The 60948-nt window shown below is 44.7% G+C and overlaps 1 protein-coding gene across 1 annotated transcript; it reads right to left on the bottom strand.

Moving 5' to 3' along the window:
- Nucleotides 1-1217: 1217 nt before the first annotated feature.
- On the bottom strand, nucleotides 1218-26231 carry CSF1 (colony stimulating factor 1). Its single transcript, XM_083445762.1, has 9 exons — nucleotides 25848-26231; nucleotides 20184-20315; nucleotides 14665-14730; nucleotides 12851-13024; nucleotides 11664-11829; nucleotides 8944-10064; nucleotides 7277-7335; nucleotides 6907-6965; nucleotides 1218-4780 (listed from the first exon to the last, which is right to left on the bottom strand). The coding sequence occupies exons 2-8, from the start codon at nucleotides 20307-20309 to the stop codon at nucleotides 6908-6910; spliced, it is 1770 nt and encodes a 589-aa protein (XP_083301888.1). The 5' UTR covers nucleotides 20310-20315; nucleotides 25848-26231; the 3' UTR covers nucleotides 1218-4780; nucleotide 6907.
- Nucleotides 26232-60948: the final 34717 nt, after the last annotated feature.

Below are 60948 nucleotides of genomic sequence, written 5' to 3'. Positions count from 1 at the left end.
CTACTGTGAAGATGAAAGGGAGTGGAAAACCATATACACCACCTTGAGCTCCCCAGAAGAAAGGTGGACTATACATTTCACAAGTTCATTTGAAGTATTTGTTTCAAGAGGTTAAAGGAGGATGGAAACTACTTTGAAAGCGTGTCATACAGCTTCTCATTTGACATTCTGCACTGCAGCATAGCAGCGGCTAAACATTGGGCGAGATTCACCCCCCCCCACTCCTCACTCAGCCGTGAGGTTTTTAGAGAATGAGCTTGGGCCAGACAACTTCTCAGGCTAACCTGCCTCACAGGGTTGTTTTGAGGACAACATGGAAGTGGGAGGGAGTGCAAGAAGAGCCCATACACCCCCACAGGGAATTGTAATAAATTTCTCAACTGATGAGGTATGCTTTAGGCGTGTTCACTTTTAAAATCAGAATGTTTTCTGGCAAATATGACAAAATTGCAGCCCAGTTTTGTGTATTTTGCCCCCCCCCCCCAAAAAAGCACAAATGTTTAAAATGCCTCACACCTGATACAAGGCAGATGGCTTTTTTCTTACTCTGTTTCAAAAGGCCAAATAAAAACTGTTATGGGGGGGAACCACCCCCCAAGCTCCTTATCTGTGCTTCCCATTCCTGAGCAAGAACTTAATTTGTTCATAAAGTGAGAACATATGTTCAAGGAGCGAGGAAGATATGTTTCGCAAGTCTTCAAGTCACTAACATGCCTTTTCTTTTAACAGTGATGTTTGCTACTAACTACAAAGCTGAATGTTGTTAACATAGGCCATATTAAAATGCCCAGGTGCTGACTTACTCATCCCAGAGGCATCTGGCTGCTGTGGGGATAGGATGCTGCACAATCCATCAGGGCTCTTCCTTATCTCCACTTCTTGTTCCCGGAAAGTTGCCTTTTCCCCTACTAACCGTGATTTTCTATTAGTGCATATCTGAACTCACCCTCTGCATGCCTCGTCCATCTCTATGTGGTGCTATATCCCTAGAACTTCTTGTTCCATCTTGGAATTCATGTAGTTTCTGCTAGGTAGAGCAGAAAATGTGACAGTACAAGATGCTTGGATGCTTAAGCTATGCAGCTCTGGCCCTTTACAATGTCTGGATGACTGACCGCCTCCAAGCTGCTTAGGAAGCATGACTTAATAATTTACCCCAATAAATGCCTTGTAGACCCCTCCTCTCCAATTGTAAAAATGACAACGTCACACAGAACTTTAAAAAGTGTTACACACATTCGTGTTTTTATTATTAAATACAAACTTTCCTATTTTTAAATAAACATTTAAACAGCTTTTTAAAAAAAGTCTTTAATATAAAATATTTCATGGTTTGTAAAAATATATATATAAAAAGAACACAGTCTGAACCAGAATTGCAACTCCATTTTTAAAAAAAGGAACTCCTCTTCATTGGTTTTTCCCTATATTAATAAAAAGAGGCAAGGGAAGGGTGGCTGTTAAGGCATTAAGGCCAGATCCTAAGTTTTGCTATGCTGGTGAGTAAGTGTGCAAGATGGAACGTACTGACTGCTGCATCCAAACGCCACTGCAAACCTGGCCACAGGGTGCTAAAACAAACAGGGACTGTTCTTCATCTGATGCATGTCAAAAGGTAGTCCTGTGCCATGGCTCATTGACCTATACAAGTAGCTAAGGCTGGTCTCTGCCAAAAACAGAGAGGGAGCTTGTCTGCCTCTGAGGTGTGAGCAAGCTGCCCATGAGCACTGCAGCTAAACTAGGAGCAAAGAAAGGGAGGCAAATGGTGTTTCTCTGAAGGCCCCTCTGCTGCAATGCAAGTGCAAGCAGAAACAAAATAAGGCAACTTTTACCAATTTTGCAGTGATCATTGAATTAGCGAGATCAAAATTAGTGTGTGCAAGCCCTGAACACCAACCAGGCCATATGCCCTCAGGGTCTCAGAGTGCTGCACACAAACACACACACAGTATAAGGCATAGGATGGTGCACTGGCACATTGAATAAGAGAGTCACCAGCATTTGGTGCAAACATGGAGGCCTGCTCACATCAGTGGAGCAACATACATGGCACAATCAACCCCTTACAGAGCCTGGCTAGTTGCACCCACACCTTCCTCCAATACAAACAGTTTATCAACATTTCATCCATTACATTAAAGCACAAATGGGGAAAGGCTGCGTCGTTACCCTGAGGCCAGCTCAGCATCGCAGCTACAAGCAGAGATGGAGAAAGCAGGGAGGGCAAGAGGTGAGGCAGATAAGGGCTGCTGGTTGTGGCGTGGACGGATGGAGAAGAGGCATGGAATGGCAAGAGGCTGGACCAGATGCACTCACTCATTGACACTCACACATTCAATCCAGGGTGGGAATGTTCTCAGCGCATGGGAGGCAAAACATGTGAAGTATACAAAGTGCAAGAGCTTCGCTTCACTTCAGAGCTGGGCTGCGGCAACTCCCGTTGGCCCTCTACACATCAGCTCTCCACTACAACATGGAAAGAGATGCACAGGGGAGCAAGGAAAGTGTGGGTCCTTCTGGAGAAAGCCTCCAGTAGCAGCTCCCGGGTCGGCAATTATTAAGCTTCAGAGCAGAAATACACAATAAACACAGGGTGGTCCTCAAACCCATGATACGTTTGGCACTCTAAATTGAGGGTGTAGCACTGCAGGGGATAGGCAGTGGGTACGGTGGCAGGTAGCCCCCATTAGATTCTCCCCTGAAAATGCCTTCACACCGTTAAAACAACAACAACTTAACCCTTGCCCACCACCCATCTTCTCAAATTTTAAGTAAACCTAGCTGGGAGGAATAGAGCTCCCAGGGGCATCTGGAGGAGAAACAGCAAGTTTATGTTGTTGTTATGTACACCCCAACTTTCCAATGTTTCCCTGCAAGTTGCCCCCACCATTCTGCTTTAACTTGGAAAATGTAGGCATGGGAACACAGATTACCAAAGCCCCCAAGTTTCCTAAATTAATTTGTGGAAGATGAGAGGGGTGGGTCTTAACACTTTCCTTCCATTGGTACAAGAGATCAAGGGTGCGGGGGGGGGGGATCAATCTCTGTAAAATGGCACAGCTTTGGCAGTTCCAAGGGCCAAGCTCACCTTAGTGGGGAGGCGGGTAACTGAACAGGGCCAATATATTTAACTTACTGCTGAACTTCCCTGCAGTGCCCTGCATTGTTCAGCAGGCTCTGGGAAGTAGATAATCTAAACACAGCTGGAAGAGGCTGCATCTCTCCTATGGATATAGTTACAGCTGCAACCACTTCAGTGCCAGATCTGCTCATGTCCTGACTTACAAGGCATCACTTCCTCTCTGGGTCAAGACACAATGCAGGTGGGGTATGGGGAACTGGGAGTGGTGCTATATTCTACATTTTCTGACAATATTACCAGAGTGTGTAACACACTGGATTTCAGTTGATGGGTTGCATCAGTGATATAAACACATACTTTTTCCAGGCAGATAAAGGTTGTGGTTATATATCACTCCCAGTATCAGAGGCACTATGCCAGTTGCTGGGGAGCAGCAGGAAAGGACTACTCTGCTCACAGCCCACTTGCCAGATCCAGCAGGGCTCTGCTTATCTGATAAAGACAGAGAGATCCATTCATAAAGCCCTGCTAGAACAGAGATGGGGCAGAATCCCAACAGAACAAGGATTTCTATTTGTGCAACTAACTCCCCACCCTTCTCTCCCTTATTCTGCACTGGAGAGTTGGGAGATCCCCAAAACAGATTTTTTTTGGGGGGGGGTGCCATTGCACAAGCAGAAATCTTTCCACCGATGGGACAGTTGCTTAGTGCTACATTTATCTAACCCCATTTTTTTAAAAGCCATCTTAAGCTAGGAGTCGTAATCATAAGACTGTGCTGTATTCCTTATCTAGTCTGCCCTAAAGTGCAACTAAAATCAAATTTTATTAAGTAACCCCTGATAGTCCTGGTAAAAAGTTAAAAAGTTAAAATTGGGTCCCATTTTGTAGGTTGGGATTAATAAAAGGGGGTCCCTGGAGTGAAGACATAGAAGGCCACTGGGATAGCAAACTCTCAGATTAATGCATTAGGCTATTTGGGGAGTTAAAAATGGAGGATGTTTTGCAGGGGAGGAGGGAAAATGGGTGTCCTTCCTTGGGCTACATTATACACATGGCTTAAAGGCAGGTGGGGAGAGAGTGCCCATTTTCTCTACAGAACCACAACTTGCCATATCTATGGGGAGTTATGTCTAGGAAAATATATAGATATAAGGCCCAAGATCCTATGTCTTCTCCAAAGGAGCTAGAAGCCCTGGAAGAGAGTCTTCTTTCCCAGATACATAGCTGTTCAAACGGCAGACTCAACATCCATCTCTGGAGAGGATGTCACCCTTTCCACTCTGGAAGGCAGCAGGGCACAGTGGTTCTTAGAAACTCCCTCTCTCACCATCAGAAGAGGCCTTTTGAAGTCCAAAGTCAGCTTCCAATCAGTTTCCATTCTTCCCACCAAGCTCCAGCTTGTTGTCTGACTGGCAGAAAGAGGGCAGCTTGCAGTTAAGTGTGAAAGCCAACCTTGAATGCTAGGAATAAATATAGCATCCATCTCCCGATGAATCCCTTTCCGTCGCAAAAAAATTAAGACATGTCTGGGAAGAGAAAACACTCTTCGTGAGAAGGGACTGCAATTGCTTCAGTTCCCAGAGTCCAGTTTGTGTTAATTTCTCCCAGTAGTAACGAGAGGGCTGTCCTTTTAAAAAGAGGGGCTTACTGCCCAGTCCCCACGTGGCTTGTCATCCCAGAGGGAAAGGGGTCCAGCTGAAAAGAAGAATACAAACATTACAATGACACATTGTCTAACCACAAAGGGAGTGTGTGTGGCTCAAGCATAGGCCAAGCCACTTTGCAGTACTCGGCCAAGGCAGATTTCCATTTTAATAATTTTCTCTTCGGGGAAATTTAAGCAATTTATGAACAGAACACAGTTCATATTTACAATATAACAACAACAAAAATGCAACAATAATATTAAAAATCCATTCTCAGCCGACAATCACAACAACAGTAGCACCATAGGAAGGATCAAAGCACTAAGACAGACTACCAAAAGTTTTGTTTTTGTTTTTAAATAGAGCCGGATTTTTGAAAGCAATATTGCCAAATACACATTTCAAAACTAAGCTAGTTTACTAGCCAAATTTTGCTTGCTTAGGGAGCTGACTCAGTGTTTCTATGAAATGGAGGACTAACTCATAGGATTTTTCTTCTTTTGCATCTTGACAGGTATGAAATTTTCTTACCTTCCCCCCAGTGGGAAGGCAGCTTTTGGAATGCACTTTTAAACAGGAGAGAAGAAAGTTGAGCAGTTATACCTTTCCTCCTCCCCCCACCCACCCCAAGCCCTGAGCTGAGCCTAGTGTCATGTGTGGCTGATCTAAATGAAGCCATGGGAAGCAAATCACAGCACTTCAGGGAAATGTATTCCAAAATTCATACATTGGTACCTCTGGTTACATACTTAATTCATTCCGGAGGTCCGTTCTTAACCTGAAACTGTTCTTAACCTGAAGCACCACTTTAGCTAATGGGGCCTCCTGCTGCTGCTGTGCCGCCACTGCACGGTTTCTGTTCTCATCCTGAAGCAAAGTTCTTAACCCAAGGTACTATTTCTGGGTTAGCGGAGTCTGTAACCTGAAGCGTCTGTAACCCAAGGTACCACTGTATTAGAGCCATACCTTTATTAGGTCAACCAAAGTATGTTGACCTAATAAAGGTATAGTTTCCCCCCAGAACTTTCTTCAGGAAAGGGGAGAGGATTTGGCTATCTATCTATCTATCTATCTATCTATCTATCTATCTATCTAATTTGTACACCGCCCTTCATCCATAGATCTCGGATGCAACAACAAAAGTCTGCATCTGGCCAAGAGCCTTAAACTGGAATGTGGGGAGGAGGAGGCAGCAGACCTTCAAATGAGACTCATTTAGTCTTTGAAGCAGGGCAGGTTTTAAGGACTAGCAGCTTTGACTCCAGCACATCCTACGAGGGCCACTTTCTGCTCCCACATTTTACACAAGGGTGACTCCAAACATTACAACAACAACAACAAAAGTCCTGCAAGCAAGTGGTAGTTTTCTAAGCCATTCCTCAGTCTCCACCCCCAAACCAAGAATGCACCACAAATTGCATAGATCCTTATCTGTGGCTGCCCCCAAGGACAAAGTCACATTCCACTGCACTTAAGACACATTTGCGGGAAACATGTCCCTACGCAGAAAGGAGGTGGTAGGTTGCATGTGCCCAGCGGCACTTGGCTGGTCAATAAACCAATTTCTGAGCCCACACACAAAAAGCACAGGAGCCATGGGAAACCAGATCAGAGGCCTGTCTACTCCAACATCCCGTTTCCAGCAGTTGCCAGCCAGACACATCTGCCAGGGCACCACATGCCAGGCAAGAAGGTAATAACCTTGCTCTCAGTCTGCCCCCAGTAGCTGGGAATCAGAGGGACACTGCCGCTGAGTCTAAAGGTCCCATTCTCCCCACGCCCATCCAGATTTGTTTGTGGCACAAGGATCTTCCTCAGCTCCATCCACGAATACACAACCCCTGCAAATAGACCTTCTCTGGGAAAAGAGGGCCAGAGTGGACAGGGAGCTTCTCTCACAGTACTAGAATCTGAGATCATTCAGTGAAGCTGCATGGTGGGAGATTCAAGGTAGGCAGAATGAAAGGAATTCTTCATGCGGTGCAGTTACAGCTACGGAATTCGCTTCCAGAAGATGTAGCAATGGCCACTAACTTAGAAGGAGATTAAGACATTCACAGAGGATAAAGCTATCAGTGGCTACTAGTCAAGATGGCTAGAAGTCTGGCTGGCCACTGCAGATACAGAATGCGGGAGCGGGTAGCCCTACTGAATCAGATCAAAACCTGTTCTTACCTCATAGTTCCTCCTCCTGTATCTGCAATTCCAGATCTCCCTCCCTTCTATTCAGTGGCCTGGGGGGAAAGGAGAAAAAAAAGGATTAGAAGTCCAACAATGAAGACTAAAAGCAAGAACTGATACATCACGAGACTACATCTCCCTCTGTATGGTAGAAATCCATCTGGTATCTTTTCCTCTCAACAATAGTTGGTGTACCCAATAACTGCATTCTATGGGGAACAGGCTAAGTTTTCAGACATGGGCTCTACAACTCCCTGCAACCTCCCAAGGCTGATGGAATCTCAAGGAATTAGCTATCTGAGAGCAAGGGGCCTATTTCACCCTAGTTATACATCTGAGTTATGCAAACCTTCTGCCTTCTTACCTTCCTTCTTGTCTTTCCAGGTTTCTCTCATTTCTCTGCAGTCGCCTCCTGGCTAGCATCTGCGTGGAAGAAAGGAAATATTTACTACTATAAGGAATGTTGATATGAAGCAAGAGTGAAGTTGCATGGCTAGTATTGTCAAACTGGCTGTGCAGTTTGAGATGCTATGGTTGTCCTAAGACAGGCATAGGCAAACTCCGACTCTCCAGATGTTTGGTACTACAATTCCCATCATCCCTAACCACTGGTCCTGTTAGCTAGGGGTGATGGGAATTGTAGTCCCAAATACCTGAAGGGCCGGATTTTGCCTATGCCTATCCTAGGAGGACAAGCAGGCATGTTGCCCCAGCAAGCTCTCATTGTAGTTTTGAGGGCTAGGAGGCCATCAGTTCACCCACTAACCAACAACTTTACCAGTTGCTGGTAAAGGCCCATCCCAAGCCCCAAACCCCAAACCCAAGCATAACTAGAATTTCCTTGGGGCAACCTAGTCAGATGGGCAGAGTACAAATAATAAAATTATTTTTATTATTTATGCCAATGCCATTAGCATCCATAGAACTGGTGTCACAGGCACAAGTGAAGATATGCCGCCAGGTTCCTGCCCTGTCTTCCCATACCATTTTTAACACTTTGCCTTTTAAATCTACTTTTCCCCATAAGAGTTCCATGAACACCATCTCAACCACACTCTCCCTACACCTAAAAGAAAAATCTCTCATGTTCCCCCTGTTGTTACATGAGACAGGGATCTCACTGCAGATGGTGAACAATAAAGCAGCATTAAAATAAATCTGCTATTAGGACTGCCTGCCTGAAAGCATAACTAATATTTTAGCATGCAAGAAACAACTACACCCCCTCTCCTAACAGTAGCGATAAGAGTCGACCTTCTGAACATATACACTGACTGCAAGGCAGCTCCACAAATCAAGAGATGCTCTCAGTGTTCTATAGGACTTCTTAAGCAGTGGGCATGAATCAAGCGTGTAAGTGGGAATGGTTAAGCCCTGTCCAGAACCGGAAGAGGTGGTCAGTCACCACTGGCAAGATGAAGTGCAATGGACCTTGATGGTCCACTGCTACATATCCATTTGGTTCCTACTGGGAAAGGAATCACTTTCAACTCCCAGAAGACTTTCAGTCCATTTAGGCTGGAAAATGTGACCATTGTTACTTAAGACAGATGAGAGAACTATGTCACAGGAAGGAGAACTCATCTGCTCAACATCACCCATCAAGGACAGCAGCATTCACCCCCAGCACTAGGCTCTTACTGCCAAGAACTCTTCCAGACTTTGTGGTGCAGAGCCACAGAAGTTTTCCCTATAAAAAACATATCTAACTTGTGGCTGTAGAATTGCTTGACTGCTTGGATTGTCTGAGATTACATTCAGATGCAGGACACAGCGACAGTGGGAAGTATGCACCGGGAGATGCATACCCCTTAAGACCTAGCTGGCTAATCCTTTTCCTCATCCCAATAAAAGAAATGCAGGTGGATGTTTGCTCACATCCAATAACGTTCTACCCTGAGAGGAGGGAGTGTACTTTGAGTTCAGCCACTTCTGCCTTCTCCATTGATGTATTACAAGGTATCGCTATGCCCCACATTTGCAACCCAAAGAGAATAAAGGAGAACAGTTTAAGTCAGGTCTGGACCTTACCCTGGATTTATGGAAGTAGAAGAGAAGGCCACCCACAGCCAACAGGATTCCCAGGACACTGGGTACCACCACATAAGTCACAGCCATCCCTTGGGTATTTCTGGCTTCTGGCTTCTCGCTGTGCTTGTCTGTGTTCGGAGGAATGAAGCTCAGATCAGGGCTGGGACCTGGCATGCTATCCTCCGGCTCCCTGCCCTTGGCTGGGCCCTCTTCTTGTTCCGCTCGTCTCTCTCGGAGCTGGGTGCTGTGCGGTACTCCTGGGGCTCTACCCTCCGCCCCCCAGGAGTAGCTTTCTGGGGGTACCTGCCTGTGAGATGATGGACTGTTTGTGGTCACCACCAATCTAGAAAGCTGTTGTGCAGCAGAGACAGGATCCTCAGAGACAGGGAAGAGTGTGGGGTCACTGGGCGAGAGGGTTGCCCCACTGCCACTGGAGGGCACCCCTGCGCTCTCTGCAGAGTCCAAACTGGCAAGAGACGCCAAAGTTAGGCCAGATGTGCTGCTTGTGTCAGTCATAGCCCAACCAGATACATCCATTTCAGTTGATTGAAGCCACTGCTTTCTGAGGTAGGGTTTGGTTGAGCCAGAGAAAGGGGAAGAATGGGAAGGGAATCCATGGGGCCATGTCTGGCTGCTGCCAGCCCCAGAAGCAGGGAGAGGAGACCCTGTCCCCATAGGTTCAATGCTTTTTTGGCTAGGAGGGGGAGAAATGTTTTTGAGCCTGGGGGACCAGGAATCAAGGGTTACGGCTGAGTCCAGGAAGGATGCAATGTTTGTGGACAGAGGGTCAAGTCCTTGGGACACAGCTGCCAATGCTAGTTCTTCTGGCAGTGAGGACATGACAGCCTCAGTGCTAGCTACGAAATCCGTGGGCGCTGGAGCTCCTTGGCCCCTTTGGGTGCTCCTAGGCAGCCTGGGCCTAAAGCTACCCTGTGACCCGCCTTGAGTCTGCATGGTGCCAGGCTGCATAAAGAGCTGGAGAGTGCTGGCAGCTGCCTCTTTGCTGTCCAGCTGGTCTGCAATGGAAGAGGAGGGCTCAAAGGTTGGAAGGAGAGAAGCTGAGCCTCTGCCACTCATGGGGCTTGTGGCTGGACACGGGCAGTCCTGGTCAGTCACCACACCTGAAAGATCCAGATAAAGAGAAGAGAATGGCCATAGAGTAACCAGCAAGAAGAACAGAATGGATGCGTCAAGCCGAGATCAGCCCCTTCCCTCAAAAACCACCATGCTAAGGCGGGGCAGACCAGTGCCAAAAAAGCAACAAAAAAAGTAAATGAAGCAAAGGCAGCAAGGCAGCCACAAGGCTTCCAGGGGACCAATGAATGGAACAAGACACTGCAAGGTCAGCTAGGAACAGCAACTCCCAAGAGCATCACATGCAGCCCAAGATTCCTGAGAGCACACAGGATATCAAAGAGGCCAGAGAACCAACTCTGGAGGAACGGCATCGGATCAAGATTCAGCTAGTTTAGCAAGCCAAAGCAAGGGCAACCACAGCTTCTGCACATGCCTCCATGAGCAGAACAGCAGAGGGAGCAAGCTGGTCAAGCAAGAAGCAGCTGATCAAGCAAGAATCAAGGGAGGAAGCATGGTGCTCCTACTTTGCTGTCCTTCCCAGCATTGCAGGTGATGTGAACACAGGGACAGAACATAGAATATGGACTCAAGAGGAAGACAGCGACTGCATTCTCCACACCGGCAAAACCAAGCACCACTCAGAGAATGGGCAGCGTCATTGTGCCTATTGGACCAGATGAGCAGGCAAACCAAGCTAGGAAGTGGTTCACTTGAGGCCAAAGCAATAAGCCTGACCACATGAGCATCTTCTAAAAGGCGGACAATAGGATGGCTTTTTCTTAAGGCTGTTTCTGAGAGTTGCATGTATGTGTATAAGAACATCAACAGCAATGCAGTGTCTTCTCCACTTTGTCTGCGTAGCCCAGTGCCTCCCTGCCTGGCCAATCTGTTTTGAGGGCCACCACAAGCATGTCATCTCCAAACCTCTGCCCTGGCAGAAGATCCCATTTCTGCAGGTCACATATAGACATGGTATGCCAAGCCACTTCTGGGATTTCCTCATGGTCTGACCACAAGCAGACAAGACTGTTATTTGTAAAGGTCAGGGTACATCAAGAGGGTACTTTGCATGAGCAAAGAACTTCCAAGGTTAGAAGAAACCCTTCATAAGGGATCTTTGAACAGCCTTTGTCAACACATTTTGAATCTTCTCTTAAGCCATGTGGGGGAAATACATATTTTACTGGGAGAGGGGGAGGTGAAAGCTAAAAGTCCCACTGTGTCCTGATGAGCATGCAGAGGGCCTTGAATTGATTGCTGGACTCTTAACATAGTCGGTTTTGCCCTTGCCACAGATCAAAGAGATAATGCTCATTTCAAAAACATGAAACTTCTGTTGACTTAAGGCTTTAGCAGTTAGTAACCGCACAAACAAGTGTAAATACACAGAAGCACACAAACAAATGCGCACAAATAGCAGCTCTGGAATACCCTCCCGACCCGGAATGTTCCATTTACCTCGGCCTTCACCAGTGCACTGACACCCCCCCAGATGGCTAGGGCTAACTAATGGCAGCTGTAGCCCCAAACATCTGGACAGCGCTAGTTTGGGAAAAGCCAAGTTAACTTGGAAGCTTCCTGCTCCTCAAATGCTGCCCCAGCAGCTGCCAGGAGATGCAAAAAACCCCAGAATTTTCTGTTACCTGGAGATGTTGTACTCTTCCCTTTTGAGTTGGAACATTTCTCAAAGACACTGCTGCAATCATGGCTGAAATTTCCTTTGGACAAGATTTCCTTAGCTTTGCTGAAGTACTCATGCACCAGCTTCAGCATCTGCCTTGCAGTCCGGGAGAATGGCCTGGTGCAGTGCTATAAGAGACAAAAAGAGAAAGTAGGGGGGTGGGAATCAATGAACCACTATCTGAATCTGCTAGAACCAAGCAGCCACCATAAAAAATATCTGAGGAGGCCTATGCAGCAAGAGGCAGTCTCTGTGACCCAGCAAAGGCTATCTGGCTACACAAAGCAGGCTTCTAGCACCTCTGAATTCTCAGCGATGGATTCTGAACCTCATTTGGAGAGCACTCAGCAGTGTAAGAGTTTTAAGAGGTCCCAGTAGCCCAGAGAAGAACTTGCATCACTTGTGATGCTGCTAGAACTGTCAACAGTTTTCCTCCAGCTGCAGATAACCAGCACAGGTACTGCCTAATTTTTGTTACTGCTGTTATACGTCCCCCCTTTTCTCCAAGGATCTCAAGATTGTGCACATGGTTCTCTCCCCTCCTTTAATCCCCACAATAGCGCTGTAAGGTAGGTTAGGCTGTGAGGCCGTGACTGGCCCAAAGTCACCCAGTGAGCTTCATGCCCAAATGGGGATTTGAACTCTGGTCTCCCAGATCCTACTTCAACACTTCACCCACCACACCATACTGGCTCAGTAATTTGGATGGAGGCATCATGGATTAAAACTCCCTCCCCTACATCATGGTCATGATCTGACTCATGGAGTCCTGCACCCCAGAGCTAAAGAAGTGAGTAGCATCATGTGTAGAGCAGCCCTAACAGACTGCGGTTTTCAAAGAGAGCGCTCTAGCTCAGGGATGAGGAAGCTGTGGCCCTCCAGATGTTGTGGAACTCCCAACTACCATCAGCTCCTGCCAGCATAGGCAACTGCCAGGAATGATGGGAGCTGTAGTCCAGCAACATCAGAAGGGCCAGAGGGTTCTCCACCCTAGCCAGTAGAGCAAGTGCATACGTCACACAAGTATTGTCAGTCCCCAGCTTCTTTCCCACTTCCATAGAGCGCCCGTTTCAGCTGTCATTTAGTCTCCTAAGTCTCACCACAGATCTGTTAGCATCCGTGAGAACTGCAAATCTGATAAGAGGTTACCTTGCTCTCTTCTTCATCGCTGCTATTAATTTCCATGCAGTCTCCAACTTCTATGTGCCAGTCCTTTACCTCCTTCATTGTGTCAGAGTTCGGAGTATTTTGCTTGAATTCAATACTTTCAAGGATGTTTCTTAGAGGAGAGTATGCTGCTCTGAGAAAGCATTTGGGGTCGTCCTAGAAGGCAACAGGGACAGGTGTCCATCAGAGAAAGACTCATGGCTGGTGTCAAAGATCAGCAATGCACGGCATCTACCATCATCAGCCCCCAGTTGCTACTTCTCCTTGTTGGTGCTGCAGATTCCACCTTCCCTCTCCAAACAAGTGAATGGTGGTTAGAGTGAAAAAGAGGAGCAGCTTCTCTTGATCTGGCTTCTCCCTCTGAGTAATTGGATTGGGTCCAGAAGAACAGGCCAAAAGAATGGGCAATAACAGCTTTGGTGAACTCCCAAGCAAGGGCTGCTTTAAAATAATTCCCCCCAAATTTCTCCAAATGTCCTTCAGGATGAAATACCCCATGAAGCAAACTGAGAGACCACAGGACTTGTACAACATCTTTTAAGGGGCTGGGATGGGCAGAAAGACCAAGTCTCCCAAATCCATGACTGGTGACTTAACCACAAGGTCATCTGTGCAGGATTTTAGCTCACACATTCTCTAAATAAGTGAACTCAGGGTTCCTCAGAAGCTTCATCAAAGGTGCTTCAGTAAGAAGATCAGGAGTGAGAGACAAGTTGCTGGAAAGGCAGCACATCTTCTGCCATTACCAAACTTCCTCTCAAACAAGCTGTGCCAATACAGCACAGGCATGTGTTTAAATCTCAACAGGCCCAGCCAGAACCCCACAGGAAAAGTGTGTCTGTTCCAGGATATGCCCCAGAACAGGCACAGGCAAACTCAGGCCTCCAGATGTTTTTGGTACTACAACTCCCATGATCCCTAGCTAACAGTACCAGTGGTCAAGGATGATGGGAATTGTATTCCCAAAACATCTGGAGGGCTGAGTTTGCCTATTCCTGCCCTAGAATAATCTATAACAAAATGGAATTATTTGGCAGATACACAGAGGTTCCTCAGCTAAGCTAGTGGCTCAGTTCAACAGTTGAAGTATGGTTTAGAGCATGGGTAGGCAAACTAAGGCCCGGGGGCCAGATCTGGCCCAGTTGCCTTCTAAATCCGGCCCATGGATGGTCCGGGAATCAGCGTGTTTTAACATGAGTAGAATGTGCCCTTTTATGTAAAATGCATCTCTGGGTTATTTGTGGGGCATAGGAATTAGTTCATTTCCCCTCCCAAAAAATATAGTCTGGCCCCCCACAAGGTCTGAGGGACAGTGGACCAGCCCTCTGCTGAAAAAGTTTGCAGACTCCTGGTTTAGAGTTTTATGTGTGATGTGCTTGTGCTTGTGTTTGCACAGTTCCTTCTCACCCAGAACGGCCACAAGGAAGAGATTGGAAGCACCTGATTCCAAACCAAAGTTCCTCATTTATATCCAAACTCAGGGGAAGTCTGCTTAGTTTAAGCAACGAACAGACAACCAACTAGGATCATAAGCCATCATTTGATTCTTAAGATCACGATCATAAGTCAGGATCTTCACCACACCATAATTCCCCTGGGTTTCAACATAAAAGTGGTTGGTTTGCAACCAGAGATGAAAACTTCCAAGGTACTTGTGACTGTGCAAGAAGGAGGGAGGTGTGTGTGTAGGTGGGGGGGGGGAGCACATAAACACAAGGCATTCCTTGGTAACACACACCAAGTCCCACAGATGTGTCAGCAGCACAGCAGATGTGTGTCTCACAATTCCAACTCACCAGCTCTCTCTCATCCACATACTCAAAGGACAGCTCACATGAGGGCTTCATCATCTGACTATCAACCTGTAACAAAAAGGCACAGTCAAGTCAAAGCAACTGTAGTGGACTTTTAGTTTAGTTTCCTTCATCAAAGAATCCAGAATACAGGAAAGAATATCCCCACCAGCCTACACTGCTAGGAATATTTTATTGACAAAACAAACCCCTGTGTTGCAAAGAGAACGTCAGCAATGTCTAGGCAACACAATGATCATGTACATACGCAATAGACAATCTTTATAGAATTCCTTCAAACCATAACAAGTACAAAATGAAATCTTTAGTCTCAAAGTCTCTTTAAATGAAATGAGGTATCAGATTTTGTACGATGAAAGACAAGCTGTGAAGCTTTGTGTATTCAGCAAATATGATGTCCAACACTGAACAGTGATTTCCGGATATTGACTACCGTTTCTTAGAATTCTTCATCAGCGTGGTGGGAGGATATAGAATTGCTTCATAAACCCATCTTATTTCAAATGAATGTATGTAAATGAAAATAGCAAATGCAGTCACAGAGATTAGGGTTAGGGGCAGCCAAGTAGTGATAGTATGACAAGATTTAGAAATGAGTGCTTGAGTATCTAAGAACTCTCTTCTTTTTATGGTTTTGCAGGACTGATAATCCAAGTGCCAACTCTGTCAGCCAGCTGCGTCACTTTGCTGGGAATCTACTGCCTTGGCTACTTGGCCGGCTAAGATTCTGCAAATACATCCAAGCTTCTTTAAAAACAAACAAACCCTCCCCAAAGGTTTCTGGGTAAATTTGCTGCATCTCAGCTGACTACGCAGCTGAGGCAGTGGGGGCTCCCCATCACATCCACTCAGAAGAGCACATATAGTTTAGATAACAGAGGGCACTTGCAATGTGCACCCTGCTATTTTCCGAACTGCAATTTGTTAGAAAACACACACTGCACATTAGAGCAGTAGTGGAAGCATGCGCACAAGCATATTCTGCCCTGACCGGTGTCAGTGCACCAGGGGCACCAAGCTCCATGCTACGAACCAGCAAGAACCATGTTGTGGCCATTGAACCAGCTCTGAGCTTTGCAAATCCTTACCAAAGCAAACAGCTGGCTCTCTTTGCCCAGAGGCAGAAGTCAAGCGTCTACCACCCTGTGCCTTCCAAGTCAAGTGCTGACTCAGCACTTTAGAACACCTTCTCCAGCGATCTCAGCCTAGTGCCGGCAGGGGAAAACGCCAGGGAATGATTTGGAGCTTCTGCGGCAGGCCAACACGAGATGGGACTGCCAGGAGGGCATGTCGAACTGGAAACAATTGCTTCATTATCTGGAGAGAGCAGCCGCCAGCAACATTTATTCATCACAGAGAAGCCCAGGCAGAAGCAAGCAGAATGAGGGCGGGGGAAGGGGCAAAGTTTAGGTTCACTGCCCTAAAAGACGAGGGAAGCATATGCAGCAGTAGGAGCGTCTCACTTTCAGTTTTGGTTTTACAAACGTGATCCCGTTTCCATTTGGCCAAGAGATCACAGGATTTTGGATTCTATAGAACCAAGAAGAACAGCTCTGGGGTCAGCACAGCAACAGCTAGCTAAACAACCTAATCCTTGGCAGGCAGTACAACATTTTGATTTGCATCCTGGCTTCTTGCACAGAAACTTAAAGGGGCAGCAGCAGAACCTTAAAAAAAAAACAAAAAACCCAGCACTCTGCAAGCCAGACCACACATTTTACAGCAGAGCTCTCTCCTGAGCATTTTCTTAAATCTGAACAGACTATTTTCATTTCACCTGATGTGCTACAAGATATCTAGGTCTTCATTCATTAGTCTCCTAATTAAGGTTTATTGCTCCTTTAAGATAAGCAAAGTCCACCAGAAGTAAAAACAGCTTTGCAAAAACCCGAGTTACTTTTTTCAGCTTTTTTAAAAGAGGAAATCATTTAATGGTTGGTGGTTGCAAGCCCAAATTACAGCTAAGTAAGAATCTCAATCGTGGAGCAGTGATCAAATGTTAGCTTTGACCAACTATATCAAATTACTTTTAGCCCAGAAGAGACTTTGTGAAGAGAAGTTTATTTGTACAAGTCAGACACTGTGTTATCACTCTCAAACAAGCGATAATTAGTACCAGTTGTGTCCTTGATTCTACATAGTAATTTAGGTAATGTTAAGGCTTTAGAGCTTTCTCCTCCGGCATCTTCGGAGTGGAAATTAGTGGTATGATTCTAAGACCCCTAATCTCACACCAAAACTCAGTTTCAACCTCACACCCTGACTATTACACATTGTAGATGGCAGTAAAAACCCCTTAATTACTCTGCAATGGCGCTGACCACCTCCACTGCTTGGAAATGTCAAGAGAGTGATTTGCTATAGCCTAAAGAATGTACTTGAAATGCATAGTTACTCTTTGATATACCTCAGCAGCTGAAGTGTGCTAAGTGGCAAGCTGTGCGCTGCACGACGCTTTAGCATTCCTCAACTTGTGTACTAGAGACAGAATGTGCCCATCTAAACAGCCAGAAATTAGCTTTCCAGTGGAGAGAGCTGAATCCTGGAAAGTGACAATACGTACAGGTCTTGCTATTCAAGCATAATGCATTCTCAGGAATTTGTTTGTGAAGCGAGCATTTACATAACAAGCAGAAGATTTCCACTGACTCCAGTGGAGGAATTTCTAAGGTGTTCCCAACCACAGAATTTCAACACCCAAATGAAAAAAACCCAGGGAAACCTTGCAACAGGCAAACAAGGAAGGAAACCAAATGCCTTCTTAATTGTCTGATCTCTCCCCCTCCCTCCCATCATGGTTTCTGGCAAAACAGCTGTCAATGACCGGCAAAACACAAAAAGTTAAAGGCTTGTTTAAATGGCTCCAGCCTTGTATACCAGAAGGAGTGTCTCCAGCCCCATCACCCAGCCCAGATACTGAGGTCCACCTCTGAGAACCTTCTGACTGTTCCCTCATCGCAAGAAGTGAGGTTACAGGGAACCAGGCAGAGGGACTTCTTGGTAGTCATGCTTGTCCTGTGGAACGCTCTCCTGTCAGATGTCAGGAAAATAAACAACTATCTGAATATCTGAAGGCAGCCTTGTACAAGAAAGTTTTTAATGTTTGATGTCTTACTGTGTTTAGTGTTTTAATTTGTTAGAAGCAGCCCAGAGTGGCTGGGGCAATGAAGTCAAATGGGATTATTAATTTTTTTATTTTATTTTTATTATTATTATTATTATTACTGCTTCTGCTGCTTATTTGTTTACAGTACTTCACACAGGTCCAGCTGTTGGGGTATCTGAATCTGCGTTATGTATAGCAAGGTTTAGATACTAATTCCTCATGTTTGAATAAGTGAATTTTCTGTAACAAGTGTTTGTGTAGTAGTGGAACCTGCATGTACTAGCAACTCATAGCAACAAGCTTTGCAGAAGGCATCTCCAGTGACGGAGCTTCATGCTATGGCACCAGAGGGCGGAGAGCAGGCGGTGGCGGGGCTGGTGCGCATCCCGAGGGCATGGCGCGCCATCCGCAGGGGCGGGTCACGAGTCCTGGGGACAGGTCACGCCACCTGCAGGGGCGTGGCACCCAGCCCGGGGGGGGGGGGCAGCCGCAATGGCACCCTGCTAGGATCGTGCTGCCGAGGGCGGTGTGTTCCCCCTGCACTCCTCTTCCTCCGCCAGTGGGCATCTCCCAAAGGCAAAAGGATGGGGACAGCATATAAGCATTTAATTTTATCTCACCATTTAATTTCTGAATTTCTCCATAAACACAAGAAAAGGCTTTTAAGGTAGCTGACTAATGTCTTACTAAACATGAAGCATTTCAAGGGTTGCACTTCGTTAGCCACATGGATGTCAAGGTGGCAAACCTATTTTCGAGCACAAATGAAGAATTTGTGGCAGGTGAAAGACTTCAAAGAGAGGATCTTTTTGGAGGCTTTTGTGCCAACCTATGCAGTCTTGTGGAAAGAGGGAGATGCTCTTGATCAGCATATTTGGAACCAAGACTATTATCTTAGTGCCTGGTGCATGTCTGGGCTACAGAATGAGCAAGCTGTTATGCAAACCTAGAAAATGGAAGAGGGTCCAACTAAGGGTTCTGCATAATGCTGCAGGTACAAGAACTGTAAGCTTTGATCCCAAGCCACTCCAGCCTTCTCTCAATATAGTTACACCAATTATCAGATACCACACAGCACCTTGGTGGGCAGCAAGGCTTATGAGGTTATTTTGATAAGGGGGTGGAGGATCTGAGGTCTTCCTAAACTTCTGCAGGAAGTAAACTGCCAGCAGGTCCCATTCCCATAATTGCCAGAACCTCCACACACTTTCCTCAAGTTATCAATCCCTAACCAGGATGCGACAGAAAGCCACATTCTCCCAATGAATAAGCCCTTGAGTTGGTCCTGTGAAACTTTCTTTTCCTGGTTGCTTCTAGTTCTCCTAACTAACTATCATGCTTTGCTGCCACAATCACTTGTGACTGACAGTGGAAAAGAATCTTGATTGAAGCCCACAGAATTCCTTGTAGGCAAGATCAAAGCCAGGACCTTTGACAGTTAACCACTGGCAGAGATCTCCCAGCAGTTCCCCAGTGATCCAGGCAGGATCAAGAGTCAGGAAAATTCCAGGCACTTGTTCCCAGAATGTTGTGGTTCTGAATCACCCAAACCTGCTCTCCCCATGACTAGAATGGTGCATTCCAACTCTAGCATTCTATAATTGCATTAGCACTTCCTGCTGGAGCTCTGCTTTATTACCCTCCTAAGCATCTGTGGAGTGGTCCCCATGCCGCACCTCCCTTTTTAGCTACTAAAAGTCTTCATCGGGGAAGCGCTGAAATGGGTGCGAGAGAGTGCACACGCACGCACACAGCTGCACTAAAAGCTCTTTAGCCTGCAGAATCAAGCACAGTCCAGGCTGCATCCAGCTGAACCTCCTCCTTAGTAGCATGCTCAGTGTTAACACTCCCTCCTCACAATATTGGCTCCGTTTATCCCCAATTAAAATGGCATTATTTATCTCAATTAAAAGCAGTCATTCAACTTCCTTCCGCTATGTCTTCTCTACTTTCATTTTCCACCTTCCCCCTTCTCAACTTCTGCCCTCAGGGCAAGAACAGCTTGTGAACAGAGAAACAAACAGTTCCAGGCACGGGTGGATTAATATATTTCCTGTTGGTTTTTAGTAGTTTTCATGCATTTGCTTAAAAAGGCAAACTGAACAAGATCATCCAGCATCCCGACTCAAACTGTACTAACAAACAGCAGGGGCACTGCCTTCTGTTGACCAAAGGAACTGGTAACTTTATGCCATCACCATGTTTTGGGCCTGAACCCAGGCTCGTAGTTTGTCCCCCCCCAGACAAACCACAAGTGGTAGGCCAAGAACAAACCTTGGCTATGGTTTGTGGCTTGTCTGGAGAGGTGCCTCTGCCCAGCGTAAGATCCAGGTGATTCATCTTCTGATCCATTCCTTCCTGCCACCTTTGCTGTACTAATTGCAAAGAAACTCACCAGGTCCAGCAGGCGATTCAGGTGAACATCATGGATTAAGCGGCTGCAACCTCTGTTCTTCTGCTCTGTTCCATGGATAGCGAAGGCCACAAGGAGAAGAAAGGCCGCTGCAATGTGGGAGATCATCTTTTTCTGTGCAACAAATGAGACAGAGTCAGGATTAAACATGGGGGAAGTCTGCACCTTCATGCACCCTCTAGCCTTGTGGACATAAACATAAACCTAAGAAAATATGAAGAGCCCTGCTGGATGAGACCCAAGGCTCATCTAGTCCAACATCCTCCCACCACACACATTGACCAACCAGATGTCTATAGGAAGCCCAGAACTAGGATCCGAGTGCAACCCCTTTCTCCCCATGGTTGCTCCCCAGCAAACTGTATTCAGAGGCATACCGATTCCAATACTGGAGGCAGAACAGAGCAACCATGCTTAGGAGCCAACCTCATATCCCATGAATTTGTCCAAACCCTTTTTAAACCATCCAGATTGACAGCCACCACTGCATCTTGCAGGAGCAAATCCCATGATTTAACATATGCACTAAGGGACGAAGCAGTTTTCTCTGTCATGAATCTACTTGCTTGATCCCATCTGATCTTGGAAGCTAAGCAGGGTCAGGCCTGGTTAGTACCTGGATGGGAGACCACCTGGGAACACTAAGTGCCATAGGGTTCTTGTCAACCTAGACAGCTCAGCATGGTGCTGATAATGCCAAGGTTGGAAATTTGATCCCCATATGGGGCAGCTGCATATTCCTGCATTGTTGGGGGTTGGACTAGATGATCCTCAGGATTCCACCCAACTCTACAATTCTACCGACATTCAGATTTGTCGGGTGGCCTTTGTTCTAGCATTATGAGAAGGGAAAGAAAAAACTATCTGCTTTCTCCTCTCTCATTCAAATTCTGTTTCTGCTCAACATAAATCCACACTACACTGCAAAAACGCATCCCAAAGCATGTATGTCTGGCTAGCCCAGGGAACTGCCTATTTTGCTATTTTTAGATATAATACAGTGTTGTAGAATTTACTTAACTCTTTTTACAAGAGCATCCAGTGCTTTCTCCCCTGCAGTGTGGTCTGCCGCACATTATCCTTCCAAGCCACAAGTGCTGGAAAATCAGTTGCTTCCCCCAACTCTGTCCTCTCACTCTTGCCCCCCCCCCCACTGCCAATACCTAGCCAGGATATCTTACTATAGGGGATTTGAGTTAATTGCTATGTATAGGAATTATTAACATCTTCTGGATGGAGACTTTATAGCTATGACTGCACTTCACATTTTTTAAATGAAGAGAGATGAGGTTTTAACTATCATCTCGTTACTTCCTTCTGAGACCCGTATGCTTCATGCTTTCCCACTAGGTTTTTTGGTGCTGGGACTCTTCCATTATATAAAATAAATAAATACATTACAATTCCACACTTTGGGCATGCCTCCAAAGATAACCGTTTCCTTCTGCCACCCATGGTGACCTGCAGAAAGCGTTACACTTGGGCATCTATTTATGTACGGAGTCTGCACCACAGAGGTGTCCTATTTCTCCACGGATGCTCCCGTTATGTGTAAGAATTAAAACAGAAAGAGGACCCTTCCCAGCAGCTTTGGAAGAGTTAAATCTGGCCTGCAAGCATTCCTTTCCCATTCCTCCCCACACCCCACCGCCTTTTCCTCTTTCTTATTAGGAGAAGGAGAGGTCAGCTGTAGCCAAGCTGGGAATTTCCCAGTTCTTAGGCCTCAGCTGGATTCTGCACATTCAGATAAATATGCCTTTGCCAGTCTGTGACAGCACTGGCTTTTTCCCCCAGGAAGGAAACAAAAACAGCTCTTGCTTCTCCGCAATATTTTATTGCTCAAATTCTCTCATGATTAATCAGCCTTCCTTTCCTCTTCCAAATTATTTTATCCTCCCTTCATTGCTGTCTCTGTCCCAATCCTCTTTTCTTCCACAGCACCAATTTCCATTTTCCTAAGCAAGGGTCCTACGGCCAGAAATTGCCCAGGCACCACTGGAAGCGACCAAGTCTCATTTGTCACCCTTAAGCCTTCCCACCTGGAATTTCCCCTGCGCATCTTTGGCCATTCCATCAGATCATGAAGGCATTTTCCTTTTCTTTTTAAAGAAGCATTTATCTCTACTTCCTTCCATAATGCATTTCAGTTCTGGAGCTCAGTGCCAGGAGACACTTCTGCTCACGTTAACAGGCTGTGCAACTGTTTCAGACAGAGGGCAAAACTAAATAGCAAAACTAGGGTGGAGGGCTGTAGTCTAACTTGGGTTCAAGCATCCACCAACCTCCTTGAGGTCATTTTATGTAAGCGTCACATGTTTTCTCCCCCCCCCCAAAGCAGCCAGCACTGGCCACTGCCATAGATGGAACTTTGCCTCTGTTTCACTACTTCTCTCCCCGCCAAAGCGTTCTGGCAGCTCATCTCCAGGAGCTCCCTTGGACAGCTGGGCACTTGGATGCTACTCAGCAGTCTGCTAACCAGAGTGCTAACTGCCTTCGCCCACGTGATGTTGATACTGGCCTCCGAGGTCCTGCTCATTGTCTGTGGCAAGGCAGAGACAACCAGTCTCTGGAATTCCCTCCTCGGGAAGGCTTTGCCTAGGACAATGTGGTGGGTATCCTATGGCAGGCAGGAGGGGCTAGTTTGTAACCCTCTCCAGCTTCCTTGTGGTTCTGTTGCAAGGAGAGTTACTCGCAAATAACTTCCAGCGGAAAAACAAGATCTCCATAACCAAAAAGGGTTGCAACCATTGTTTGTTCTACGCAGAACTACAAACCCACAAAAATTAATGGACATGACTAACAAAGGTCCATTAAACAGGTGTACTCCAAGTAGAACTTTTAATACTGTGGATTGTATCCAGCACAGAACAAAACCAGTTGTCCAGCCCAATTTGGGTGCAACACACACACACAGTCAGGGTGTGTGTGTGTGATATAAGAGACTAGCAGATGGGGTTTTCCCCCCCTACATCTGCCTCCCTGTCTCTTCTCAAGCAACTGTATTTTGTGTTCCAGCAACAGCTGTGAAGCCACTGGTGCCACCCTAGCGAGACACTAAACCCACCTTCTGCCTAGTCTGCTCTCATGCTCTTCTTCCACCTAGTCCAGGCCAGCTGTCCCCAACTCAATGTCCTCCAGATGTATTGGACTACAACTCCAGATGTTTTGGAATGCAGCTCCCATCAGCCCCAGCCAACTGGAAGGCACAGGGGTAGGAAATGCTGGCCCAGGCATTTCATTCCTCCTTCCTTCCTACTCAAGCGCAGAGTCTCCCCCTGACATGTCCTTGCATGTCCACCCACCGTTTTCCTTGGCATCTTCCATTCCACAGTTGAAAAAAGACACTTTGCTCCCAAGCTCACATGAGCCTCATTTTATGCCATGACATCCATTAGCAAGAAAGCATTACACTGAGTCCTGGGAAAGTCCCTCAAATGCACCTAGCTGCTGGTCTAGTCACTGGGCACAGAAAACAGGAAACATAAAAGGAGGGGAGGAGGGAATAATAAAAACATCACACATAAGGTTTGGAAGAGGCTTCGGAGTCATGCTTTGTTTATTTAACCTTGCCCAGTCACAGAAAGCTCTGGAGATTAAAGTTTCTATCCCTTCAGCAGGTGAGTGCATGCAGAGCACATTTCCCCAGTATTTCAGTGTAAAACGAAAGACTATAATCCTCATCTAGCTCAGAATCAAGACATGTTGCTATCAGGGAAGGAGGACAATATTCTGCTCCCCAAACTCACACATGAACTCTGCATACAGATGCTGACCAGAATGACAGCTGAATCTTCTTCATCACTAGGAACAAGATCTTAACCTCAATTGCATCCAAGGGCACAGAGGAGGCTGCGTGTATGACACACACAGCTCTGCTCTCAAACACTTCAGTGCGACTCAGCATCTGCTGCCAGTTGCCTCACTCTGCCCAGCGCTAGGGCTGACCCTGCTTGTGTGGCCTAAAAACCAAGAGGGAGCATTTAATTGCATTGGGAGATACTGGAAGCCATGTCTTCCTAGGAGTCCCACCCTCTAAACCGGATACCCCATCCTCCCACTCCAAAGAAGTGGAGATGCACAGCTATTAATCTGCAGGAAGGGAAAACAATCTGCATATGCTTAGAGGGCACCCCTGGTGTTTCTGTGTTGCAGGAGGCTGAGCCCAGCTTCAGACCGAGACCTCAGTGAGCATCCTCTGAGTGAGCAGCCTCATATGAGCATCATAAAGCTTCTTCTGCAGTTAGAGCATAGAAAGACAGAGCTGCAAAGCCAGCACACTTGTTACCGGAGTCAGTAATCCACAAGGATCATGTGGGCAGCTCCACTCCAGCCAATATTTGCACTGTTAATGCCTCGTGGCAGATGGCACTGATACAACAACCTGAGGTATTGACAGTGCGGCAAGTTGAAATATCATGCCAGAGGCAACTAAGGCTGCAATCCCAACCGCACTTACCGGATAGGAAGCTCCATTGAATCCACTGGGGCTTACTTCCGAGTAGGTATGGGTAGCAGTGGCATAGCGTGGGGGGTGCAGGGGGGGCCGGCCGCACCGGGCGCAACATCTGGGGTTAGGGTTAGGGGGCGCAAATCCACGGGTTAGGGGGCGCAGATTATTTGCCTTGCCCCGGGTGCTGACAACCCATGCTATGCCACTGATAGGTAGGATTGCACTGTAACTACTCAAGGCTATTTAGCCCTGTGCTTGCTCGGGGAGTAGAACCATAGCATCATGGAGCTGGAAGGAACCCCGGGGTCATCTAGGCCAACCCCCCACAACGCAGGAATCTCAACTAAAGCATCCAAAACGCCGCGGGCCTTACTTCCGAGAGAACACGCGTCGGAGTTGCGCGGCAGGGTCAGACCTCCACTCCGCCCGCCTCCGAAGCCTGAGATTTATAACCAGCTTGCAGCGTCGGCCGCGCAGAATGACAGGAGGGCGTGAAAGGGAGGTGGGGAGGCGGAGAGCAAGCGGTGCATAACGCAGGGAAAGGGAAGCCTCAATACTTGGATCCAGGCAGCGGGTGGGCGCAAAGCAATGCCAAGGGTGCCAACTTGTATTGGGGGGGGGGGGGGGCAGGTAAGCTCCACCCTGCATGATCGATCACATGACGGGGCTCACCCATACAATTTGAATGGCAATGCCCATCAACTTGTGGTGGGGGCGGGGGGACCCCTCGACCCCGAGAAATTGGCTCCCTATGCACAAACCGGGACACTTGGATGGGGAAAGTTTCTCTCACACACGGATCAGCAGCAGCGCTTTGCGCGTTAGCAGCCAAAGCGGAATACCTGGCTGCAAAGTTTGCGCCAAGCCCTGCGGCCCTCCTCGTGTTTGCTACGGAGTAAAGCGCCGCGTAAACACGCCACACGCCTCGGAGGAGCAGGCTGCGCGGCTGAAAGGGCAGCCACGGACTTACTCGCGAGGAAGCACGCCCGCCACCCCCGCCTCCCAAACGCAATTGGGGGGGGGGGGAAATCTGCGCCCTTGGCAACTCCAGACCCTCTTACTTCGGCTGCTGCTTATCTTGTTAGTCTTATCAACTCGAATATATTTTTGTGGGAGGGGAGAGAGAAGAGACCCGGGCAGTCCCCTCCCGACGGGCTCCGCTTTTCCGCGAACGGGGTGCCTGGCTCCCTCCTTACCTTGGCCCTGCACGCAGCCCGCTCCGAAAACGCCCCAATCCGTCGCCTTAAGATCCGGGTTGGCGAGAAAGCAGCGTCGGCGGGCGCGCCTTCTTTCCCTCTTGCAGGCTAATCCCGTTTGCAGCAGCAGCGGCCGGCGAAGGGGGCTGGGACTGTGTGCTTTCAGTTCGCGCGAAGCCCAGGAAATGCTGCCTCCGTCCGCTCAGTGCCGCCTGCCTGACTCGTCGGCCTTATAAAGGGCTCCCTCCGGAACATGTGGTTTACGGGAAATCACCTTGGATCGGCGCCACGCTCCCTCCTCTCGACGGGCCCTCCCCCACTTTGTAAAAAAAAAAAAGAAGCCTCTTTTCCCCCCTCTGCGCTGTAGTCCCCTCCCCAGATTTGTCACTGAGAAACCACCCGAAGCTGCAGAACTAGGAAGCGCTTAAAGAAGCCTCTGCTCGACCCCTTCTTGCCTCTCCAGACGACGGGCCTCCTCCGCATCGCGATGCCCGGGTGGGTGTGTTTCCACCTGGGAATTTCCTTCCTATCCCTAACCCAGATGTCCCGAGTCTGGCAAAGACGACATCTCTCTCGTGGGAGCAGCAAGTTGCCAAGCCCCATGCGCATATCCCGAATTGCTGCAGCAGAGACTTCCCCCACGCAATCCAAGGCATGTCCGCTCCGAAGTAAATCCCATTGAGTTCAATGGGGCTTGCTCCCAGGTTGAGCCGGAGGCTGCAGTCCGATCACCGTATAGTTAAAGCCTCGTTACCACAACCTCACCTGTAAAATGAGGATAATAGTGGCCTAGCGCACATAGAAGGGTTAATAGCAAGTCTTGGCAAAGTAACACCTTGGGCCATGCTGGATTAAATGCACATGTCTTTGAGTAATGGTTTTGTCTTTTCTGATATTTTTGGTTTTTTTGCATGCCAGTGTTAGTTGTTATTTTATCTCTGGCATAACACAATCATCTCTTTCTAGCACACATCACTTTTGTCATTTTTAAAAAGCACAGGTGTTCATTTGGGGAGTGTCATTTGGGACCCACCCCACGTTCCTGAGCCCCTGGGCCACCAACTACCAGCTGCTGTGCCATCCAAGCTGCCCTTGCCCATCTTTTAAACCAGAAACACTACAGGCACTTCTATAGCCCTTGAAGGCAGAATGGAGACAAAGAGGGCAGCTTGTGCTGTTAAACATAAAAACGGGGTTCTATTTCCAGCTGAGAAACTGCAGGGCAAGAATATGTCACATGCTATGAAATGCAAGCACTTCAAAACCAAAAGTCAGGAAATGGGTCAAGATGGGCACCTGCCATTTAATCAAATGGAAACAATGACATGTGGTGGCTGGTCCCCATATTAAAATTCCAGCTGCTGGAAGGAAACAATACTGGGAATTTCCAGCAGATATGTTGCATCCATTTATAAGTGAAACTCTCTATGTGTTCAAGAGATTCACTGTGCAGAAGATTCCCACAGGGTGTAGGGTGGTTATTTAGGGCCTGTATTTATTATGCATAAATAAGAGATTTCATATCTGTTTAAAACAAAATGGAACAAAAGTTGTCTTGAACAATTGTACAGATTTAGAAAACAGCAGTCATATTAATACGTTTACAAAGAGTAACTAAACATCAGCTAATTTGATGTGCAGGTCAATATATCACTAACCTCCTCCACCTGTTGCACCTGTCTATTCTACACCCAATCATTTCCTATAGAGTAAATATTGAAAGAATGAGATGGAGGTGTATTATGAATCTTTTGTAGCAATGTCAATTTCAACTACATTTGCCAAAATCAAAAAGATAAGTAAGCTTCTAGTGGTCCACTTCTCACCAGCTGAGATCATCTTATGCCTCTATATTTATCTTGTACTTCTACGTACTTTCAGGATGTGGGTGGCGCTGTGGTATAAACCACTGAGCCTCTTGGGTTTGCTGATCAGAAGGTCAGTGGTTCGAATCCATGCAATGGGGTGAGCTCCCGTTCCTCTGTCCCAGTTCCTGCCAACCTAGCAGCTCAAAAGCACGCCAGTGCATGTAGATAAATAGGTACCACTGTGGCAGGAAGGTAAACGGTGTTTCCATGCTCTCTGGTTTCCATCACAGTGTTCTGTTGCACCAGAAGCAGTTTAGTCATGCTGGCCACATGACCCGGAAAGCTGTCTGTGGACAAACGCCGGCTCCCTTGGCCTGAAAGCGAGATGAGTGCGGCAACCCTATAGTCGCCTTTGACTGGACTTAACCATCCAGGGGTCCTTTACCTTTACCCTGCACATACTTTCTTTGTAGCCTAATAGGCAATTGTCAGTTCCTTACAGCATCCTTTTCTATACAGCAGAAGCAAATAAGGCCCGCTAATGAAGAGCAGTGATGGCAAGATGAGATGAAATCTGGCTTCTCCGTTTCAATGCTGACGACACCACAACACTTATGCACTATAATAGGGCTGTCACAATTTTTCTTTTCATTTTTGACATTGGCAAAACTCCTACACAAAATTCGGTTTGAGTCTTGGAGATTCTGGTGTGGTGCATGAGTGTGCTTTTGCAATGAATGTGCTGCTTACAAGAGTGAATGGAATGCATGCACGATGGTGGGTGGGTGGGGGTTGTTCTGCATTTCGTGTTTCCATACATGTGAAAATTTTACAGAATGTAGGGAGGCAATGAGGAATCTCATGGAAGAACCACTGTTTCAAGGCCCAACAAAATCTGAGCTTAGGCTGCTAGAGAAAATAAAATGCATGCAGAATGAAGGGGAAACTACATTGGTAATTATTACTGCTGTTATGACACTAACATGTTTGCATGTTAAATGAATGTGATGTTTAAAACTTCACCATAATACGCTTTTGGATTTTCCCAGAATGTGGAAGCGTGGATATAAGGGTTTATGGTAGAGTTGTAATCTTTTTTCTTGATTTTACTGTTTTATCTTTTGCAACCCACTTTGAGGCTAAATACAATCAAGCAGTGTAATATTTAAATGATAATAAATAAACATGAAATTCCAATTTGGCTCAAAATCTATTTGCTGTGATAACAAAAAGAAACTTAGTGCAATCCAATGTGTTTACTCAGAAGTAAGTCCCACTATATTTTGGAAAGACAAAATAATAATACATATTTACAAAGGGAAAGAAGGAAAAAAGTAGCCCAACTGAATTCAATGGGGCTTATTCCGAGGTATAGGATTGCAGTCCTGTAGGTAATGTTATTTGACTGATTGAATTCTGCTTTAATAAAATGGAGTTGAACTCAGGGGGAAAGATCCCTTTGAACCAATTTGCTGCAAAAGCTAGTTGTCTGACTGGTTTGTGGCTGTGATGAACCCACCTCCCAGTAATCTTTGAAGTGCTTTCACAATAATTTTTAACAAACGACCATGCTTTTAAAAACAAAGTTTTGCAAAAATAGATAAATGAATATAGCACTTAAAAAAAAGTTGCCAGTCCACCTGAACATGGGTAGAGAGGCAAAATGACCACTGAAACAGCATTTAAGTTGCTGGTTTCTAGTACACCATTGTCACCTACAGTATAAAGTCAGGGAAGAGAAAAATGGTGTGACTTAAATGGTACGCCCTTAGACTGCAGTCCTCCTCTACTTACCTGGGAGTAAGATCCATCCAGGGGCAGAGGAAGGGGTGTGTGGTGGATGTAGGCCACCCCGTGTGTCACCACTGAGGGAGGTGACAAAATGCCGGATTGCACTCACCACAGGCCCTGCAGCACACCTGAGCCACGCATCTCTCCTGGCCCCATCAATTTCAATGGAACTTACTTTTGAGGAAAATTGGTTAAAATTGCATTGTTAATGTCTTCTGTATCAACCCCTATGAAATTGTAGCTCTGCAGCCTGAACATAGAGCAAGGAAAGATGGTGTGTGTGTGTGTGTGTGTGTGTGTGAAGTCACAGCAGGGATATCTGCAGCTTTTAAAATCAAAGCAGAGTTTTCATATCATGTCGTAAAAATGGTGATCTAAATAACTCTCATTTCAATCAAAAAAATCTTTACAGGTCTTTTATTTTTTATTGTTATTTTATTGAAAAGTTTTCTTTTATGAAGGAATAATGTGATAAAAGAAAAATTTAAAGAAAAAGGAAATGTGAAAAAGAGAAGAAAAGAAAAAAAAGTAAAACCACGTGAAAAGTACAGTGTAATACAGTAAATAAAATCAATTTCCTTTCTATGGATTATTGTATAGATATGTGATACTATTATCCTCATATAGATATGGTTGCTAATAACCTGCTACATTTTGTATAAACTCGTTCCAGAGATGAGTACGTTTGTCCGAAGTCTGCATCTATAGGCAATCCGTTTGTATGTTGCAAGTGTTATCATGTTGTCAATCTAAATAACTCTCTTTTGAAAGCTTTGCATGCTTTTTATTTACTTTCATTTTTAAACAGTAATTTACGTTTAATATTTTTTTAACCATCCAGCACATTTAAAGATTTGGACCCCCCCCGCCCCGCCCGCAAATCATAACCACAACAATTGAAGAGGCACTGAAAGGTGTGGGCCCTGAAAGATAGCATATGGGGCAGGTGTTGGAATTTACATAGAATTCTTATGCTTCTTCCCACCCTCCCACTTTGAGCGCCTGGATTCAATCATTCAAATTACTCAGCTGCCTGAACATTCCAAATTGATCTACAAAAGCTCAATGCAGCCCTCTCCTTTCTGCACTCTTAAAGGGCCAGTACTGCTGAACTCAGAAGCTTTAAGTAATATTCCAATATTCTCAGAAAGGGCCACATCTTAGTGCTAGAGCACCTGCTTTTCATGCAGAAGATCTCAGATGCAGAAGATCCCTGGCATCTCTAGGTAGTGCCAGGAGAGAACCCTGTGTGAAATCTGCTGCCAGTCTGTGCCAACAGTACTGAGCTCTATTGAACAATGGTCTGCCCTCGGTATAAGGCAGCTTCCTATGTTCCTAGATCCATAAACTGGTTGCTGTTCATAGGGGTTTTCATCTTCTTGGTTACAGTGGTACCTCGGGTTACAAACGCCTCAGGTTACAAACGCTTCAGGTTACAAACTCCGCTAACCTGAAAGAGTTACCTCGAGTTGAGAACTTTGCCCCAGGATGAGAACGGAAATCGTGTGCCGGGGGCGCAGCAGTAGCAAGAGGCCCCATTAACTAGAGGTACCACTGTATTCTCATAATTGCCTTTCCTTTTAATTTATAAGGCTTTGGAAAATTACCAGGCTTTCCACCATGCATTTTAAAGGACAATTGCCTGCCCCTAGGCTCACAGCTGAAAAAGGAAAGTGAAGTGAAACATGAAAGGGGGTAAAAAGGCAGGACGGTGGGGTTTGAAATGCTTTATCAATGCTGTGTATGCCACCCCTGGTCTTCTTTGGGAGGAAGGGTGAGGAGATGAAGATGATGATGATGATGATGCTGATGATAAGAAAATAATTTGGCACACAATCTGAAAGAGCAGAAACTTCCCCCCATCAGCATTCAAACTTTGACAATGTCTTGTACAGTGGTACCTCGGGTTACAGACGCTTCAGGTTACAGACGCTTCAGGTTACAGACTTCGCTAACCCAGAAATTGTACCTCAGGTTAAGAACTTTGCTTCAGGATGAGAACAGAAATCGCATGGCGGCAGCAGGAGGCCCCATTAGCTAAAGTGGTACCTCAGGTTAAGAACCGTTTCAGGTTAAGAACGGACCTCCAGAACGAATTAAGTTCTTAACCCGAGGTACCACTGTACTATATTAATTTTACGATAATTTTATAGATCTTACGATTAGTTAGTGTTTTTTAAAAAACAGAAACATTAAGCTGCCCTGATTATCTCAGCCAGTAGAACATTACATTCTTAATCTCAGGGTCATGGGTTTGAACCCCACACTGGGCAAAAAAAATCCTGTATTGCAGGGGGTTGGACAAGATGACCCTGGTGGTCCCTTCCAGCTCCACAATTCTATGATGCTGTGTTCTTGAAGGGTGGGGTATAAATCTTAATAAAGAAATAGTGGCACACAGAGCTCAGCACCATGATCAACACAATCATAGTATTGAGGTCAAGAGGGCATGTACTGTAAAGGTCAAAAAGAGTCTCAGCTCTGCCTTGGCAACGGTTGTGCGATTTCTGAGTCTCCCACGCCCTGCAGCCCACTCCTTCCAGTCACACACACACACTGCACAACATTCATCCGGTTGTCAAAACCACTGCCAGTGACCAGGCACCCACTGCCTACACCCCTGTGCTTGGTTGTTAGGTGTGTTCTCATTTAAAGTGGCAACGTGTCTGTTACAACCATGCTAAGAGGGAAAAGGGTTGTTTGCTGTGGTCTTCTTTTCCAGTGTGAGAGGACTTTGTGGGTATTCTGGTGATGGTTACCAGGGAGGATGCAGGTTCAGTTGCTATCATCCTTTCCCACTCATTATCAGCTGAGTTGATGATGTGATGGCAGGAAAAGGGAAGGGGGGGGGAGAGAGATGTGTTCAGATTCACAAATGGAGAAAAATACTGAAATGACGAACTTGTCTGTCTTGGGAAGTCTGACTAAGCAGCTCTCACTGCAAGTGACTTCTGATGGGACCTGTAGAACACACGTGGCTGGAGGACACTTAAATCTGGACCATATCCTAATATGACATGGACCAATGAATACACATTAATGGAATGTAAGAACTGTCTGTCTTAAGCTGTGAAGTGACAAAAGCTCATTAGTCTATCTAGTCTACAAATCTAGACAATGTTTGCATGTATTATAAGCCCTGACTCTGAGGTGCCAAAATTGTTATCAGAACTGTGCCTTATTGCAGGCGACTTGTGGTTGCTTCCTTTGCCACTTGTTCCCTCTAAATGGATGCCTGTGGCTCCATGTCAATCATTTGTGAACAAAATAGATGTGGCTATAGCTAGGGAGAGAATGTTGCACCATAAAGTTCTGGGGTGGAAAAGGGACAGTGGGTGGAATTCAGTGTCACACTATTATGAACATTGCATTTGCACAAGGATTGTAAATAATAATAATAATAATAATAATAATAATAATAATAATAATAATAATAATAATAATTTATTATTTATACCCCACTCATCTGGCTGGGTTTCCTCAGCCACTCTGGGTGGCTTCCAACAAAATATTAAAATACAATACTCTGTTAAAAATTAAAAGCTTCCCTAAACAGGGCCGCCTTCAGATGTCTTCTAAAAGTCTGGTAGTTGTTTTTCTCTTTGACATCTGGTGGGAGGGCATTCCACAGAGCAGGTGCCACTACCGAGAAGGCCCTCTGCCTGGTTCCCTGTAACTTGGCTTCTCGCAGCGAGGGAACCACCAGAAGGCCCTCGGCGCTGGACCTCAGTGTCCGGGCTGAACAGTGGGGGTGGAGACACTCCTTCAGATATACTGGAACAAGGCCGTTTAGGGCTTTAAAGGCCAGCACCAACACTTTGAATTGTGCTCGGAAACATACTGGGAGCCAATGTAGGTCTTTTAAGACCGGTGTTATGTGGTCTCGGCAGCCGCTCCCAGTCACCAGTCTAGCTGCCGCATTCTGGATTAGTTGTAGTTTCCAGATCACCTTCAAAGGTAGCCCCACATAGAGCACATTGCAGTAATCCAAGCGAGAGATAACCAGAGCATTCACCACTCTGGCGAGACAGTCCACGGGCAGGTAGGGTCTCAGCCTACGTACCAGATGGAGCTCAGTCTTAGTGATTCCCAAGCAGTATGTCTGGGCTTTGAGAGCAGGTGACGTATGTTTAGAAACAGAAAGTCACCTTGTTGAGTGGATCTAATTATCCCAGAACATGGAGTACCTGTGTAACAATAATCCATCAATTTAATGCCAGTGTCATTATTTCACAGAAGGAAGAAGGAACCTGTCTCCTGGCAAATGCATTAATGTAATTCTGCAACTGAGGAAGTGCAATACAAAGAGACCCCTTTTCTCTGGAAATAGTCCATTGCTCAATTTTCAATGTGTGTCCTTTGAGACATCCTTTTCTAATCAATCAATCTCAGAAGAGCTCCAAGGTAGTTGATTTATGGCTGTGGTTTCCAATGACGTACCTGGACATCTCCTACTCTTCCTGCATGGGCTCCTCTGTATATTTAAATTTTATAAAATTACCTTTGGTGCCCTGGAAAGCAAAGTACAGGCCTCAAGCTGCTATTGCTTCACACTCTTCTGATTCCTTTCTCTAGAATGCCTTTTGCATTTCCTAATTCTGCTGGATCTCTCAGCGGCCTTTGATACCATCGACTACTTCTGGACCGTCTAGAGGAGCTGGGAGCACTGTTATCCAGTGGTTCCACTCCTTCCTCCTGGGCCGTGTCCAGAAAGTGAGAGGGGGGGGGGATGAGTGTTCAGACCCCTGAAATTTGTAAATTTCAGGAAGTATGGAGGAAAAAACCTTCCATATATTGGATTAATCTTCTTGTTTGGGACAGGGTGAGTGTTGAGAATGCTTGTTGTTATGTACTGAAGTTCTCACCCTGGGCCAGCAGAGGGATACTGTAGATAGTTATGCAAATAAGGGATCAAAAGTGACGTTCAGTGATTGGATAGTTTTAGAAAGTTGTTACAGTTACGCTATACTGGAGCTCTATATAAGCAGGCTGACTGAGCCCTTCAGTTCAGTTCTGTCCTGGCCTGTGAATAAACAAGAGCTGTTTGAAGAATCGCTGGGTCGTCTGATATGTTCACCCACAACTTAACACTTGCCTTATCTTTAAATATGGTGCCCGAGGGATTCTCTCTGGGTGTTTTATTTTTAACAACAAAAACAAGCCACCTGTGCCATTATTTCAGTCCATGGTTTGCAGCCCAGACCTGTGTCTGGAAAGAAAATTCCATGGAAACAATGTCCCATTACAGCCAGTGCAGGCAGCCATCTCCCCACCCTCCCTCAGAATGGCTTGTAGAAAGGGTGCCATTGGAGTGTTCTGCTATAGCAGAGGTTGGGCACCAAATGTGGCCCTCTAAGCCTCTCTGCCTGGTACCCTTCCTGAATGCTTTCCCCAGGCTGGACCCCTTAACAGTACCCTAGATAGAGGGTAGAGAGAGGTGTGTGTAGAAAGCAGCCTACCGTACAAAGGTAAAATTTTACCTTTGTTGTTCTGTCCACCACTGGCATGTGGCCGTTAGATGGCTGTCCAGAACAGAATGTGGCCGTCGGGTTGTAAAAGTTCCCCCACCCATGTCACAGGTAGAGATTTAACTCATTATATCCTCCCAGTTCGCTTTCTGTTCATTTGAAGCTCAGCCCAGCCCAGCCCAGTAGTGGCTGTTCCTGGTAGGTTTCTAGGTGTGTTTTTTTGCAGCTCTTTCATTCTAGCTTGCTTTGGCTACGAGAAAATTCCCGACTGCTTTTGAAGTTACAAGCAGAGGGAGGAGTGCCTTTGCATTGCCTGCAAAGGGACTTTCTGGAGATGCTTCTAATCCATTGGGAGGAGGGAATTTGAGTTGGAGAAGCTGTGGGTGGAGAGTTAATCGCTTCTCCCAATCTCAAGAGAGCCCCCACTTCAGGATTGCAAATGGTGCTCTCCCACCCTGGAGACAGATCCGGCAGACACTTGCTCACTCAAATCGTGATCCAAAACCCCTCGCTTAACCTGGGATATACAGGGGTAAGGCAGCACATGGTGTACTTGATTTTTTAAAGCTAAAAGGAGGCGGGAAGGAAACCGGACTCATGCTGGTTGCTGGATAACTACTAATGATGTAGGCCAGGGGGATCACATGGCAAAAGTAGACATCAAAACACATACATCCTCCAAAACAGAAGGGAGAGGGCATATATTACTTGGTAGAGTGGGGGAGGAAAAGAAATCAGTCTGTGTGCTCTGGAAAGCCCCAGTTTTATTCTCCCAGATGCCTGGAGATGCACGATGTCAAAAAGAAAAGACTTCTTGGATGGATTTTTAAGGTGTGTGCAGGGTTCATTCTGACTTGTCTGAGGAGAGCAGGAACTGAGATGCCCACTTTCTATTAAAAAAAAAAGTGGGATGATGAGATACCAGGGGAGAGGGGTGCTGAAAATGTGTCTGGGGTGATGAGAACAGCCAAGATGCCACTTAAAACAGTGGCAAGGCTTTTGAAGAAGGAGGGAGGGAAAAGAAGAGAAACCCAACATATCCACATTGTAGTACAACCCTGGGCTCCTTTGGAGGAGGCTGCAGGGTGTAAATTTAATCAAACAGAACTTTTAAATAAAATTGAAAGATAACACAAAATTTGCCAACCCACCATGCCAAAGTCACCAAATATCCCCATACCTTTGCAGGGGATAAACAGCCCTGTGAAACGTGAATATTCAGGTGGTACAGGGAGCAGATGTTAATGACAATACTTCAAGTACTGAAGTTTGTTCTTTCTGGAAGTCAGATTTGATCCTCTGAAGCATAACCTTACCAATGTTAGCGAAGGGAAGCTCCGAATTGACTAAGCAATGAGATTCTTGGTGGGATCTGGCAAAGGTGAAGGAAATGCCAACCTGAGTTTGCTAACAGCGAGGAAGAATAGGGAAGATGGCTATCTGTATGTCAACTGTGTGCCTGAAAGAACTGAGAACAGCTCTGCAAAAATGGTAAATATTGTCTGTTTGTTTTGTTGATGGCCAATACTACCTGAATGGAAATCATTTAAAAAGCAGGGGACCCCCAACCTTTTTTTGGGGGTGGGGCAGGGGCACATCTTGAAGTCTTAGAAGCTATAACGGCTGCCATTTCACAGAAGGAAAACAGACAATGCTCAGAAGTCTCTTCTGCCCCCCACCAAACAACAGGCAAAAAACTGACACCCCCTCCAAGACAAATAAAACACAAACAAAAATAAAACAGGCATACAGCTGCAATTAAACAGCCACCCCCTTCAAATTCGTTGTAAAAAAAAAATGGACATGGGGCCTTGGCAGGTACCATGGGGGGTTGTCTGAATGTGCCATGGTGTCTGCAGGTGCCACGTTACAAACCCCAAGTTTAAACGATAGTTTTGCCTAAAAATGTTTTTAAAAGCAGCTGTTCATAGGGAAACCTTTGTACACAGCCAAGCATGTATCAACTTGTATGTTTTGTATTCTATTTTCTTTGTAAGAAACAGTTTTAAGTAACATGGGTAACTTGTCAATTTTGGTTTTGTTGGTCTGGAATTCAGTTGTTTACATTTCTACATTAGTTTGTGGGGTGTGTGTTTTTTGTGGTTTTTTTGTTTGTTTGTTTGTTTAAAGTGCTCATGAAATTTCATTAGCATCTTAGTGCAAATTTCTCCACACATGCACATTATTGTATGCCATTCCACCTGATAAACACATTTTTGTAACACACATGTTTTATAATATGATTTTTGTGCCTGCTTTCCCTTTGTTTATGCAATTTTTACACATGATTTGGCTGAAGAACTGCATTCAAAATTCAGAGATGCGTGAATTTTGAAGGATGTCTGTATTTCTGTTCATGTACTGTTTCAGAAAGTGAGGTAGATTTGAGTTTAAATGTGGGTTGGATAGAATTTCTCCCCCATTCCTATATGCACATATGCAGCTGATGTTTGATAATCCTGATATGGGGCTGAAGGGCTGTTGGAGTACCCCAGTGAACTCTGGGGTCAGTGCAGTTTATAGTTCTAACAGGAAAAGGGGATTTTTAAGGAATGTGAGGCAAGTGAAACAAAGCTTTGGGCCCTTTCTCCTTTGCATTGAACAGGATGCCATTTCAACCCCACGTTGCACCACAGCTGTTGAAGTGACTCCACAGACTGGGCTGTCAATCAATTTAAAGTTGACATCAAATACATTCCTGTATTTTCTCATTGGAAAGAAAGAAAAGACCTACAATCAATGTTTGCGGTACATTTGGGTTTGTTTGTTTTTAATTCACCTCCTGGAGGCACATCTGTAAACAAGCATCTTTGGGAATAGGTTCTATTAGCTAAGTAAGTGGGTTTAGGTCACGATTCCTGGGCAAGACCAGGCAAGATTTATAAGCAAAATCTCTCTGTAAGCAAGAGAAAGCACACAATTACTGTGCTAGAGGCTTGTAATGTTACCAAGAAAGCCTTCAGGGTACATTCATGCCCATTGTGCCTATCCCTAGAGAGCATTTGATACCCACAGAGCAGCAATGGTAGTTTTCATTCTTTGCAGGAGCAGGCTGAAGGGCGTGTCGCGGCTCTTGATGAGCAAGCAGAGAAATCCCCTGGGTCAGGATAGCAGCCCTCCAAAGAGCTGGCAAAGTTAAGTCAAAGAGAGGAAATGAGACTAATAGCCATAAATCACGTGGTTTTGTTTTCATAGAAATTACATTCTTAGTAAGCCCCCAGAGAAACCAATTCCATCCCATGGTACGGTCAGGATGCTGCCTTTTACAGACATCTGCGGTACATAAAACAGTACTGTGACCCACAGCTGTTGGAAAACGGTAATCAGTAGTTAGAACACAAGACTTGCATTACCACTGGCTAATGAGTCATGTGGCTAGTCAGAGCGTTGGAAAAGGACTCAGGGCAGCAACTGCTCTGACCCACGAGCCCATTGCCTCTGTCCAGCAGGTCAAAGACATTCCTGCAATCTGCAATTGCCCCGGGCCGGATTTAGGTTTGACAAGGCCCTAAGCTACTGAAGGTAATGGGGCCCTTTAAATGTCCAGGTGTCCTTTGTCAACAACAAATTGTCACTGTTTTTGTGTTGAATATATGCTATATGGTAATTTATGGACCTAATAGGTATCTAAAGCCATTTGCACATAACAAAATATGTATTTTATCAAAGTAATTGTTGAACTGAAATACAATTAAGAAGAAGTATATTAATAGTGAAATACAATTAAGAAATGAGCAAACCAATGATATTTTAGGGAGTAGGCTAGCAGGCGGGGCCCATTACTTACATCATAGGAGCCTACACAACACAAAACACTGTTGCTGTATGTAGGTTTTATTTTATTTGTTTTTTTATCTTATATTTTGGAAATGTACATCCAGTTTTTTTCCTTCAATTTTTTTGGGGGCCCCCAAGAGAGTGGGACCCTAAGCTATAGCTTGTTTGGCTTATACGTAAATCCGGCACTGAATTGCCCCATATATGGGACTCTAAACCACAGAGCCTAGGGCTTGCCGATCAGAAGGTCGGCTGTTCGAATCCCCGCGACGGGGTGAGCTCCCATTGTTGAGTCCCAGCTCCTGCCGACCTAGTAGTTCGAAAGCACATCAAAATGCAAGTAGATAAACAGGTATTGCTTCAGCGGGAAGGTAAATGGCGTTTCCGTGCACTGTTCTGGTTTGCCAGAAGCGGCTTAGTCATGCTGGCCACATGACCTGGAAGCTGTCTGCAGACAAACGCCGGCTCCCTCAGCCTATAGAGTGAGATGAGTGCGCAACCACAGAGTCATCCGTGACTGGTCCTAACAGTCAGGGGGTACCTTTACCTTTACCTATGGACTTTTATTCTGTTGTCATTTCCTACTACTTTCCTTACGGCATTCTGCTCGTCATACTAACCCTTTATCTGAATTTAGGAGTGTCCCATTTTTTTTTGTTATAGCAGTCCTGAGTTATGGTGGTGGCACAGGCAGAGGCTTAGACAACAGGCAGCTAGAGAGGCCATTCACATCTGTCCCACTTACCATGCACACCATGTGCTCTGGGGGGGGGGGCAGGTGCAAGACTGCAACATCAGTTCCTGGACCACTAGGCAGCCCATCGGCACCTCTCAGCAGATGATACTGCCTTAAATGTGGATGCCGCTTGAGTCTCAACACCTTTAAGAAAAACGAGAAAGAAATTAGCCCCTGGCTCTGTCATCTTGTCCTTACGAGTTGTTGCTCCGAAAAGAGCGAGATAGCCTTCCAACCACAGGGCACTTACTGTGCAAAGGGGCCCTGTTCTACCAGCGGTTTCTTGGCAGTTCTCCTAGACGGGAATAAGAAGCGTAGAGCCGTAATGATGGGGTTTGCGAGTGTACCTTTCGCCCAGATCTCCAAACCCACAATGTGCGTCTCAAGAATGGATTGAAGTTACACCATGTAAATGCCCTGTCTCTCAGGGATTTGCCTCAGTGAGCTGTGTGCTATCCCTGATATATATTTGTTTGAAGCGAGAATGCAAATCCAAAGAAGCCACTTTCTCACTAGGGTATTGCCTCACCATCCCAAGCCTTCTGTTCTCTTGGACTGGCCATGTTTATTTTGACATTCCTGGTTTCCACCAGTTCCCTTTCCGCTTATTGTTTAGAGAAAGGCATTTGCTAAGCCAGGGGCACAAGAGGCACCTTCCTGCGACAGCCAGTACTTCAGCTCCTTGTCCTAGCATATGACCTGGTGGAGCCATCAAGGAGGAGAATGCGGCCAGCATCGCCCTCCTAGAGTCCTTAGTCCATATTTCCCCAGTCTTATTGCACTCATGCTGTTAAGGTCTCCCCAGTGGCGTAGCATGGGTTGTCAGCACCCGGGGCAAGGCAAGTAATTTGTGCCCCCTAACCCATGGATTTGCGCCCCCTAACCCGTGGATTTGCACCCCCTAACCCCCAGATGTTGCACCCGGTGCGGCCGGCCCCCCTGCACCCCCCACGCTACGCCACTGGGTCTCCCTACATGTCATTTTTTTCTTTTTAAATGTGTAAAACCAGAGCATAATCTGAGGCAAGGCTCACTGGGCCTTACTCGGAACCTATATTAATTCCAGGTCACGTTGGGTCGTAATGGGGGAGGGCACGGTGAGGGGAAATAGCCCCAGACACATTATATTTAGAGGGCACCAGAGATCAGGATGATAAACTTTTTGTAACAGAATGGGGAAAATTTATTGAATATATGAAAACAAATTGTAAACTGTTAAAAACATTAGCAGGATTGACCTAAACACGAACAGGAAGACATTTAAAGGAATTATAAAGGATAAATTTGTAAAAATATGACAAAAATAAGAAACCGCAGAAGGGGAGGGAGGAAAGTCACAGAAAATATTATTTGATTTGTGTAGATTTATATTCGTTGTTGAATGTTCTAAAATGGAAAAATGGGGAAAATGTTTTTTAAAAAAATATTATTAGGGGGCACGAACCAGTCGCCCCCCCACAGGGATCCCTGTCATGCCCTGCCTCACCACCACGTCCCCAACCCCCTCACTGAATGCCCTCCTGGCCGGTGTTGAGGGAATTTACCTATCAAAGGCTGCAATGGCTGGCCATGCTTCTCCCTGTGAGGGCAGACAGGTGGCGCAGTGCAGCCCCACTTGGTTCCAGCAGTGAGGTCTGGGCTGGAGCAGGGGCTGCATGAACCCTCTGCGTCCTGCGCACATGTGCCCAGTGGCATCAGTGGCAAGGGCTGGGCTGGTGCAGTGGGTTCTGTTTACCCTCCCAGCAAACGCTGCAAAGTTGCTTAGGTCACATGCCGTGTAAATGTCAAGCAGAACAATGATTTCGCTTTTATGTTTACATGATCGCAAGAACCTGCTGGGGTAGTTCTCTCATTTTATTACTCTGCTTTATCCCTTGTATCTTGAAAGATGCGTTGGACAACAAGGTCCTATAGTTTGCCAATGCAAATGCCTGCAGACCTTTCTGTGTACCACCTATGCATGTCTGAGAAGTTCTGACTCTTTAGTGATGCAAGATAGCAAGAAGACCATGAAGTGGAGAAGATCTTTCTGTGGAAGACTGTACAAACATGTGTAACTGAGCTAGGAATCTTTGCCATTGAAAGTGAGGTGCTGTATACTCCTAGCAGTGCTTGATTTATAACATAGAACACAACTACTTTATAATATGATCATGGGATATCAAAAAATAATAAAACAATGCACCTACAGAAGAACATGAATCATTCTCAAAATATAATTATAAACAAGCCTCTTACATATGTATGTATACAAATTCAGAGAGAGGTGTGAGCTTGCTTTTTCTGGGCAATCTCATTTACATTGCATCTAATTTGAGACAAACAAACTCTCATCTCCTCATCAACACAAAGAACCCTTTCTCTTTTCTGATCTTTCATATTTGTCAGAGTTGAAAATCCCTCTTCACAACAATATGTTACGGAGAACTGTAGAAGAATAGCCAATGGTCTTGAAGAGAGGTGTGAATACTGTTTCCACCCTGATTTAAACAATAACATTACGTCATGATTTATCAGTCATAAATGTGACATATGGAGGGTTTTTTCAGAGCAGAATGAAATCATTCAGCAACTGTTCAAATTTGTATGAATTTTGCATTTCCTTGCTGCGGGCTATGTGAATTATATTAGCTTTATAATATAACCTTGGGCTAACATAAGTATTTTCCCCATTGAATCTACTTTCTGTTTTACAGACCATACATTCCTCTTAGGCACAACCACACATCCCAAAGGACAGTGTGAATAACACAAATAACCCTTTGCAATGCAGGCACAGGATGACCTTCTGACATGCTGCAATGTTGTTTTTTAAAAAAAGTTAGTCCTCTGAATCAACAGCACCCTTAAAAATGCAAAATAACCTGCAGAGCTTCTGACACTAATTAGTGCTAAATATGACTTGAGTATTTGGCAGAAAGTACCGTATTTTTTGCCCCATAGAGCGCACCGCCCCATAGGACACACCTAGTTTTTTTTGGGGGGGGGGAATAAAGAAAAAAATTATTTCCCCCCCAGGCGCGGGGCTGGCACGGGGGAAGCCCGAGCTTCCCCCAATCCCAGCCCCGAGAACAGCCTGCTATCTGCAAGCCTAAGGAGCCTGGCGGGAAGTCGCACCGGTCTCCCCAGGCTTCAAATGCAGACAGCTCTGCGCAGCCATTGGGAGCCCGGCACGACTTCGCACCGGGCTCCCTAGGGTTGCGCAGAGCTTCCTGAAGCCTGGAGAGCAAGAGGGGTTGGTGCAACGAAAGCCTGCATTCGCCCCATAGGACGCACACACATTTCCCCTTCATTTTTGGAGGGGGAAAAGTGCGTCCTATAGGGCGAAAAATACGGTATATGGCAGAAAGTGAGGAGGAATTAAAGAACCTTTTAATGAGGGTGAAAGAAGCGCAAAATATGGTCTGAAGCTCAACATCAAAAAAATGAAGATCGTGGCCATTGGGCCCATCACCTCCTGGCAAATAGAAGGGGAAGAAATGGAGGCAGTGAGAGATTTTACTTTCTTGGGCTCCATGATCACTGCAGATGGTGACAGCAGTCACGAAATTAAAAGACGCCTGCTCCTTGGGAGAAAGGCGATGGCAAACCTAGACAGCATCTTAAAAAGCAGAGACATCACCTTGCCAACAAAGGTCCGTATAGTTAAAGCCATGGTTTTCCCAGTAGTGATGTATGGAAGTGAGAGCTGGACCATCAAGAAGGCTGATCGCCGAAGAATTGATGCTTTTGAATTATGGTGCTGGAGGAGACTCTTGAGAGTCCCATGGACTGCAAGAAGATCAAACGTATCCATTCTTAAGGAAATCAGCCCTGAGTGCTCACTGGAAGGACAGATCCTGAAGATGAGGCTCCAATACTTTGGCCACCTCATGAGAAGAGAAGACTTCCTGGAAAAGACCCTGATGTTGGGAAAGATGGAGGGCACAAGGAGAAGGGGACGACAGAGGGCGAGATTGTTGGACAGTGTTCTCAAAGCTACCAACATGAGTTTGAATTTGGTGGGAATGTAAGAAAGTGAAAGGCTTCTGGGAAATGATATATAATGAATTGAAAAAGATATTAAAATATACATTTATAAAGAAGCCAGAGGCCTTTCTGCTAGGTATTTTAGGAAATGAGACAAAGAGAAAGGATAGTAAATTCTTTCAATATGCAGTGACAGCTGCAAGAGTGTTACTGGCTCAGAAATTGAAACAACAGGAAATACCATCAATGGAAGAATGGAGAAGGAAGCTGTTAGACTATGCTGAGTTGGATAAATTGACTGGGAAGATCAGATACTTAAGAGACCAAAAGTTCACCGAGGACTGGGGAAAATTTGTGGAATATCTGGAGAGTATAAGTGAGGGTGAAATAACGCTAGAGGGATTTTAAAAAGCACTGTGAAACGCGAGAAGTATTGTTAAAAGGGAATAGAAAAAGAAAGGTTTAAATAATGACAATACAAGCTTAAGAAATGCGTAAATTAATAATGACTACGAATGATTTACGGAAAAGCTGAAGGAAGTCCAGAAAAGAAAGATTTTGTGAAAAATTGGATGTGAAATCATTGTGTGATTTTGTTTTTGTTGTAAATTAATACAAATTATTTATTTTAAAAAAACAAAAAACATGAGTTTGACCAAACTGCGGGAGGCAGTGGAAGACAGGAGTGCCTGGCGTGCTCTGGTCCATGGGGTCACAAAGAGTCGGACACGACTAAACGACTAAACAACATGACTTGAGTATATTCTGAACTTTAAATATGAAGACATAAAACACCCTCCTTGATGAAATCTGAGTATCCTGCTTTCACCAGTGGTCACCCAGCAAGATGTTTCTGGGAAGCTAACAGCTCTCTGCTGATGTGTCCTGAACATCTGGTATTCAGAGGTAGACTACTTCTGAACATGGAAGGTCTGTCTTGAAGTCACAGGAATACCTAGATATACCTGCCAAAACCTAATCACCATATCTCATGGAGTGAAATTTGTATGTTATACAAGCATTTCATCTTTACCTTTCTTCCATCATGGAATTCAAGGTGGGATACATGTGACTGTCAAGCAGTTGCCCACCTGGGCACTGAAAAAACTCAGGAGCTGCTTAGCTCCAGCAAGTCTGCCGCATCACGTTCCTTCAGACCTTACTTACAGGGCTGACCGTATAATCAATAGTGCCCTGGGCCAGGACAGCTTTTGGTGCCTGCCCCCCTTGTGGCCAGCTTTGTAGGGCCACACAGAAGGTTTATGGCACCCGCTGGAGGTATGTTGTTGGAGGCCCTGCTGCTACCCCCTACAAGGGTCCATGCATGTGTAAAAAGCTGGGGACCATATGCAAGAATTATTGCCTGCACAGGCTATAAATGATTGTGTGCAGCTCCTCCTTGCCCTGGGATGAAGCAGAATGATGCCTCCTTACAGGCAATAGGGACAAGGTGGTACTTCGTTTGAGTACCTCCTCCAAATCCCAACCCCCATCTGGCAGAGCTTCCTTCTCTTCTTTTCTCACAGGTCTTCTGGTTGTGAGCCTTTTCCACTACTCACACAGGAGTCTTTCCTTAAGGCCTGGCCTCACACCCTTCCTCCACCTTTTCCTGTGGCAATTGCCACAGAAAATTACTCTGCAGTGGCACCTTGCCTCCAGAAGAGGTTAGAGGGCCACCTGTCAGAGGTTTAGCTGTGGCTCTTGCACTGCAGGGAGTTGAACTGGATGTCCCTTTGGGTCTCAGCTCTACAGTTCTGCCATTCTAAATAGTGCTTCTAGTGTCTACAGCTGACAAAATGCTAAGTGCTTGGTAATGTCGCCTCAAAGTAAACGCTGTGTTCCACCGATATTTATCTAGCACAAATGACATCGACGTGGAAACCGAAAAAGAAACATACTTCAAAGCAAACTGGAAGAAGGTCATTTTTGTAGTTGGCACCCACAAAAACCCCATTGAACCTTGAGAAAAAGGTTACAGTCCCTTGCTTTTTGACACCCTTGCTCACCGCAGGCAGCACATTAAAAACAACAACACGGCTTACTGATCTCAGCTTGCTGGTCCCCTCAGCTCCCACATTCCGAAGGTCTGCCCAGCTTCCATGCCCTGGGATTGTAAATCATAGCAGTGAATTATTATTATATTATTATTATATTATATTATATTATATTATATTATATTATATTATGATATGATATGATATGATATGATATGATATGATATGATATGATATGATATGATATTATATTATTATAATTTGCTTGCTTGATTGCTTTTTGTCTTTTTGAGACAAACTGGGGAGAGAAATAAATATTAGAAATCCTCATAATGGATTTTTTATCTTTCGCATAGGCCTGTTTGCATTGCAGCCTTCCATAGGATTGCCTATCAGTTGCCTCTTCATGCACTTAGCAGCATGGGTAGTAAAATTACCGGTATACATCCTTCCTCTGCAAAACTGACTCAGCCATCCTGGCAAATCTGTGCTCACTGGTGCAAAACAATGACAGCACTGAGACCTGCTAGCTCTTTAGTGTGAGTTATTTCTGAACAGAGAAGCCTCTGCAGCTTTTGGAAGCTGCATGAACCATTCCAGAAATAGCTCAGTGCTAAGTCATGCTGAGCTCCCACATTAACCCAGCAAAAAGAGGGGAGGGGAGGAGGGAAGGGAACTCATTAATGAAATGAGTCCTCCTACGGACTTCTGCTTTTAAGGCATGCAGTGCAGGAATACAAGGAGGCTTTTCAATGAAAGGGTACGTGAAAGAATGAACCTATTTGTTCTGATACTTGCTTGTGGAACCCACTGCCACAAGATGTTATCAAGGCCAGCAACTTCCACTGAGCCAAGACATTGAATACTGAATAAAGGTAACATTGATAGGCAGAGATATGACAGGAAATGTTTTGTTTCCTAAAATGTCAGATGTTTTGAGGAAAAGAATAGTAAATGTCATGCACCAGGGCATGAAAATAGCTGTGCAGACTTCAGTGTTAAGCAAATCAAACTATGATATTGGCAAGCTGAAGAAGAAAATCTGATGGCAGGTCCCTCCAGAAAGATTTAGAATGCTAACTTTAAAAATTATATTTATCTACAATAACAAAGGTTATGTGGGATCCCCTTCTTCCTCAGAATTTTTTTTACCTGTACAGCCTTTGTGTTGCCCATACAGGTGGAGCCATGAGACTCTGCAGACATCTGCTGCTTTGGCAGATCATGTAGTGATTTTTCTGCCTGCTGTAGATATTGTACTTCCATGGGATATATACAATAAAATACAACATAAATGAAAGAAGCAATAAGAATACAATTAAAAATACGAATATTCAATGTGGTGGATGTGCTGTCTCCCATCTTCAAACACAAATCCACAGACACACTGTGGACCACCTAAACGAAGTCTGCAGACATCTGGTGATTCACAGATCACAGTTGGGAACCTCTGCTTTAAATGATAGCTAAATGAAAACCCCCGGATACCAGTTGCTGAGTGACAAACAATGCGGGAGGACAGTTGCCTTTGTCCAACTTGTGGGCTTTCTGGAAACATCCAGGTGGCTACGGTTGGTAATAGGATGCTGGACTAATTCCACCTTCCCCACTCTGGTGCCTTCTAGGTTCTTTTGGAATATGATTCCCATCAGTCCCAGCTAGCATGGCCATGGTTGGGGCTGATGGCAGCTTGTTCAAAACATCTTTGGAGGCCACCAGGTTGGGGAAGGTTGGATTACACGGATCTAGCATTTCACCTAGAAGGCCTTCTCTAACGTTTTATGTTCACATCCCCAATAAGCACCACATCCTAAGACATCTCAGTACTCTGGCCTGCTGTGTGAGTGCAGTGGAGAGAGTTATCCTTGTATATGGCTATGAGATATGGCTGCCAGCTGGTTTAAGAAACCTTGGTTGATTAATTAAATGACTTTTTAATCAACCAGTTAATACATACAATGGGCAATAGTTCACAAGGTGGGTGGGAATTCTGCTTTTTTTTTAGGATGTTGATGTCACATCAGGTCCTATCATTGAATAAATATGACCTAATATGTAGGAGAGAAATGGGAATGTCTTCTTCTGTGGTAGTGCCTACCACATACAGTTTTTGTAAGTACTTGATTTTTCTCTCTCTTTTAAACGTTAATCAAGGGACATGTTGGGTGTGTGTGTTGTTTTTGTTTGTTAATATGGGATTTATTTTGTGTTTTTATATTGTAAACTGCCCTGTGATCTTCGGATGAAGAGCAGTGTAGAAATTTAATAAATAAAAAAGAAGTAATAATCCATTCATTTCTTTGGTTAAACATTGCAGCTCCTGTTACTAAGGTTGACCTCTTGAGACAACCATGTGGAACGGGGGGAAATATATGAAAAGAGAAGCGTGACTATGAATCAGGGGAAGTCTATCAGCTTGTACATATGTCTGCTGTCCAGGAAACCATGTTCTGCTTGCCTTCTAAAGGATTCCTCAGTAGCTGTTCAGTGAGGTCATATCTGATGACCTCCACATCCCATTAAAAGCAGAAGCTGCAAGGGAGCCCTTGATGGTATTCTGCAAAAATGGGGAAGCCAAGACCGGTTACTATGTTGTGTTGCTTTCTCTACCAACTTTCCTATATGTTACTACGATTAAAGGGCAAAGGAAAGATTGACAGAGTTTCACATGCAAGCCAGTGAACTATGTCAAAGGAGGAAATAGAGCAGTTCAAGGAAGAGTTGTCATCTTTCTTTCTTTTCTGCTAAAGGTGCTATAGTTCCCCCCCCCCCCCGATAGTATGGCAGGCAGCAATCTAATAAATAAATGCAGATCTGCATTTTTATTTTTGCTGATGGAGCTGCCCTGTTGCTTTTTGTCTGTCATGCGACCATTGAAAATGTATGGGGAGCAGAGAGGGGCACACCTGATCCAAAGGCAAAGATGAAATATCTTCAGGCCTTTCACTATAAAAACTAATTGCCTGCCTCATGATGTTCCACCAGCTGTTTTGCATTCTCTTCATGCTTCGATGCTGCTGCATCCATGCTTCCATGCTTTGCATCCAGATATCAGGATGCATTCTTTGGAAAGTCAGTTATCTTTAGGTCTCTCCTTTAAATGTCTTTCCCCTTTATTGCAATGGTGAAGAATCTCTTCAGAGGTGGCTCCCCTAAGTTTATGCCTGGAGCTTGTGGAACACCGAGGATGGAATTGGTGTGATTGCACTATTTGGGTCAGGATGGGGCTGAGTGATGTGCCAGCGCAGGGTCCTCTGGTGCCATAGTGATTCCTGCTTTCAGAAGTTCAGCAAGGTGCCTCATGACTCATCCAACCGCCAGTCCAATCAGCTTCTCTACATGGAATTGGGGGGTGACATCTTGTTCTTTGCCTTGGGCAGTGAAATCTATTTGGACGGCCTCATACATGAGACTGTTGAGCTGTAAGCAGGGAGTGGACTAGGATCGAGGTGATGATAGTGGTAATTTATTCTTATATCCCACCCTTTCTTGAAATGGAGCCTAGAGCACAACTTGGAGGAATAAGCTCTCCAGGGCACTTTGCTGGCTCAGATAGCATCCAAACAAAGACGAGCTGTTTTCCAGGGCTGCTTGTTTATTTGCAAACAATGCTGTTCATATCAGCCATCTGCACACTGCCCAGCGTCTGGCCTCCTGCTCCCAGTGCTGTGGCCGGACAAGGCAAACACAGCAGCATCTGTGTGATTTAGTCGCCTTCCCCATCTCTGCCCCATTCAGTACATCTCTGGCTGTAACCAGAGGCTAGGCACACGAGATTAAATAGGTGGTTAATAATACCATTAGAAGATATCTCTCCAGCCTTTGGACTAGAGTCCTTAAGGTAACTTGCAAGATCACCGTAAAGTAAAAGCATCAATGCATTTTAAAAAATCAGCAGCTGCAGAGAGTTCACATCAAAACCAAGACGTACAATGCAGTTTGTGACTTCTGTGTGCAGTCTGGAAAAGCCCCCTCTGTGCTGCTGAGGAATTATTATGTACTTATACCAGAATTTGACAACCTGAGACAGGCTGTGAAGCAACAGTATGCAAATTCCAAATCCAGAGCTGGGAAATTGCCAGCTAGATCACATGAGCCTAACAGACTTGTTTAAAATGTCTATACTGATAGTCCAGCTTCCCCAAGAGCTTAGGTTGAGTTATGTCAGTGTTTACAGTCTGGAAAAGAGGGTGATATCAAGCACCGTCATTCCATTAAGGATTTCTCTTCCTGTTATCATAAGAGGTGCCAAGGATATTTCCATCCCCGTATGTTCCTTGAGCAATTTAAATCTTGGTCTATTATAACTGAACAACAATCTGTTCTGAAGCCAATTCCCACCCTGAGGAGTTAAACCAGATTTTCTAGAGAAACTCCACCCTGCAGCTCCTCCTCACCCGTATCTAACAGCTGTGATGAAGTCACCAGCCTCAGAGAAAGAGATGTATAAATTGGAGGCTCAGTTTGTGCTGCAGTTATCTGACTCGGTATACATTTAAAGCCCTATCAGAGCGCTTTATAAACAGCCATGGCTTCCCCCCAAATAATCCTGGAAACTGTGGTTTGTTGATGTGCTAAGAATTATTAGGATGCCCCTATGCCCCTCACATAGCTACAGTTCCTGGGTGGTTTAACAATCAATCCCTCTTCCCAGGGAACTCTGGGAACAGCAGCTTTGTGAGGGAAATAGGCGTCTCCTTAACAAACTACAGATCCCAGAATACTTTGTGGGAAGCTGTGGCCATTAGTGTGATGATACTGATTTAAACATATAGTATAGATGTGGTATCATTTGAACATCTTTGCTGGAGGAGTGGGGCATTTGTATATAACTGTGCTGCTGTGCTAACATTTATTGAAGTCCAGGAAAAAGGAATACTTACCCAACGGGATGCATTTCCATACATTCCAACAACGAACTCCACCTGAGCGGATATGTATAAAACCTACTTCTTTAAGAGAGTGCTAAAACCGAGTTTTAGATGCATCCAATGACTTAACTTCTTGCAGGTTAGGGGCGTGTGCAGGATCTAGCAAGGTCAAGTTTGTTTCCACGTCTGTCTCCTTCCCTCTGAGTCCCTTCACCAGTGTAGTTCCTGCAAGATCATTCCATGGTCTGTGAAAACTCCAAATACAGTGGTACCTCGGGTTAAGTACTTAAATCATTCTGGAGGTCCGTTCTTAACCTGAAACTGCTCCTAACTTGAGGTACCACTTTAGCTAATGGGGCCTCCTGCTGCCGCCGTGCCGCTGATGCACCATTTCTGTTCTCATCCTGAAGCAAAGTTCTTAACCCGATGTACTATTTCTGGGTTAGCGGAGTCTGTAACCTGAAGCGTATGTACCCTGAAGCATATGTAACCTGAGGTACCACTGTACTGTGAAAGAAGAAGCAATTATACAAATGAATTAAAGCCACACCAAAGTGCAGAAATGCTGAGTTCGGAAACTGAAGTGTGTTGTTTTTTTTCTCCTTGCAAAACCATCGTGGTTTCAAACTATTATTCTTGGCTTGAGCCTAGGCAATTGACTTGCTCATCACAGGGAACTTACAGCACAGCAGTGAGTAGGTGCTGCAGGAAGCAGAGCTCCTCTGGCATATAGGAAGATATTTGTTACGAAGATATTAAACGGGGAATTCCACCTCCCACGTTCCACCTACATATCATGAACAGTGAGGGAATAAGATCTGACAGCTAATAGTTGGGCACGGAGCCTAGGGAAATGTTGCTAAAGCAGTGCACATATCCCATTCCAAAGCATCTGACTACCTAGGAAGGAAGAGGATAGTGATTACATTGGCAATAGGGATTCCTTCTGATTCTATGGCAGATACAAGATGGGACTTGTTTTGTTGGCATACCTGCTGTAAAAAGCAGAGCCAGGCTATGAGTTTGGGATCACTACCCTTTCATACTTTTGTCTGGTCTTTGTTCTCTCTTCATCTCTTGGGGGCCACAGTGTCAAAACTACCCATTGCTTCCATTAGATGCTACTGAGCAAAGACCTAGTATATTATACTCGCTGCTTCCCTCTGCCCAAAACCAGGAGCTTTCATAACTCAGGGAGTTGCCTGTATTCTATCTAAATGGAGAACATTCAGGGTTGGTGGCATATGCGGTGGTCTGGAGCTGTGCTACAGAAAGTTCTCGGGAGTGTTTGTGATCAGCACTCCTATGAGTTAACAAGGCCAGGCCAGAAGGGAAAAGGTGCCTTCCACACCTGCCAGTCATCTGGAAATAGTATATCTTGGCTGGAGGGAGTCTTGGCCTTTCTGTGCTGGGCAACAGGTGGGCCACATCTCCTTGGGCAGCAAAAAAAACCAGTGTCCAAATGCAATAGCTGTGTGGGCAGGTCCTATTGTAGAGCAATGAAAAAATACCGGGGAGGAAGTGACCTCTCTACCTTCTTGCAGAAGGCAAGGAGGAACAGGTCTCAGGGTACCTAGATGCTGTTGCCAAATTTGGGCAGTTTCATCTGAAGTGCTCTGAACAAAATGGGCGTAGCAGATGGGAGAGGACTAATCCAATTCAATTTGCCACATTCCCACATCAGTTTGTGATTTATTTATTTTAAAAGGTCCTCAGAGGAATTTGTCAGCATTTTAGTGTGTGTGTCTCTAAATACACACATTCTAGCAAGCAATTGTCCCTAAAATAATGCATTTGTATATACTGTCTTCGCTGATAGATGCATTTCTTATGCACACTTTCCCATAGCATACATAATTTTGTAAACATTTTTGGTTCAAGAATTGCATCGCAAAATTCAGGAAAGTGTGAATCTGGAAGGTTAGCTGAGTTTTTGCTTTGTATGTTATTTCTGGAACTGTGAATTAGATAGGTTTCCGTTAAAAGGAAACCTATCTAAGTCACATTCCTAATAGCAGAGGAATCTCCGTTGTGGCTTTTATTCTTCCTATCACATCATGCGGTAACCATACTTTGTGAAAATTCAGCATATGTCACCTGATGATCTTGTTTAACAGTCCCAAGGAAATGGGTGCTATGGTGATCTAAAAACATGCAAAGATTAACACCCATGTGGTCATGAAAACCACCCTAAATTAGCTTCTCTGTGGTATCTTCCAGACACATGACAAAGTCATGTCAAATTCTCCTTCATGACCGCAGTGACTCTAATCTCACTCTTATGCCTATAGGTCACAGCTGTGTAGGAAACCCTTCCATAAACTAGAACTTGCTGCATTTTCTATTTATGGGCACAGATAGCCCAATGACTGAGCTATAAATAACATCATGTCTCTGTTTTTCCCCTCCACCTTCTCATGAAACTTATTGCATGAGGTGTCTCAACTATCATGTGGCATTGTTTCTCAAAATTTCCTTTGTGGATACAACATAACTGTAGCTCTTCAGAAAGCTGCTATATTAAACACAGTCTTACCCCATAGATATGGTGGTGGTGAAATCTAACTGACACTACAGCTTTGGTCTTCTTCTTAACTCTCTCTCTCTCTCTCTCCAGGTAACCATTGTGCATCATGATGGCTACATACAGGTATACAGGGATTTTCAGTCTGACTACTCCACACTCTGTGGCATTTCCCCACTCGCTCATACACACAGAGGGAGCACACAGAAAGGCAGCCATATAAACATGTACATATTGACCCCTCCAAGACGGTGCGTTATCACTTCCCTGTTGGTTTTTACACTTTTGCAGTTAAGTATACCAGGACTTTGGCTTATGTTTCACATGTGGCAGCCATTTTGAGATATGCCACACATACACTTGGCAGCCATTTGGTGATGGTGCCCATTGCACTTTCTCAGAATTCCACATGGGCCCCCAAGGTTGGTGACCACTATGCTTTGGTTACAGGTCTTAAAAACCATGTCCAGCATGCGTTTAAAAACAACAACACCAACAACTTTGCAATAGTTTTACAAAATGAAATTTCTAGGGAAGAGTACAATTTTTCCTATTAGAAAAACTTAACAGATACATTAAGACTTCTGGATTGCAGGAAAATGGATTCACAATGGCATCAAACCCCAAGAATAATATAAGTATGATTATAAATGGTAAAATGGTTGAAAAAAATTAATCTGAGTTGTACTAGATGTGTGAGAAAGCAAGAAAGGATTTACGCAAGAAGTTTCAGGAATCAACTATAGAAAGCTATTAATAACACTTTGAGAAAAAAGTCCGTAAGTTCAGAGCCTAAGACATTATTATGAACAATATTGAAAGTGATAGTACCTAAAAGGGGAAAAAAGGATGTTATTTATATGATTGTGACAGCAAGATTGATATATGGCAGATTCTATAAATACCGAAATTAAGAGAGAAGAGTAGTATGTAAAGTTATGGGACACAGCTGTCTTAAGTAAATTATCATGGGAACTTTGAGTAAGACAAGGAAAACAGTATAATGACTTTGAATATTAATGGCGCTGTTTTATACAGTTTTGGATTGCAAGACAAGATCAAGTACTACAAGGGTTGGGAACCTGTGGCCTTCCAGATGTTGCTAGACTACAACACCCAATAGTGAGGGATGATGGGAACTGGAGTTCAACAACTTCTGGAGGAAGAACTTCCATTCTTGAAGTAGTGATAAATTGATTTCTATTGTCAGAATTGTCACTTTGCACGTTCAAGTCTTTGGACACCCTCAGGTATTATGTTTAAATCACTTTGTGCTAAAATTGACCTGCCATTCAAATGTAACCTCTGCATTATTCAACATTTCATTTTATCTCATCATTTAAAAAATAATAATATTACACACTTATTTTCTAGTGGAAACAACATTCTGCTCCAAACAAGTCTGTTTGGCACACACACCCTTAGTTAAAACTATGTCCACAATATCACCTTTTAATAGACCAGTGTCTACATCTCCCAGTAGTCCTGTTCTGGCAGTGTTCCATGACTGAGCAAATTGTCTGGGCAATGACCTCATACCACACAGAGAGAGAACAAAAACTGCTCTTTTTCATAGCCTGTTTGTGTTGTAAAGCACCCAAGACAGGTCTGGAATCCTGCACAGACCCTCCTTCAAAATCAACTCTGATATCAGCTCCTAAATCTATTTTGAAAAGGACATTTGCCCCATAAATAATTAAGTTTATTTTCCAGGGAGGGTCTTTGTTTGTACAAAATGTGTGTGTGTGTGGGGGGGGAATAATCATGTGAAAAAACTGGCCATCCATCGCTGTGGTCAATTCTTTCATAGTCTGGGTATGACACATGACACCCAAACGTCCTGCTTTTCAACATTTCCTGCCCTGTGCCCTTGCAGTGTTCAGAACTTTGCTACATCTTGTGCATATCCTCTGAAATGGTAGGCCTTTTTGCTGCAGAGTGCTTTAAAAATGGCTGGACTGCTTTGTCTCGACTTTCTTTTTTTCTGTATTGGCGTTGCCTATGCCGATGCATAATGAATAAATTTGTCATTGGAACAAAAAAGGCTTCTTCTGGAAGGAGAGGTTAATTCCTCCAAGACACTCCCAAATTCCTTTCTACCTTTGTCTGGGTTGCCTTCCCATCTCTATGGCTTTGTGGGTTCGGTTCTCCATTTGCTCCATGTCTAGAATGCCAAGCCAATATCTGTCTCTAAATTGCTCCTCCTGTTTTTATCAGCAGACTCACAGACTCCTGTCATGATAAGGCCCTAACTAATGACCAGCGCTGACAGAAGGTGGCACTCTTCTAATAAACCACATTCGTCTTGCAGATTAAACAGGTGTCAGACTTGGCCAGAAGTGTCTCGTAGTTGTAAAGTAAATGATTTATAAACATGTCTGGCTTCTTTCTCCCTAGCGAAAAAAGCAAACTTATTTGCACTATTACTTCCTCCTTTTGCTGTTTTGTGACCAGGCAAAGGCAAGTTTTTCTTTTAATTCAGGACATGGTGCAGTGTTATTAAAGCTGAAGGCTTCTGGTGTTGGTGACTGTGCCATGTCTCTTAAAAACAAAATAATTATTGGTTTTTTCACAATTTTATACATTTTAACCTAACCATTTCAAACATTAAAATACAAGGTTCTTTTGAACCTTCGGGCCTCCTTCCCTCCCTCCACGGGTTCCATGTTTAAGATTAAATTTGCTGCATTTTTTACCATTATCCAACTGTTAAATATCCATAATTATCATAAAAAATTCCACATTACAAGTGTCATTACATCCATGCCAGTGATTTTAATTGTTTACAGTTATCTTTTAAATAAATTACAAATTTACTCCAATCTTTAGAAAATACTTGAACTTCCTGGTTTCAGATCTTTCCCATCAGTTTTGCCATCTCTGCATACTCCATCAGTTTCGTCTGCCATTCTTCTTGCGTTGGTACTTCTCCTTCCTTCCATATCTGGGCTAGTAGCATTCTCGCTGCTGTCGTAGCATACATAAAAAGTATTTTATCCTCTCTTGGTAACTCTTCGCCTTTTATACCTAGTAGAAAGGTATCTGGTTTTTTAACAAATGTATTTTTAAACATTTTCTTTAATTCATTATGTATAATTTCCCAGAAAGCCTTTACATGTCCACCACAGGCAACTGTGCCATTTCTCTTCATTTTCTTAGGAATCTGCAGGTGTCAAAGTTCACCTCTGACATCAGATCATGGGATTCCATTGAAGTGCAATGTGTTAGGATATGACCCATGAGGACAGTGACTCTTTTTAACATTGTAATGATACTCTCCTTCCTTATCTTTAATATCTCACTCTCCTTATGTTTGGTGTTCTTGATTTAATTGTTGTGATACTGTCAACTACTGTATCCTCTGGAGTTGAAAGTGAAGGCCACTGCTTTCCAGTGAATCTGCTCATACTTGTATAGCCGGCTCCAGAAGCCGGTTCTTGGAGTGTATCGTTTGGTCCCACGAATTCTGCAACATGGTGTTTTGCAAGTGTTGGTAATATCCTCCATGATGTAACATCTGTATGTAACGTAAGAAAGAGGTAATTTGGAGTGTGTCGTTGTGACTGGGCTGATTGCACACAGCTTTACTTATCCAGCTCATCTTCAGGAAGTGAGGCAGTGGATGTGCTGAATCGGTGCCCAGCTGCAATAATGGACTGGATGAGGAACAGCAAACTCAAGTTCAGTCCAGATAAGACAGAGGTGCTGTTAGCGTGTGGTCCTTCTGACCACGTGAGTTTTGCTCCATCTGTTCTGGATGTGGTTGCATCGCCCTGCAACCTACAAAGCACGTCTGTGGCTTGCGGATCCTCCCCATGTCCATTATTGTCACCTAAGGTATGGGTGCCTTCTAGCAGCTTTGGGTGGTGGCCCAGCTATACCCCTATCTGGACAGGGACAACATAGCTTCAGAGGGTCCGGTAATCTCCAGGTTGGATTACTACAATGTGCTTTATATGAGTCTGTCCCTTAAGATAGTTTGGGAACTGTTGCTAGTGCAAAAAGTTGATCTTATAATGCCCACTGTGGTCTTACTGCAATGGTTGCCTATAGATGTCTAGAATCCATCAAAACTGCTGGTTCTAACCTATAAAGTTTTACTACATGACATGGAACTTCAATATTCCCTCTATAAAACAGCCCATTCCCTCCCATCCCCTTAGGCCAATGCCTGAAGTACCCCTTCTGAGAGAGGTTTGGGGTGTGTGTTACAAAGGAAGGGGCCTTTTCAGCAAAGGGATTTGCACATGGTGTGGTTAATGTTGCCAGGTTTCATATCATGTTTGCAGACATCTTTGGAACACATAGTTGGTCTGACAACACGCCTGGTGCATGAAGGCACCTCCCCGTAGAACAAGTCCTTGGGGATCCTGCCGTCTTCCATTCTGTGGACATGACCCAGCCAGCATAGACGTCACTGAGACAGGAGTGTGAACATGCTGGGAATATGGGCTTGGGAGAGCACATCTTTATTTGAGACTCTGACCTGCCATGTGATACCAAAAATATTCTTGATGCAGCACCTGTGGAAGGCATTGAAGGATCGCTTCTGAGACTTTGAATTGCACTGGCAAAAAAAGCAACTGATAAATTTAATAAATCATCACCAAATACCCTTCAACATGTTGAAGCCGAAAACTGCAACACATATCTTCTGACCTGCACGAGATCACAATCTTGCATGTTTTGGGGCACTGTCTTCATCATCTGTGGAATGATCTGCCAATAAGGTCTGCTTGGTGCTGACAGTCAATTTTTTATGCCCCCCATTAAGACATTCCTCCACTCCAGGAATCAGATGGAATGTGATTATCACTTTCAAGCCTTTCTTCAGTTATTATTATTATTTATTAAATCTGTAGACTCACCCTTCATCCATAGATCTCAGGGCAGTTAACAAGATAAAAACACAGAATATATAATAAAAACAAGAACAAGAACAAACCAATAACCCTCTCCCCTAATTTCCCCTGATGTTTTGTTTGCTGAGTTGGTATGGTTGTTAAGATATCTTAATATTGTTTATACTGAGGATAGCCATTGTGGTGCCCTTCAGATGTTACTGGACTGCAGTTGCCACTAGCTCTGATTCTTGGCTGTGTTGACTTGGCTAATAGGAATTAGAGTCCAACAACAACTGGAGGGCCGCAGTTTGCTCACCCTTGGTTTATACTGTTTTGTATTATTGTCTTCTTCTGAATTTTGTATATAAAGAAGCCTTGTGTCTTTTTTAAAAAAGTAAAATGTGTCTCAGAAATTTGATGTGCTCAGCTCAACTCAACTTGCAGAGGCAATGTCACCTCTCTTCAAAATATTTTTTCTATTTTATCTTGGTGCCATTTCTATAAGCTTTAGACCACTTCATTTCCCTAGAATCCTGAGTTTCTATGAACTTACTTTTAGCGCTGCTTCGGTTTTTGCATCTCCCGTTCATAACTTCTCATAACATTTTTGCATCATTTTCTTGAAAGTTTCCCAACAGTTCTATAATTAGATGTTTAACATCCTCTTCAACGTTCACTGTGTAACAAGTGTCTGTCATCACCTTGTATAACTTCCACAGATCTGTCTTTTAACTCACTTGTTTTCAAACTGTATTGAGTAGTGATGGAATTGAACTACAGTATGTCTGACAGATTTGCCTAACTTACAATATGAAAATCAATTTGGAGGTGAGCGCTTTTGATCCTAAGAATGGTCATCTACTTACAATACAAACTGAGGTTATTGTGAATATCTGTAGCTACTTTGTACTTTGCACTCTTCTTTACCCCATTAAGTGGGATACAAATGCAATAAATATAAACAAACAAATGTTCATAAAGGTAACTGTGTGTGTTGATGGCTGGCTGGCTCATGGCTGACCATTGCTGAAATTGATTTGAACTTCTTTTTAATCACACACACAAAACACTTTGCAAAAGAATACAATGGCTCCTTGTATATGCTAAGGGCAGGACACACACAATATACATGTAAATTTACAGAAGCAAAATGTGTGTCCTACTGATGGGAACAGGAAAACATTACCCCCTTTTTCTTCCATGTGGAAGAACTCACCAGAATACATATGCAGAAACAGGTAGAGTTCAGAATTATTTGGGAAAAAGCAGTCTTCCTTCTGTTGAATCTCAAGCAATGTGTGTGTTTGACACAAAATTTGAGTTTAGGAGGGTTTAAACTAGGAGGGGAGTGAAGTATTTAGCGTTAGCCCAGCAATTCCCATGGATTTCTGGGGACTGGATTAATCTTTTGTAGTGGTAGAAAAAGAGAGAACCCCTTTGGCAACCAAAATGATCAAACGGATGCAGTAACTCCCTGTGAAGAAAAGTTGAGACTTTTTAGTTTTGAGAAAAGGCAACTAAGGAAAACCTGGGAGCAGTAATTGTTTACTGCTGAATTAGAACAAATGTCAGTTGGGCTTTCTGCGGATTGACACTTGTTCCAATTTAGTAGTAAACGGTGGGTTTTCCTGGAGAAAGCGGTGGAACAAAAAACCCATGATGCTCAGATCCGGGAAATAGAGGTGCCGCCTAGAGCCAAAGATTGGGTGGAGCCAATAGGGAGAGACATGTGCAACACATGCCTATGACATGCGTGCAATGCATGTCACGTTTCACACATGCATTGTAGGGAGGAGCCCTTGCCCAGTGCTGTGCAGCTTCAATGGCTGTGGCTTTGCCTCTCTTCTGCACAGGAGGAGTCTGTCTGCCTTTGATGGGGGGAGGGGGGCTGAGCTCCCTGTTAAAGAATATTGAGGGAGCTGATGACACCTCTGCCCCCTGGAATGGGCACACCTGCCAGGAAGCATGGGCCAGTGCCTACGAATCACAGCCCAAACAGAAGTCTGGAGGAGCTCAAAGAGGTGACATGATATTTATTAAAAATTATGAAGTTTATAAAACATGAAGTTGACAAAAATTATGCATGTCATGGAGAATGCAGATAGAGAATTCATTCATTCATTTTCACATAACTGTGGAACTCATGGACATCCTCTGAAGCTGAATGTTGGAAGATTCGGGACAGTTAAAAGAAAGTACTTTTTCACCCAGTGCATCCTTAAACTATGGAACTCGCTCCCACAGGAGGTAGTGATGGCCACGAACTTGGGTGACTTTAAAGGAGGATTGGACAAATGAATGGAGGACCAGGCTATCGATGGCTACCAGGAACAATGGCTATGCTCTGCATCTATGGTTGGAAGCAGTAATGCTTCTGAACAGAGCTGGATTTAGGTTTGATGAGGCCCTAAGCTACTGAAGGTAATGGGGCCCTTTATATGTCCAGCTGTCCTTTGTCAACAACAAATTGACGCTGGTTTTTTGTGTTAAATACATGCTATATGGTAATTTATGGACCTAATAGGTATCTAAAGCCATTTGCCCATGCAGAATGTAGGCACCCTATATATAGAAATGAGCAAACCAGTGATATTTTAGGGAGCAGGCTAGCAGGCAGGGCCCATTACTTACATCATAGGAATCTACACAACACAAAACACTGTTGCTGTATTTTGTATGTTGTCTTATTTTACTTGTTTTTTATCTTATATTTTGGAAATGTACACCCAGGTGTTTTTTTCCTTTAAATTTTTTGGGGCCCCTGAATAGAGTGGGGCCCTGAGCTATAGCTTGTTTAGCTTATATGTAAATCCGGCACTGCTTCTGAATACCAGTTGGTGGAAACCACAGGAGAGGAGAATGCTCTCATGCTTTGGTCCTACTCATGGGTTTCCCATAGGCACCTGGGCGGCCACTGTGAGAAAATGTCGCTGGACTTCATGGGCCATTGGCCTGATCCAGCAGGCTCTTCTTATGCTCTTATGTACAAGGATGGATTTCTTAGAGCTACTGGGCTACCCTACAGGATTGGTGGTGGGGTGGGAAACCACCCTAACATTAGAGACATTCCATAGTCTACCATGCTATTTTTAATTATTTATTCATTTAAGATTTCTACCTTGTCTAAACCACAGAGCCTAGGGCTTGCCAATCGGAAGGTTGGTGGTTCAAGTCCCCGCGACGGGGTGAGCTCCCATTGTTTGGTCCCAGCTCCTGCCCCCCTAGCAGTTCAAAAGCATGTCAAGTGCAAATAGATAAATAGGTACCGCTCCAGTGGGAAGGTAAATGGCGTTTCCGTGCGCTGCTCTGGTTCGCCAGA

Source organism: Podarcis tiliguerta (assembly GCF_965153285.1).
Source record: "Podarcis tiliguerta genome assembly, chromosome: 6".
Taxonomy (NCBI): domain Eukaryota; kingdom Metazoa; phylum Chordata; class Lepidosauria; order Squamata; family Lacertidae; genus Podarcis; species Podarcis tiliguerta.
Note: the sequence above shows the minus strand (reverse complement) of the source record. Positions and strands in the feature narration are given on the sequence as shown.

Coding starts and splice junctions, on each gene's coding strand:
- CSF1 (XM_083445762.1), bottom strand. CDS start 20,309: ATGATCTCCCACATTGCAGCGGCCTTTCTTCTCCTTGTGGCCTTCGCT. Junction 11,830..12,850: donor GCGATGAAGAAGAGAGCAAG/GTAACCTCTTAT, acceptor TGTCTCTTATAG/CACTGCACCAGGCCATTCTC. Junction 6,966..7,276: donor CTGGAAAGACAAGAAGGAAG/GTAAGAAGGCAG, acceptor CTTTCCCCCCAG/GCCACTGAATAGAAGGGAGG.